At 42.1% G+C, this 72,089-nt stretch overlaps 1 protein-coding gene across 1 annotated transcript; it reads right to left on the reverse strand.

The window, feature by feature from the left end:
* Positions 1-26,734: 26,734 nt before the first annotated feature.
* ADPRHL1 (ADP-ribosylhydrolase like 1) lies at positions 26,735-60,189 on the reverse strand. The gene is made up of 7 exons (XM_083171197.1): positions 59,963-60,189; positions 50,160-50,324; positions 44,035-44,160; positions 37,593-37,733; positions 36,747-36,874; positions 28,409-28,541; positions 26,735-26,892 (listed from the first exon to the last, which is right to left on the reverse strand). Exons 1-7 carry the CDS (start codon positions 60,174-60,176, stop codon positions 26,735-26,737), a joined length of 1,065 nt encoding a protein of 354 aa, XP_083027323.1. The 5' UTR covers positions 60,177-60,189.
* Positions 60,190-72,089: the final 11,900 nt, after the last annotated feature.

Genomic DNA, 72,089 nt, shown 5'->3' on the forward strand with positions numbered 1-72,089 from the left:
CCACCCACATCCAAGGACACTCCCTCGATCTCGTCTTCTCTCGCTCTTGTTCCCTTACTGACTACACTATCTCGGCTTTTCCTCTTTCTGACCATCACCTCATCTCCTTCTCCCTCACTGCTTCCCCCTCTCCCACTCCCCCTCCCAAGCGCATTGTCTCACGGCATAACGTCAACACACTTGATCTTGCTGCCTTCTCTAACACGCTGTGTCCTCTTCTCGCCCCAATCACCACCATGTCCTGCCCGAACCTCGCCGCCTCCTTCTATAATGACACCCTATCTTCGACATTGGACTCTGCCTGCCCTCCATCCTCTATCCCCCTTCGATGCTCCAACCCCCAACCGTGGCACTCGCCTATCACCCGATTCCTTAAAAAGTGCTCTCGCACTGCTGAGCGCTTCTGGAAGAAATCACGCTCCCTCGCGGATTATCTCCATTTCAAATTCATTCTTTCCTCCTTCAGCTCTGCCCTTGCTCTGGCCAAGGAATCCTACTTTAAGTCCCTCATCCTTTCCCAATCATCCAATCCCCGCAGGCTCTTCGCCACCTTCAACTCCTTGCTCTCCCCCCCTCCTCCAGCTCTTCCGTCCTCCATCGTAGCCGCTGATTTTGCTACCTACTTTTCAACCAAAATCTCCTCTCTCAGGACTGCCATCACTACTGCCATGACCCCACCCTCTCCCTCCTCCCCTCCTACATCCCCACTCCCCTCCTTCCAACCCCTGTCCTCATTTTACCCCACCACTGCTGCTGAAGTCCACTCTATCCTTCAATCCGCTTCTCCCTCCACCTGCCCGCTTGATCCTATCCCCTCCAATATTATCCGTAGTCTCAGTCCGTCAGTCTGCTCTCACCTGGCTCACCTGTTTAATCTTTCCCTATCCTCTGGGATCTTCCCTTCCTCCTTCAAACACGCTCTTGTCTCCCCAATTCTCAAAAAAACAAATCTGGACCCCAACTCCCCATCCAACTACAGGCCCATCTCCCTCCTCCCTTTTGCCTCCAAACTCCTAGAACGTCTGACCTATAATCGTCTCCTAAACCACCTTACTGCTAACTCCATTCTCGACCCCCTCCAATCCGGGTTCCGCCCTTTACATTCCACTGAAACTGCCCTGACCAAAGTCACTAACGATCTAATATCGGCTAAATCCAAAGGCCTCTTCTCTATCCTCATCCAGCTTGATCTGTCAGCTGCCTTTGACACTGTTGACCACCCTCTCCTGCTCAACACACTCCGCTCCTTTGGCATCACTGGCACGGTATTCTCCTGGTTCACCTCATACCTCTCCGATCGCTCCTTCTCCGTCTCCACTCCGAGCTCCTCCTCTCCTACTACCCCGCAGCCAGTCGGTGTTCCCCAAGGGTCTGTCCTTGGCCCTCTCCTCTTCTCTCTCTACACCACCTCTCTGGGCACTCTCATCAGCTCCTATGGTTTTCATTACCACCTTTATGCTGATGATACCCTAATCTATCTCTCTTCCCCCGATCTATCCCCATCACTCCTGTCCAAGGTCTCTGAATGCCTCACAGCCATCTCAGCCTGGATGACCCAACGCTTCCTGAAGCTAAACATGGCTAAAACTGAACTTCTAATCTTCCATCCCCCGAACATCCCCTCTTCTCCCACTATCTCCATCAGTATTGGTGAAACCGAGATCACCTCCACCGACCAAACGCGCTGCCTTGGTGTCATCATTGACTCCTCCCTCTCTTTCACCCCCCACATTCGTGCTCTCTCACAGTCTTGCCGCTTTCACCTACGCAACATCTCACGCATCAGACCATTCCTCTCCACTGACGCGACCAAAATTCTCATTCACTCTCTTGTCATCTCCCGCCTTGACTACTGCAACATCCTTCTCTCCGGGCTACCTCTCACCCGCCTCGCACCTCTCCAATCCATTCTTAACGCTGCTGCTAGGCTCATCTTCCTCTCCCGCCGCTCTACCTCCGCCTCCCCCCTCTGTCTATCTCTTCACTGGCTCCCCATTCCTTTCCGAGTTCTCTTTAAACTCCTCACCACCACCTACAAAGCTCTCTCCTCCTCCACCGCTCCTTACCTCTCTTCACTGATCTCTATCCACACTCCCTCCCGTCCTCTTCGCTCCATCGCTGACCGCCGACTGACCTCTCACCTAATCACCTCCTCCCACTCCCGTGTCCAAGACTTCTCTCGCGCTGCCCCCCTGCACTGGAACAACCTCCCGCCACCCATCAGGCTTTCTGATTCCCTTACCTCCTTCAAGCGCTCCCTCAAAACCCACTTTTTTCGACTAGCCTATCCCTCCTCCTAACCTCTTTTGATCCTCTTATCCTGCCTCCGTTCCCCTCCGTTCCTACTTATCCTATTGTTTTTCGTTCGTCCACCCACCTATTTTTAGTATGTTAACTCTTATGAGTAGGGCCCTCCTTCCTCACGTACTCACCCTACCTCTTTACCTCACCTGTGCTCCTGTCCTGTTCTTCCCTTCCTCTACTTCATCTTTAGTCTCCTTGACAATTTTGACACCTACTTCTGAACTGATGCTGATTTTAGTTCTACCAGCTATACCCCCATTTATACTGTATTTTTCAACACACCCTGTACGTTACCTCGTCATTTTTTTTGTTTGCTATGTACGGCGCTGCGGACACTTTGCGGCGCCCTATAAATAAACGTACTACTACTACTACTACTACTACTTAAAACGTGCTGCAAAAGTGCAACCTATAAATATTACATATAGGTATTGTATGACCAAACAATTGTATCGGCAATACAAAAACAGTGTTTAAAAAATGTATCAAAACCACATGAAAGACATGTACAAGACATATAAAAAAATATATAAAAAATATATATATAAAAATAATACACAACCATCACATATTAAAGCCCCCTAATGCAAAAATAGCTAATGCTAAAATGGCAGGTATGGTGGCATATGCGATGTATGCATATATGGGTAGTATAAGCAGTGATTGTGCGCTATTGAGTGGTCCAATAAATCACCTAATTGTGGCTTGCTCGATCATATCATGACCCAGTCATAAGTCACAATGTGTAAAGTGCATGTGAACTATCTATACACATCATAATGCAGAATGGGAACCCTCCCTCGGAGCCCCATGGGCAGAGATACCAGCGGTTCAGCAGAGGTGTGCCATGATTTTAAACTAGAACATTAATACCAGAATGTTCATTGAGGCCACGGGGTGCTATAGTGTCTAATTTTGCTATCCAACGAGCCTCACATTTCAGTAATTGTAGATTTCTATTCCCCCCTCGGATCGAGGCCGGAATGTGATCTATCATGCGATATTTCAATGTGGACAGGCTATGTGGAGTTTGGGCAAAATGACGCGACACAGGTTGGTCGCTGGTCCCCTTCAAAAGGGCTTTACGGATGGATGACCTGTGTGCTGTCATCCTTTCCTTGAAGGGTCGTTCAGTTTTCCCGATATACGACAGCCCACAAGGGCAAATTATCTGATATATCGTATATGGGGTGTTACAGGTCAATAAGAACCTAATCGGAATCGATCTCCCCGTATGTGGGTGGTTGAACGAAGCTCCAGGGATTAGAAAGCTGCATGTGGTACACACACATCTTATGCAACCAACTCTATTGGATGGTCTGCTCACACTGAGTGGTGATGCATCAGATTTTACAAGCATGTCCCTAATGCTCTTAGATCGCTTGTAACTAGGTAGAAGGGTAGTATGGGCCAATCCCAGATGAGGGTCTGATTGTATCAGGGGCCAATGTTGCCGTATTACATTGGTGGTGACTGGACTCTGATGGTTATATGTCGACACCCAAGGCAGTCGATCTCCGAGTTCACTCCTGTCTGTTTGAGTGTTAAGCAGTTGTTGGCGATCTATTGCCAATACTTTTTGTTTAGTGGCTTCCAGTAATTCTTCTGGATAACCCCGTTGGAGAAATTTAAGAATCATTTCTTCCATTTGGGATGCCGCTATCGCTGGGTCGGATACTATTCTCCGCACCCTCAACAGCTGTGAGTATGGGAGGCTCCTGACCATTGGTCTAGGGTGACAACTGTGATATTCCAGGAGATTATTTTTATCAGATGGTTTGGAATATAAACAAGTCGATAATTGACCATCTTTTAATTTTATAAGTACATCTAGGTAATGTATTTCCTGAGTACTGTGGCTGTAGGTGTATTTTATGGGATGGTCGCTCTGGTTTTGTTGCTCAATAAGAGCTATAAGGTCCTCTGGGGGTCCCTGCCACAGTATCAACAAATCGTCGATGTAACGATTGTAGTGGATAATTCTATCTGCAATTAATGGTGTGGAAAAAAATGTCGTTTGTTCGATTTCGAACATAAAAATGTTAGCATATGAGGGGGCTACCGCCGCCCCCATAGCCACGCCCATCAATTGCAGATAGAACTGATTACCATATACAAAAAAGTTTCTGGTCAAAATTATTTGCATCAATTCCAATATAAAGCCAACACTGGGTCCCTGATAATCAGGGTGATGATTCAGAAATCTATGCATGGCCTCCATTCCCATAGAATGCGGGATGGAGGTATACAATGCGCTAACATCGATGGTAAAGAGATGTATCTCTGCATTGGGTAATACCAAGTTCTGAAGTTGTCTTAATAAATCGGTGGTATCAGATAAATATCTGGGATGGGATTTTATACAAGGTTGCAACATGCTGTCTACATAAATCGATAGTGGTTGCATCAATGATCCCCTAGCCGCCACAATGGGGCGACCTGGGGGGTCCACCATCGACTTATGTATCTTGGGGACACAGTAAAATTGCGGGACAAGGGGGAATTGGGGAAGCAAGGCATTTTTTAATTTATCGGAAATAATACCCATGTCGACAGCTTTTGATAAAATCTCACTGAGCTCCCTGGTAAAGGTTACCGTAGGGTCAGTGTTCAGTGTCCTGTAAACTTTAACATCATCGAGATGTGCCATAATTTGTTTGTGATAATGGCTGAGATCCATGATCACTAGTGCCCCGCCTTTGTCAGCCGGACGGAACACTAGTGATCTGTCTGCCGACAGTGATTTCAAAGCCTGGCGTTCATTTTTACTGATGTTACTTCGTGCAGGTAATACAGATTTAACGGCCATATTAGCCTCAAAGTCCGTGACTCTAGCAAAAGTCTTAATGGAGTCATTATATGACACTGGGTCAAAACAGATTTTGGCATTACTTTACGTAAAGGCTGGGGGATCCCCGCAAGGGTCAAACCCGGGGTACTCACAGTCTCTGTCGGCGATTGTGCGGATTTGTTGTAAAATTCTTTTAATCTCAGTGTTCTCATTAGACGATGATGTTCAATCTTCCACTGCAATTCATTGTGCCGGGAAGATGGAATAAAGGTAAGTCCTTTGGACAAGATGGATTCTTCGGTGTCAGTTAGGGTGTGTGAAGACAAATTTAGGACGATGTTTTCTTGGACTTTGCTGCCCGCTTTCCACCTCTCCCGATACCTCTGGCCACCCCGCCGGGTGACTCTGCGGGACCTTCTGCGTGCTGTCTCGTGGTCACCCCTAAAGGGATGGGGGCTTTACGTTGTCTTATAGGTCTGCTGCTGTTATCGCTGCTGCTTGAATTAAATTCAGTCGAGCTGTACTGTTGGTCAGGTTTTTTGCGGCCTCTGCGAAAGAACGGCTTGGTACCCTCTCTGTCACGATAAGGATTTGTCCACTGGTAGACTGTTTGTAATTCATAGTCTTTGTCTACCTTAATTTTTTTCTCATTTTTGAACTTTATTAATTCACGTTTATATACTTGAATTTGTGAATTAAGCTTGTCATACCACTGTGTGGAGGTATCCGCGATTAAATTAGCTTTATGAATAGTTTCAAATGCTGCGGCCTTTTCTTTGCATATATTGACCTCTTTAGAGGAATGTTCGATTATTAGGATCATCCAATCCAGGGAGCATTTGTTTGCAATCGCCACCCATTTCCTACAGAACTCTGCGTCGTATTTTCCTATAGTGGGGGCATTTCTTATGCGTAGGCCACGGGGAATTTTTCTAGCACGATAATACTCGCTCAGTGATAGTGCATGGTAGTGGTAGTCCACCTCCCGTTTATGCAGTTTCAATAGATCACGGAATACTTCCTCTAGAGGGGTAGTTTCTATTGAAACTGCATAAACGGGAGGTGGACTACCACTACCATGCACTATCACTGAGCGAGTATTATCGTGCTAGAAAAATTCCCCGTGGCCTACGCATAAGAAATGCCCCCACTATAGGAAAATACGACGCAGAGTTCTGTAGGAAATGGGTGGCGATTGCCAACAAATGCTCCCTGGATTGGATGATCCTAATAATCGAACATTCCTCTAAAGAGGTCAATATATGCAAAGAAAAGGCCGCAGCATTTGAAACTATTCATAAAGCTAATTTAATCGCGGATACCTCCACACAGTGGTATGACAAGCTTAATTCACAAATTCAAGTATATAAACGTGAATTAATAAAGTTCAAAAATGAGAAAAAAATTAAGGTAGACAAAGACTATGAATTACAAACAGTCTACCAGTGGACAAATCCTTATCGTGACAGAGAGGGTACCAAGCCGTTCTTTCGCAGAGGCCGCAAAAAACCTGACCAACAGTACAGCTCGACTGAATTTAATTCAAGCAGCAGCGATAACAGCAGCAGACCTATAAGACAACGTAAAGCCCCCATCCCTTTAGGGGTGACCACGAGACAGCACGCAGAAGGTCCCGCAGAGTCACCCGGCGGGGTGGCCAGAGGTATCGGGAGAGGTGGAAAGCGGGCAGCAAAGTCCAAGAAAACATCGTCCTAAATTTGTCTTCACACACCCTAACTGACACCGAAGAATCCATCTTGTCCAAAGGACTTACCTTTATTCCATCTTCCCGGCACAATGAATTGCAGTGGAAGATTGAACATCATCGTCTAATGAGAACACTGAGATTAAAAGAATTTTACAACAAATCCGCACAATCGCCGACAGAGACTGTGAGTACCCCGGGTTTGACCCTTGCGGGGATCCCCCAGCCTTTACGTAAAGTAATGCCAAAATCTGTTTTGACCCAGTGTCATATAATGACTCCATTAAGACTTTTGCTAGAGTCACGGACTTTGAGGCTAATATGGCCGTTAAATCTGTATTACCTGCACGAAGTAACATCAGTAAAAATGAACGCCAGGCTTTGAAATCACTGTCGGCAGACAGATCACTAGTGTTCCGTCCGGCTGACAAAGGCGGGGCACTAGTGATCATGGATCTCAGCCATTATCACAAACAAATTATGGCACATCTCGATGATGTTAAAGTTTACAGGACACTGAACACTGACCCTACGGTAACCTTTACCAGGGAGCTCAGTGAGATTTTATCAAAAGCTGTCGACATGGGTATTATTTCCGATAAATTAAAAAATGCCTTGCTTCCCCAATTCCCCCTTGTCCCGCAATTTTACTGTGTCCCCAAGATACATAAGTCGATGGTGGACCCCCCAGGTCGCCCCATTGTGGCGGCTAGGGGATCATTGATGCAACCACTATCGATTTATGTAGACAGCATGTTGCAACCTTGTATAAAATCCCATCCCAGATATTTATCTGATACCACCGATTTATTAAGACAACTTCAGAACTTGGTATTACCCAATGCAGAGATACATCTCTTTACCATCGATGTTAGCGCATTGTATACCTCCATCCCGCATTCTATGGGAATGGAGGCCATGCATAGATTTCTGAATCATCACCCTGATTATCAGGGACCCAGTGTTGGCTTTATATTGGAATTGATGCAAATAATTTTGACCAGAAACTTTTTTGTATATGGTAATCAGTTCTATCTGCAATTGATGGGCGTGGCTATGGGGGCGGCGGTAGCCCCCTCATATGCTAACATTTTTATGTTCGAAATCGAACAAACGACATTTTTTTCCACACCATCAATTGCAGATAGAATTATCCACTACAATCGTTACATCGACGATTTGTTGATACTGTGGCAGGGACCCCCAGAGGACCTTATAGCTCTTATTGAGCAACAAAACCAGAGCGACCATCCCATAAAATACACCTACAGCCACAGTACTCAGGAAATACATTACCTAGATGTACTTATAACATTAAAAGATGGTCAATTATCGACTTGTTTATATTCCAAACCATCTGATAAAAATAATCTCCTGGAATATCACAGTTGTCACCCTAGACCAATGGTCAGGAGCCTCCCATACTCACAGCTGTTGAGGGTGCGGAGAATAGTATCCGACCCAGCGATAGCGGCATCCCAAATGGAAGAAATGATTCTTAAATTTCTCCAACGGGGTTATCCAGAAGAATTACTGGAAGCCACTAAACAAAAAGTATTGGCAATAGATCGCCAACAACTGCTTAACACTCAAACAGACAGGAGTGAACTCGGAGATCGACTGCCTTGGGTGTCGACATATAACCATCAGAGTCCAGTCACCACCAATGTAATACGGCAACATTGGCCCCTGATACAATCAGACCCTCATCTGGGATTGGCCCATACTACCCTTCTACCTAGTTACAAGCGATCTAAGAGCATTAGGGACATGCTTGTAAAATCTGATGCATCACCACTCAGTGTGAGCAGACCATCCAATAGAGTTGGTTGCATAAGATGTGTGTGTACCACATGCAGCTTTCTAATCCCTGGAGCTTCGTTCAACCACCCACATACGGGGAGATCGATTCCGATTAGGTTCTTATTGACCTGTAACACCCCATATACGATATATCAGATAATTTGCCCTTGTGGGCTGTCGTATATCGGGAAAACTGAACGACCCTTCAAGGAAAGGATGACAGCACACAGGTCATCCATCCGTAAAGCCCTTTTGAAGGGGACCAGCGACCAACCTGTGTCGCGTCATTTTGCCCAAACTCCACATAGCCTGTCCACATTGAAATATCGCATGATAGATCACATTCCGGCCTCGATCCGAGGGGGGAATAGAAATCTACAATTACTGAAATGTGAGGCTCGTTGGATAGCAAAATTAGACACTATAGCACCCCGTGGCCTCAATGAACATTCTGGTATTAATGTTCTAGTTTAAAATCATGGCACACCTCTGCTGAACCGCTGGTATCTCTGCCCATGGGGCTCCGAGGGAGGGTTCCCATTCTGCATTATGATGTGTATAGATAGTTCACATGCACTTTACACATTGTGACTTATGACTGGGTCATGATATGATCGAGCAAGCCACAATTAGGTGATTTATTGGACCACTCAATAGCGCACAATCACTGCTTATACTACCCATATATGCATACATCGCATATGCCACCATACCTGCCATTTTAGCATTAGCTATTTTTGCATTAGGGGGCTTTAATATGTGATGGTTGTGTATTATTTTTATATATATATTTTTTATATATTTTTTTATATGTCTTGTACATGTCTTTCATGTGGTTTTGATACATTTTTGATACACTGTTTTTGTATTGCCGATACAATTGTTTGGTCATACAATACCTATATGTAATATTTATAGGTTGCACTTTTGCAGCACGTTTTAAGGGTTAAAACATGCTCACTTGAGGTTGCTATGGTAACACAGACCAACACAAGAGTGGGCGTGTGTTAACACGCTGTTACGTGGGGGGTGGTCTGATTGAGTATTCCTCCAGCGTAACACACACCTGGGGGTATTTAAATGATTAGATGTGTAGTGTGCTTTGAGTCTGATGATAATGCTGTTGCATTGAAACGTTACCTGTTCACTCAAATAAAGAATTTTGCTGTTCACGAAAGCCTGGAGTGCCGCGTCCATCCCTACAAAAGTCTGTATCCACCTTGACGAGGGCACCCGACTGAGTAACTATATTCGGAGGTTGTGCCCGGCCCTGCCATACGTAAATATATATATATATATATATATATATATATATATATATATATTATTGCATCAGCTTTCTCAAAACATACAGTATAACCCATATAAACAGCAATAATACATCACCCACAGAAGGAAGAACAGTCTTTTATTGAACAAGGGTTGGACATACACAGGATAAAATATTGTTTTGATTTGTATAAAGAGAATTCTCTGTTAAAAATATCAGTTTGATCCTGACTGTGGGGCACTATACCATTACATTTGTATCTTACAGCTAATGTTGGGACAGTATGGGGTAAAAATACTAAGGGATGCTGCACATTGCAACCAAACACATATGTGAGAGGTCCTTGGTTCAGTTTACTATTCTGGTTCAATCTCGGTTCGTAAATTCCGGTATTCTCTGTATCACTATTCTGTTGAATCCTAGTTCCTGAATTCAGATTCCTCTATTTTAGTTCAATCGCTGTGTCAAGCTTCCAGCCTACTTGCTGTTCTGGCTCAATCCCCATTCTGCATTTCCTGTTCAAGTCTTTAACTGCAATGCAAGATTAAGGGCCAGATTCTCTAAGCTTCAAAAGTGATAAAATGGAGATTGATAAACAGCCAGCCAATCAGCTCCTGTCTGACATTTTCAAACACAGTCTGTGACATGGCAGGTAGGAGCTGATTGGCTGGCTGTTTATCACTCTCCATTTTATCACTTTTAAAGCTTAGGGAATCTGGCCCAATGTCTCCAATTGCAACGTAGATTCGAGTGTCTTAAGCTGGCCATACATCTACAGATTTATTGTCCTCTCTGGCTGGTTGGAACAAAAACCTATTCATTAATGAGAGCAAATGACAATTGACCATTTGCTTTCAAATGCTGAAAAACTTTAGGTATTACCAGGTTTTTGTTCCAACCAACCAGATCAAACAATAAATCTGTAGATGTACAGTATGGCCAGCTAATTCTATTCTGGATCCAACTCCATTCCGGTTCCAGATAACCTTTTCTGCACTGCAGTTCAACACTAAGGCCAGTTTACTGCATCCATTCTGGTTCCAGAATACCCAAGTTCTGGGATTTATCTCTCGGATTTATCTCTTGGATGACAAGTTACAGACTAACGTATTCAAGTTCTGTGAAATATTACTCAGCTTCCCTGGTCCCCTCTTATGACTTAATTACCGGTGTTTGAGGCACTCAGGACTGTCCCATCTGTGTACACCATTCAGAGTTCCAATTTCTCCTTGTTCCTCTGATCTCCATATTTATCTGTCCTACAAGAAAGTCTGTGATCTCATAAAATAACATTTTATTTGTCTCTGGGCCTGATTTAGCATCGATCGCAAAAGCAAAATCTTTCTCAAATAGACAAAACCATATGAATTGCAGAAGGGGCAAATCTAACCAGGGCTGACACTAGAAATAATGGGTCAGGGACTGATTTCTAGTCTGCCGCCATATATACTGTATATAGTAATGTAAGTCATGCTATACGTGTTGATGTCAGATTATGTGGTGGTGTACTTATCCTTATCTTTAAGCATTAAGAAAAATATTTTTAAATAAACCTTTAATATTCCCTTATTACTTAATTATATATCTTTTGCAGTATATTTGAATGTATTTTTTTAAATGATGGCCATGGAAAATATCTGATGGTGCAAAAAGCAACCTTTAAGAATCTCCACATAAAAAATATGACTCTTATCTAAATAAACTTGAAATCCTATCATTTCTTGAAACAAAGGAATTAAACACTTAATGGAGCAGAAGAAAAAGCTATTGATGCCATAAATTTAAATTCAACAAATTTGGTATTGACCTTAGTCATTTGTTAGCAACTTTCATGACGGTAGAAATAATTCAAATAAGATACACAAGTGAGAGTTCAACTTCAGCTGGGTACACATTAGACAATACTGCAAACTAAAAGATGTTGCTCATGATTTCCTTTGCACTCCCTGGAACAACTGGACAAACCATATAGTGCATACACATCCAGGAGTGTAGCTATTGTTCATGATATCTTCAGATTGAGCTTCATGTACAGACGACAGAGGACCTGCGGGAATGTGGGATATAGTGCGTAGACAATAGACATATAGACATGAAACATACCTCCCAACATGACCCTCTCCAGCAGGGACAGAAAGCTCTTCTCCTGGACTTTCTTCTTAATGTATGATTACCATCACATGTTTTGAACAGCTTAATTAATAAGAAAGGTGTTTCAACACCTTTCTTATTATTTTTTTTTACTAGAATCCATTCTAGTAGTTGTAAACATCTTATCCTAAAGCATTGACTCCAAAAGAAATCCCCCACTGTGGCCATGTTGGGTTGAAACTATTGAATTAATATAATTTGATAAAATAAATGTCTAATTACATCAAGAGAAGAGAGTATATGTAGATCCAATTCAGGTTTTATATTGCACTGTATGGGTCCCAGCTAGTCACTTACAGAGGCAGGGGTGGAAATTTACTGTAAAAAGAATCTGGTACTTTTGTATTATCACTGCGCCCACGAAATCGGCCGCAAATCGCATGCAAAAATCGGATGCGATTTTGCGGCCGATTTTCGACCGATTTTCAACCGATTTTTCACTTTTTCCGGCCGATTTGCATGCTGTTCCATCATTGCACACCTTGCACACCCCCGATTTCCATCTTAGTGCATCGCATGCAATATAGTGGCATGTGATGCATGCCATGTGATGCATGTAAAGAGATCCGATTTGTAATTGTACAATCACCCTGATGGGTGCTTACAATGTTAAATGCACCCCCATTGTCAACACTATCCCCACTATCAACGCCAACCCGAAGTGCGGCGAGCGCAGCGAGCCCGTGAGGGGCGGCGGTACGCGTCCTTTCGACCTTTTCATACCCCCACTATCCACATCGGCGTGGAGTTGATTTTAGATAGTGTGGCGAGAGCAGCGAGCCACCGAGCCCGAAGCGTGGCGAGCGGACGCGGAATACATGTAAAGTAATCCGCGTCCGCTCGACACACTTCGGGCTCGGTGGCTCACTGCGCTCGCCACACTATATAAAGTCAACTCCACGCCGACGTGGATAGTGGGGGTATGAAAAAGTTGGAGGACGCGTACCGCAGCCCCTCACGGGCTCGCTACGCTCGCCACGCTTCAGATTGGCGTTGATAGTGGGGGTGGCATTGACAATGGGGGTGCATTTAACATGGTAATCACCCATCAGGGTGCCTGTACAATTAAAAATCGGGTCTGATCGCATCGCATTGCATGCCATTGTAATGGCAAGCGATGAGACGTGATATTAAAATTGTACAGTGCGAGTCTTAGGACCCAAAACTCGGGTCCCATCGCATACCTTAATTTGTGGTATGCGATGTCATACGATGGGTGCCGTGCTAGGAAACAATTACCTAAACTTGTATATGATGAGATTATGCAACAATTCATTAAGAATAGTGAATATATTTGTTTGCTGTATTTGTGATAATTTGTTTGCATACCACAATTAAAAATTCTGTAGACAATACAGTGCCCCTGGGAGCTGCTGCGGAGGCGGGTGTCCGACAACGGGGTCCGGGCAGCGGCGGCTGGAAGCTTGTAGCGCTGTGCTGTTTGCCGGACAGCAAGCTGAATTTTAAAAGACTGGCCAGATGCTGATTGGTTGAATTCTCTCATCCAATCAGTGTCCGGCCAGTCTTTTCAAAATCAGCATCGCTTCCCGCCGCCCGACAAATAGTGCTACAAGCTCCCAGCCAGCGCTGTCTGGACCCCGCTGTGGGATCCGGCAGCGGCAGCTGGAAGCTCGTAGCGCTAATTGACGGGCCTCGGGAAGCTGCCCATATGCCGCTGCCTGGACCCCACTGCACATAGCTATGTGTGTGTGTGTGTGTGTGTGTGTGTGTGTGGGGGGAGGGGGGCGGTGCGCTAATGTTTTGCCCAGGGGCCCACCAATGTTAAGATGGCCCTGACACAGTAGTATTATTATGTAGAGTAAAGAATAGACAGGCTATTCTCCCATACAATTCTGTACATAAACTCTGTGACAAGGGCATTTCCAACAACACTTTATTAGATTTGTTTGTTCATTATACAAGAAGATAGCTGTGAACACAAAAGGTCCAAGATACAATATACACACACTTACATTTTATTTAGCATGTAATCAACAGTAACAGTTGTTTCTTCCCTATATGGCTGTAGTTTGCTTCTAATAAGAATCCAATTTGATTTTCTGCAAATAGTATAATACAAATGGAACATTTAGGGGCATCTAATAGGGCGTACACACATCTCGATTCTGTCTATTTTGTCTATTTGATTTTGCTTATATAAGCTAAATCGAACGGAAATAGAACACATTTAATTTTGATTCAATCCTGATGCACAGCCCCACGGTATCAAAATCAAATAGAAAAATAGACTGTGCAGGCAAGACTATATAGTACAGATATGTACTATATAGTCTAAATCGAATGTGTACTATGCAGTGCGATTTCTAATCGGGATTGAATAGGAAGTACGTTGCACCGTGTGTACACCTCTTAAGACTTTTCCAAATAGCAACATTATTGAATGAATTATATGATACCTGGGCTTTGGTAACTACCATAAAGTGGCAATAGGGCTCACAGGCAGGCAAATAAGATGAAACAATAAATAAAATGTAACTAACAAAGCTGCAAACTGAGAGCCTGCAACACAAATGCTATTTGCTTATGTCATTTAGCTATTTCTGTGTAAAATGATCCCATGTTTGTTGATTAGCAAAATAAGATGGAGTTGTCTACAAGGGTTAAAAAGCTTAATACACCCACATGTGGAAATAAGATTTGTTTTTCTTGGACAAGTGTCCTGACCACTTTAGTACCCTGATTGGGTTCTAAATCCTGATAGTTTGGATCTTAACCGACAGTGGGATCCCGATGGTCAGAATTCCTTAGATATGCTGGAAAGTATTTTTCTTCCACCCCTAATCACCACCCATAATCCCCACCCTTACCCACCACACAACTCCTGCAGCCTTATCCTACACTACTGCGACCTTTAAAACAAAAAACACTGCTGTGATATGTGCCTTACATACAGTATGTAGAGAGATAGCAACTGTGAATCATGATGGGGAGTGCTATGAGCACATGTCCTCAGTGACCCACTTTAATCTGGTTGTGGTGTGGACCTGCATGCATTCACATGGGCCCTGGCATGGTATACCTACTGTGCTGCCAGTAATTCAGCCACTGTAAAGGGCAGGTAAAAATCCCTTGAAGCAATCCTACATGTGAATAAGGTGTGTACTTTTAAAATTAGTTACAGTGGCAAGTTATACGAAGCAGCTATTTTTACCGTACCTTTTTTTACTTTTTTAGACTACTTATAATTCTGCATATTTTTCACAGTGCTCTATGACTTCCATGACAACCACAGTCCTATAGTACATGACATAGTAAGCAAGAAAGTCTTGAAACATCCCTCTTGGAACTGTTTTTCCTATAACATCCTCTCCCTCCACCTATGCCATGATGTGACATGATGAGAGTTTGAGAGCCTGTGTCTGGCAGCACCAATTGTTTAGTTTCCTTTAAGATTTAGTAAAGGAGTAAATGGCTTATAAGGTGATAACTACAAAAATGCGATGCTTATTTAATGCATATAACTTGCTATTTAAAGAACCAAAAACCTGTTTTGAATTTACAGGTACTTTGGGATGTACAGTACATACAATTATTGCTGCTGTCAATATACCCATTTAAGTGCCATGTCTTAGTACGGCTACAATAAGGTATATAGTATAAATAACATTTCAGAAGTTTCATTTAGTGTACAAAATGGGATTTCTATATACGGTACCTAAGTTACCTTCAACAAAATAAAGTTCCTAGTTTGCTGCTTGTATAAAAGTTGAAAGTCTATCCAACATTCAAAAACACATTTCTGCAGCTAAAATCTATTCTGGTTTAATTGCTTAACATTTTTAGATTAAAATATCTTTGGAAGAAAATGTATTAAATATTAAAGAAAAGCTTACCATTTGTAAATGCAAAAGTAATTGTACAATATTAATAATAGACAGCATATCATAGAATCCAGTTAATCTTAAATATTATCGACTCAGATAATTATTACGTTAGAGATGATGATAATGATGACAACAATGATAATGATGCAATGATGCATTTGGAAATGAGAGCAGCTTAGCATGAGAATGTGATAAATAAGTTAATTTATGGGTAAAATGCTAAACTCATTAAGCATACTGTACCTCATCAAGGCCATGAACTGGTTAATTAATAGCTATATGATTCACAAACATTCTTACATAATAGAAATTATCCACCACTTTAAACATCTGTTTTGGGGAATATTAGGACAGATGTACTGAGCCTTGGAGAGTGATAAAGTGGAGAGAGAAAAAACTTTCAAACAATAAGCACTTAACTGCCATTTTTCAAACAATACCTGTGATATAGGATTTAGGAACTGATTCTATGGTACTTTTTCTCTCTCTATCACTCTCCAAGGCTTAGTAAATTATAAAATAATATGGACAAAAAGCAGGAATCAATTGTAATGTCTAAAGGTATCACAAGCAGTAACAACTAGTGGTTTGAATGATTGTTTTGTTGACATTTCCGTGTCCTTGTAACTCTGCACTTTATATTTGGACAGTTCGTTGGTGGTGATATTATTTATGCTATTAGTACTACATTTTATGGATTGCTGTTCATTTGTAATATCCCTGGGAGAAGGTATTTGATATTTGGAAACTACTCTTTTATGCAGTGTATTATTGCTTTCTTTCAAATGTTCAGCTGATTCAACATTAGTCATTATTTGTTGTTGACCTTTGTCTCCATGAACCAATGTCTTTCTTTTCAAGGACTGTTGTTTTTCTTCTGTGTTTTCTATAGGAAATTCATCATTAGGCACAAGAGCAGTTTCAGAATTCTTGTCTTTATGTTTTTGGTCATGTTCCATCTCGGACAGAAGTTTTTGCTCCAAACAGTCATCGTTCCTGACCGTGTTTACCATTTTCAAGATCTTATTGTCTGTGTTTTGTGTAGCACATAATACTGAGTCCTGCTCACTGTGGAGATTGACAGGTGATTGTATTTGATACTTGGAGTTCCCTCTTCTGTCCTCTGTATGGTACTTTTCATTTATATGATCAACTGACTCCATGTTGGTCATTGTTTCCGTTAATCCGATTTGATGCAATCTTTCTGACTTTAAAGACTGTTGATTTGCTTTTGAGGTCTTTAAGGGATATGTCAGATGAGATAGGTCACAATTTTTCACTGTGTGTTTTTGTTCCATCATTGGTAAATACCTGTTCTGCACATTGTTAGCTTGTTTAACAGAATTTAGATTTAAGATTTTATCATGAGTTTCTGTGATTTTGCACAATGCCATGCCAAAGTGAACACACGGTTCTGTGCTACAGGATGCTTGCTCTGTAAGACTATGAGTTGAAGGAATATTTTCTATCAATAGCTCCGGTAAATAATATTCACAGCACATCCCATACTTAGGTTCATAGTGGATAGTTGAAGTAGATTCGCCTCCAGTTTCATCAGAAATGGATGTTACATGTTCTTTCTTCAATGCACAACGAGGAATGCCATAACTAGGATTTAAAGCCTTTGTTTCTTTAACAGTACCTGGAAGCTGCTGATTATTTTTCTTTTCATTTTTAAAATCATTATTGGAACTACAATTATTGCCAGTGTCCTTAATTCCATTTTCTGCTTCATCTTCAATATCTCTACTGTAGCTATTCTCACAATTGTTGTCTTCTGCAATGCTGCAGTTATTTGTCAGTTTGTGGTTGATGTTATATTTGCAGGTGTCCCTACTGTCATTTATTTCATGCTGCTCTGCTTTTCTGTTGATTTTTTGAACATCATTGGTGTTGCTGTTGGTAATATCATTGATGCAATTGGTGACCAGCTCTTTGTTATCCACGTTATTTGCGCAGTGTTTAGTTATTCCAGTGTCACTGCAACACTCTTCCTTTGTATTTGGGGTTTGTACAGAAGATACTTCTTCAATTCTGACACAACCAATCACAGTCAGTCTATCCGTAGACATTTTCTTTGTTGTTTCTGTGTCAGACAAATTTCCCACTTCCAGTCGTATTACTGGGATTCCCTTCTTATTGTTCTCCACTAGACTTTGTATAGTATCTTTTCTAACCATGGAACTTTCTTTGTCAGAGCAGCTTTGTTCACTGAGCTGGTTATTTCCCATTTTTTCTATTATTCCTGTAAACACTTTCCCCCAATCTATCCTTGTATCAGTCTTGCTCTCTCCTGCCACACCCCACTCATCACTGGTGGTAGGGGAATGACTTGCATGGGTAAGAATGTCAAGTTCATTTTGACCATTACTGAGTGTTTGTTCCTCTGAATCTATTACTGTGGGAGATAATCTTAAAGCCTCTTTAGTATAAACGTCCATAATTATAGTGTTAGCCAGGAAGTTGGGAATGGTATGTTCTGTTAGATTTGCACATTGAGGCTGTGGCAGCGCGATACTTGTAGCACTAAATGTTGGCGTATGTAGCAGATGAACCTCTGCTTTATTAATATGTTTTGTATTATTATCTGTAGAGATTTCTCTTTTTACTATATGTTCTTTTGGAACCAATAACGGTTTAATCACTAGACATATTTTAGAGTTGTGTTCAAACTTTTCCTTCAAAGCACAAATAACGGTACTTTTGGTGTGTATTTTGGGTTTATTCATTTTGGTATTTGCTGGTTTTAGGCAAGAAGAGTTGTTTTTGTTCTCTTTTTCTTCCACAGCAGCAAATTTATTGAGGATGGACTTCACTCTGCTTTTCCCATTGCCTTTATTGCACTGATTCTTATTCATCTGAATGCGTAGTTCATTTCCTGCTTTTTCATCTTTGTTAAATTTAAATTTTGAGGAATCTAATTTTTTGACAATGCTGCCAGAGGAAATTCTACTGAAGCTTTGGTTTTCTCTAAAGGTTAATTTTCCTACTTCCCTTGGTTTCTTCATAGGAGGTCCATGGTTTGGGTTCATAAACTTGGACTGCAACAGCTGAAATCTGGTTGGGCGTATAGCATTCCTGCTGTTTGCCTGCTCTTGCTTATTGTGCTGTGTTTTGCTTTTCTGAACTATGGCTGTCTGCTTCTGTATGGTTGATGTTATTTCATTGGAACCATTCAAATTGTTCAGATAGTACAGTAAACTACTGAGAACAGCTAGCTTGCCTTGGTGTCCAATTTTATTCATCTTCTTTTTCAAAAGCAGTGGGTCTACTGAGCATTTAACTTCATGATTCATTGACTTTATGGCGCTGTATAAAAGAAAATGAAGGATCCTTGGAATCATTAAAACAAAGACTACTGAACTTAAACTCATACCACTTGTCTTCTTATTTTCTGTACTAGTATGTTCCTGGAGATAACATTCTCATGCTACAAATCCCATGCTAAATTAATGGATAGTCAGCTCTTCTTGTAAGCATTAGTCAAAATGTAGCAAGCTGGGAGATGAGGGATTATTTTTCATTTTGGACAATGCAGTAAACCACAGATAGAACCACACAAGCTGCTGCTAAGAACGATACATATTATTATTATTTTTATTATTATTATAATCACTAATGATGACTAAATAATACATCGAGTACCGCACTTATGTGCAGGCAGCACATGATAGGAAAAAAATTCAGAAAGAATAATCAGGCGCTTGAGTAGGGGCTGGGTTTCTAGGTAAGCAGCTGCTCAAGGGGGGGGGGGGGGGGGTAGTCAGTCCCCACCAAGAAGAACAATGCACACAATCACGCCAAAAGCATGAGAGCAGCGCTTTAGAAAATTAATGTAATAACAAGTGTTTGATAAAAAAAAAAAACTTTTTACTGATAATCACATGTAATAAACAATTGATATAAACACAATATCACATAAGGAAATAAAATATAATATAATCTATAAAAGCACTTTCACATCTCAGGAATTTAGTTGTGAGTAATGGTGTTAGCCCAAGTGGAAAAGAGTCACAAGGTGAGTGCACTTTACCAGTTCTGGTATATAAATGCCAATACAATAGGCTTCAGTCCCCATGCAATGATAATCCTCACTAATTATACAGAGCTTGTCGGCAACCGCTGGAGGTGGAAAGGCAGAGTGTCCGCAAACAAGGACCTGCGTCCTCTCACACATGTGGCCGGAGGAGTCCAAGGAACGGGGTCCGCCAATTGAAGAAACAGAGGAGGATGTAATAGGAGCTCATGGCCAGAGTATCCACAAAGGGCTGGAAATCCACAGAGTTGCCGACAAGCTCTGTATAATTAGTGAGGATTATCATCGCATGGGAACTGGAGCCTATTGTATTGGCATTTATATACAAGAACTGGTAAAGTGCACTTACCGTATGACTCTTTTCCACTTGAACTAACACCATTACTCCCAACTAAATTCCTGAGACGTGAAAGTGCTTTTATATATTATATTTTATTTCCTTATGTGATATTGTGTTTATATCAATTGCTTATAACATGTGATTATCAGTAAAAAGTTTTTTATCAAACACTTATTATTACATTAATTTTCTATAGCGCTGCTCTCATGCTTTTGGCGTGATTGTGAGCACATGATAGGATATTGTGTGTGGTACCTTGTTAAATAACCATGTTGCAATCATTTTAAACTTTCTGTAATATAATATATATATATATATATATATATATATATATATATTAATTTGGCTAAACATTTGTGAATAAGGAAATCCCCTGCAAATTTCAAGTTTTACAGTGCAGTGAAACTTATTTTGGCCCCATGAAGCTAAGAAGCAATTAATTTAATCTCCATAGCTATAAATTTAGCTGTAAGAGAATAGCTATATTACTGAGTCTTTCATAGCTGTCTAATAGTACAGCACACTGTAAGATATCAGAAAACAAGTTCAATTTCAGAAAAAGTATACACAAAATAAGACTAAAGTGTAATGTCAAGTTTATGTGTCATTTGCACCCTGTCTATAAATAGGTATGTTTAAAATAAAACCAGTAACAAATTTAATTTACTAAATGGCTGGCTAAAAAAAGCATTTTCTATATATCAGTTTTTATTTATTAATTTTAAAGCCAATTTCAATACCAGATTTTAAAATATCAATAAATAGGGAATTCCCCTTATTTGCCTATAATCAGCATCGGGTGGAACCAACCAGGGGGCTGATGCTACTGCTGGGGACACACAGCAAGAACTCACCCTGCCATAATACCAACCAGACCCAAGCTGGTCAGTCCAAGCTTCAAATCCCTAGGGATGCAGGCTCCCCCAAATAAATTAGGCCCCCCTCCTGAAAGGAAACCAGCCCTAGGCTTTGTTGCAGAGGTAGTACTCATTACATAGTTAAATAATATTAATTGTTCATTTTAATTTGCATAGCTCTCCAGTCCGATCATTACTGCACACTGTATTGTGATGCACATTACTTATGAATAATGTGGCGCATCTCCAACAATTTCAATATACAAATTACTAAACAGAAATTTATCAGCTTATTATTTTGAAGAAGCAATGAAGACCGCAGATGAACAGTAATAAACACACACACAAAATAGTTTGCTAAAGAACATAGGGCCTTATTTTTGTTCATTCTTTCTGACAAAATCCTTCTTAGATGGACAAAACCATGTGCACTGCAGGTGGGGCAGGTGTTACTTGTGCAGAGAGAGTTAGATTTGGGTGGGGTTTTACTTCAAAGTGAGATCTATATTGCAGTGTAAAAATAAAGCAGCCAGTATATACCCTGCACAGAAACAAAATAACTCACCCAAATCTAATTCTCTCTGCACATGTTACATCTGCCCCCCTGCAGTGCACATGGTTTTGTCCTGCTAAGAAGGAATTTGTCAGAAAGAATGAACCAAAATAAGGCCCTTAGAAACATACATGCATATAACATGGTTTCATGCAGAGTTCTAATTTAATGAAATATTATGATTCTATATCTATAGTCTATGGATTCCAAATACATGTCAACCATTAGAACATTGCTAATTATATGGAGCCACTTAATAGAAGTATGATAACGTTAAAAACAAATCATATTGGCATTTGACATAACCACAAATGAAAGCTAGTATTTTATTGTGCAACTTTTTATTTGGCATTAACTTTGTATGTTATACCACTCAGCCATTCTAAAACTGAAGTTATTTTCTGTCCCCCACCAAGGCCTCCTCCTACTCCCAATCTCACTCTGATAACAATACCTTATTTCCCCTGATCCTCAAATCCGAAGTGTAGGTGACACCCTCCCATCTCTACCACATACTGTAGTGTCCGTTTCTAAAACATGTGATTTCCATCTTCACAATATTCCCAAGATCAGGCCATTACACTTGAAGTCACTAAAATACTAAACGATACCGTTATTATTTCTCATATTGGGGTAGATGTATGAAGCAGTAATAACGAAGGAGAAGTGAGCCAGAGGAGAAGTGGCCCACGGCAACCAATCACCTGCTCTGGGTAATTTTATACTATGCAAATTATAGATGTTACTCCAGTGCTGATTGGGTGCCATGGGGCATTTTTCCTCTGGCTCACTTCTCCTCCCTTATCACTGCTTCATACATCTACCCCATTGAGTACTGTACTCTCCTTGCCAGGCTACTGATCTTCCCTTCAGTTTATCTTTAGCTCACACCAATCGCTAACATAGGATTTGCTGTTGGGCAGCTCACATGTACTGTGTGTATAAACACATATATATTCACAGGTATGCTGTGCTGTATGCACATCTGTGATCTTATCCTTGGTTTCCAGCAATCATCATGATCAGTGCACACTTACACTTGTACTAGCCCTGAATCCTGGGGAAAAGACCCATCAGAAGACAGATGTAATTATTTGTTGACACAACTTGAACCGCAACTCTGGCAACAGCCTGCTCTGGACCTATGTATGAACAACCAATTACCATCCAGGTCCACCCTTTCCGTCTTCAAGTCTATCCAACTTCCCAGCTCTCTACTTTCTACTACAACATATTATTTTTACAGGTTTTACCTGTTTATATTGTTTTCCAACTATACACAAATATAGCAAAGCTTTGTCATAGAAATGTCTTTGCCCCACATGTACTGCACACAGCACTGAATGACCCAGCTTGAAATCTTTATGGCAGTGCTCCTAGTAAAAGCTGATATTGCAAAATTTGATGTACTTAACAGTAAGTAGGGTTTCTATTTGACCCAATTTTCTGAGGCCCTGGGCAGACGAGACAGCCACGAGGCATGAATACTTACGGGACGTAGCTAAGTCCTGGAGATGTGGCCATGGCCCTCAGAATGTAAAACCCTATGCATGCATTGGTTAGTAGCTGGCTCGGTTCCTCCAATAGGAGTGAACTCGGATAATTTTATTGTTCTTTAAACTCAACTTCAGCTTCATTGAAGTTTAAATACATGGGGTGAAATGTAATAGGGTGAGAGAATCAGAAAGTGAGAGATTTGGTAAGAAATCTCTAGTTTTTTTAAAGCGGCAATCATTTACATGGCAAAACCAGTTTGATTTTGCAGTGTAAATGACTGCCGCTTAAAAAACAAAACCTGGAGATTTCTTACAAAATCTCTCACTTTCTGATTCTCTCACCCTACTACATTTCACCCTAGGACTGGAAAGTGGTAACATAGCAAGTCAATCAATGTTGTTGATTGGTGGGACATGGCTTATTACTTTCTACATAAATACCATTTCATACACTACCTGTACTATAAAGTCAGTGGTGTTTAATAAAATGCAATAAAAAAAAGAAATTAAGAAATGTGTAATTAAAAAGCAAAATAATAAAAACTCTGCAAAAAAAGTTAATTGTAAGTGTAGAACAGAATTAGAATTGCTAGAAAAACTATAGGCTGTTTTAATCCCTTATTATTTGTATTCTAAGAAACTTGTCAATTAGTAATGTCTGCCATAAAATGGAGTACTAAAGGACTATGCAGAAAATTTAGTTTCACTCCCCCCACACAATCAAAACCCATAACAAATAGAGCTGAAGTTAAAGCATGGTTTATTCACAAGCATATAAAGCAATAATGAGTATACCACTTCCCAGGCACAATGCTTCCTTCATTCACCTACTACATAGTAATGCTTCTGAATGCAGACCCGTGCTCAAACCCCAGAACTGCACATGCATCATTCCTAATATAAGGGGGTGATGAATAGCATCATATTTATACTGTATCCATATGTGATTTAGTGATAAGGATTTATACATCTCCCAGATCAGGGGAGCAGAAAATACTTGGTTTTTGAATCACTCAGCACCTTATTGATATATGGCACAAATTTTGCGCCTTTATCTTGAACTCTATTGTACAAGCTTTTTTCACGGGAACACTTTGCCCAAAATAAAAGAGGTGTAGAACAAAGAAAACTGAAAGTGAAGTCTCTAACTTATCTGAGAAGACACTGACATTTTTATGTGATTTTATTCCTTTTGCAAATACACCTATTCTGATATATCCACCTCACGGTTCGTGGTTTGTGGATGCGTCTCCCAAGAGCAAAGGCAGCATATGATTCATGAATGGCAATACCTTCTGATCTACAGTAATTGTGCTGCCCATCTAGTGTGCTTGGTAACATAGATGCAGTGTCCAATACAGAAATCCTAATAGCTTATTAAAAACTATTGTCTGACAAGACCTATTTAAGCATACCCATCTTGTATTATAATAATAATTGTCAGTGATTTAAAATCTATTTGGAAGTTTCAGAAAGAGAACTACTCACTGACATAAATTCCATTATGTCTGTGGTCTTATATTGTTATATTGGGCATTAACGTGGCAAGGTGTTTTAGCCTGCCATGTAACCATAGCACACGAGGTGTGCACCTTATCCAGCATCTTCTAAATATTAAATATAATATATGGAAAATCCCTACAGCTCTCTGTCCCTTGAGACTATACACAAAAGTAGATTTATAATACACACATCGGGGCAGATGTATTAAGTCTTAAAAAGAGATAAACGCAAGGATGGTAAAGAGTGATAAATGTCCAGTCAATCAGCCCCTAACTGGCATTTCTCAAACACCGCCTATAACATGACAGGAGCTGATTGGCTGGGCATTTATTACTCTTTATTACCCTTTTGTTTATCCCTTTTTAAGGCTTAATACACCTGCCCCACAATTTTGAATGGTTGGTCATGTCCTGATTGATAATTCCATTTGTTATGTTCTGTATAGTAACAAAGAGTTATTTAATGTGACAGTCTGGCATATGGGAAGATGTATTAAGCCTTAAAAAGAGATAAACACATACAGAGATCCTTCTTGCAGATGATTAGGATGATGGTTAGCAGTAATACATAACCATTTGTGATTGGTTGTTTGTGAACAGCCAATAGGTGATTTCTTCATCTGTCAGTAATATATTACGGGTTTGTGAACAAAATTGTTTTACAGTGGTTTTTGCAGGTTAGCTGATGCCTAATAGCAAATATATTTGAAATTAAATGGTTTACGATATAGGTGTAAGTGGGACATAAAAGTCTGTGGTGAGGATGTGGCGCAAACCAGATGCAGATGCTACTATTACCAGTCATAGCGCATCATCAGCTCTACAAATAGTTGGAAAGGAAATATGCTATACGCTGTGCTTTATATCAAGGAGTATTTTACACCCATTGAGCCGGATCGACTGAAGTGCAAATCTATGCGGCCATGCAGGACCCCAGCTGAACCCAAACTTTTTTTTTAAAAGGACAGCCATTTACAAGGCAAAAACCATGCCTTGTAAATGACTGCGGATTAATAAAAACCTACTGAGTTATACTGGCATCTCAAACAGCCGAGGATCCGGCCCATTGCGTGAGCCCCTTAAAGTCCGGCCCATTGCATCAGCCCCTTTAAGTCATGTACAGATCTATGTAATAACATAAATGGCACTTTTTACACAGATTCCTTTGGCCACTTAAGATTAAATTTTGTGCAAATCTACTGAAAAGTGTTATGCAACTTGATCATTTCAAAACATAGAAATTGAATGTTAGTAGCCTTTATGGGGGTGATTTGTTTGTTTTACATTGCGCCTGCCACTAGATGGCGATGGATGAAGCAATTCAATTGTTGCTCTGTTAAGACTTCCATATCAGCTTGTCTCCTCTTGAGATGCCCACACATGATGTTTTGTGTTTTGGAAGTATGCTAGTATGTATGTTAGGTACATTTATGCACATCAGAATTAATGGGTGCTTGATCAGAGCAACTATTGAATTGCTCAGGTGGGTACCCATTATTTTGGGTAACCCAAAAGGTAACTGAATCGCACCTATGACAGCACATCCAGGAAGTGAAATCTTTTAGACATAAGGCAGAAATAAATAAATTATTAAATTATTATCAATTCACTTGTGAATTCCTCTGGGGGGTGGTCAGTGATCCCAGATGACTATTTAAGCTCCTCCCCTCGGTCATTAAAGATAAGCACATCAGATGGGCTATAGATTCTGCCACAAAACTAATATGTAATATTGTGTGTGTTTGTGTGTGCGCAAAAATGTCTGTATCAAGTCATCAAACCCTTATGTCTCCTTTCATAGTCATTCTCATTTTGTCATCAAGTAACCAAACCTAGTAACATATTTATATCCCACCAGCAACAAGTGGGCTGTGTCCTTATACTCCTTCTGTATGTGGTATGTACTTGAGGTAGGACAGCTGAACTAATTCATAATAAACAATATTAACTTTAAAAATTAAGAACTAAAAAATCAACCGTGAAAACATTTACACCCGTCACGGATCACCGCAAAACTGCACTACATCAGGGTTTGTTTATATTTTCTATTATATAGTGCTACAGAAATGAAACTAGTTGCATTACTTTTCCTTTGTGGAGACTTGATAGAGTTTTTCACCCAACTGCTCAAGTCTTTCTTTTAGTTCCAATTCCTGGTACAGACTCTTTGGCACATTGCTTGCACCGTACAGCAATCCAAACAGACAACCAGCAATAGATCCTGTTGCACCACTTTCTCCTGCAACCAAACAAGATGTGTTATATATAACATCTAGAATCATATGAGTTTTAAAGCTATATGGCTATATGGCTACCAGAAAACTCGGCAGCCAAATATGAATCACTTCATCATCGGAAAATATGAATCCGAAGAATGTGGCAGCTTTGTAAATAACCTATGTTCTCTGTTCATATCATTGGCCTTCTTAGTAAATTTCCCCTACATGTTATTGAAAAAAATAACACACTTTTTTTAATTCTATTTATTTATTTTGTTTAGATATATTTTACTTTTACAGGATCTAATTTTGTCTCTATCACACCTCTTGAAATACAGAGAAGTGCTGCATGCAGAATGAAGCATCTCAGGGTTCGAGCAACTGAGTAAACATACTTGAGGATCTGATAATAGTAAAATATAGATATTTACTAAAATATAGTGTATATTTTATTATTAGATTGGCCCATTGCCGGCAATTGGGACCCTGTGCTGCCTGCCACACTTAAGCGACGCCTTCCAGGCATTGCTGGTTCTTTGCGGCATAGCAGATCCTGCTGAATAGGATGCGCTGAGCTGCTATGTGTGGCCCCAGTCTTAGGAGACTCCAATAAAACACCTTGGGCAGGATGAAACAAGCCCTGCGGGATGCCAAACGAAATCAGGGGGTATACAATCCAGGATCCCTCCCGACAGCCGTGATCCTGGCCCATTTGCGGTTTGGCCGACAGCAGATCGGCAGGTGGGATTCAATGTCCCACCTACCGAACAGCGAAAATGGGGCGTGGACGCAAAAACACCCATGGATTGTTGATCTGCGCCCAGGATCGCGACAATCCACGGCCGTTATCGGCAGAATGGGCCTGACAGCTTATAAAGTTGGGCTCATTCTGCCATGATCCCTCTTCAATGCTGTCGCTAAAGACAACATTGAATAGGTCCCCGCTGCTATTTCCCCCTTCGGAAATAGCGGTGGGAGATTGCATACCCCACTCAGACTTTTTTCAAAGGGGCAATCTCTTACAAGGAAAAATCATGCCTTATGAGTGATTGACCCTTTAAAAATAAAGTCAGTTTGCCCGCCATTCAGCACAGCCACCGCACTCTGCCCTCATTACATCCTGCCCCTTCAATATATATTTTTGTCACAAAGGCTTCCCAATGATTCACATGATAAAATAAGGAAACTATCCCTGTCTTGTTACACATTAGTCTGACTCAACAGTCATTTCAAATTCAGTTAGAGGCTGCAACTAGTACAATTGTCACCTGGGCCAGCTGCAAACACTGGACGATAAGTGACACTAAGAATCTACAGTACATACTTTCCTTCTCCCTACTATCCTGTTCTATTCCAGATGTAATTGAGCTGCACAACATGAACGAGTGAGTTGCAACATCTGCCAGTGTATAAAATGAGCAATGGATGCATGTTTATTGTATTCAGCAATGTAAATCTGGGTTTATTAACATTATTATTTACCATTGGTAGTATTTACTTGTGTTATATTTTTTTTGTATTGTTTAAGTGAGTTACCTCCATGGAACATTGCGCGGCTGCACAGCTCCTTCCAATCCCCATTGGCTCCCAACAAAGCATCATATGCAATCATGGGTGCATCATGTCCTCTTCTTCCACCACGTCCCTCTGAGCTCCATTTCTTATATGTCTATATATTAAATGGTAACACATATTAGCTCGCTGACAATGGTGACATTTCAGAGACATTTTGTGGAAATCAAGTATCCTAGCAGAAAAGGCCATAGGGCCAGGCTTTCCTCACTGTTGTGGGGCTGATGCAGAGTTGGCATACAGTATGTCTGTGTTGGGCATCAACTGTAAATCCATAGGTGCATATACACATTTAGCCACATTTTCTTATGCTAGGTTTGGAGGGGAGTGCCAGGGGAGAGCACTGCTAGGCAAACATATGCTGAGTACAGTAAGATCATGGTCTTGCAACTGCGACTAAGGCAGACTTGGACAGAGACACATGTATGCCTGTCAGGAGGCGGAGCTCTTGCGTAAGCTGGAGAGGGCAGGTGCAGATACATGCACTATTAATGAGGCCGATAATAATAAGGATAGCACCGCACCGCACTGCAGCTAGCCACTTCTGATCGGATACTTGTGGAGTGACCTCTCCAGCTGATAGTCCTCATTTCATTTGTGTAATATTATGTGAAGTTGCACCTGCCTATCCAGATTACGTGATTGATATTTTATTTGAACTGTGGCAGGAAACGATTTTCAAAGGAAAAATAACAGATGCCTGTAATTTATTTATGATCACTTAATTTTTTTTTTTTTTTAAAACAGTTTTATTAATTGCAATGCACATCCAGAAACAAACATCGAAAGATTTACATTTATGTAAGTACAAATAGTAATAAAGACAAAATCTTACACATTTATAACACAATCAAGTAGCATCCAAGCATTATTATTATTGTCCGTCAGTACATATGTATTATTAGGTCTATTATTAGGCATTGACAGAATCCTGCACGAGTGTGCGTATTTTCAAAAAGGTGGTACTCCATTTGTTATGATTTCTAGCTCATACCAGGTTGTCGATTGGAAGCTATTCCTTAATGCGTCTCTGGTGGATTGAGGAAGGGTTTTTATATAAGGCAGCCATGTGTCTACAAGTTTGCCAACCAATATTTCTTTATTCGTTACAGCTTCCGTCCAGTCCATTTGAAATAGATACTGAAGTCTAGGGAATAACAGTGTGAGAGGAATCAGAGTTTTGTCGATCCATTGGGAAAGGATGGTTTTCTTCCCCGCCGCTGCGAATTTATTAATCAAAAATCGTGCGTGTTTGGACAGGACTAGTTTGTCCTTTTTATGATAACTGTTCCAGAACACCCAGTCCTTAGACACCTGGAACTGTAGCCCGAGTTGGTTATTAATAAAATTTTGTAGGTCTCCCCAAAATTTCCGGACTATAGGGCATTCCCATAGGCAATGTGTCATACCCGCATCTGGAGCCTCACACTTAAAGCAATTTGATGTTGGAGAGTTACCATTCATAAACCTTAATCTAGGTGTGTAGTATGCCCTGTGGAGAATTTTTTGGTGCATCTCCGTGTAGGTAATGGCCACCAATTGTTTATTCATATTTACATATGAGGATAGCATCGTCTCCACAGTCAGGTGGGGGAATTCACTCAACCACCTAACTAGACCCGTTGAGGATGTTTCTGTATTAAGTGTCTTGCGTAAATGAGAATAAATATAAGATGTGGTGAAGGATCCGGTGTTGTTTTTAACTGCATAGTCTAGTTTGTTATTTTTATCAGTGTCAGTCAAACCTTGAAGTATTTTACTAATGTAACTAGAGAGCTGCAGAAACTGAAATAGTGGAAAGGGAATGTCTGGGTGTTTTTCCTGCATTTGAGATCTGGAGAGGGGTTGTAATGTGACAGGGTGCATGAATTGATATAAGCAGCGGAGACCCTTTTGGTACCACGTGCGAAAGCATGGATTCGTTGTTTGTGGGGGAAAATTTGGGTTGCCCCATATAGGTAAGAATATTGAGGAATATTTCCTCATTTTTTGGCTAGACCGAAACAGTCGCCAGGCCTCGCATGTGGTGCTCAGAAGTATATTGTCTCTTAAGTCTGCTTCTATTGCCTTCGGATGTGTATGTAGTAATGTTATTAGATCTCTGTGTGGGCTGAATGCCTGTTCTCGCGATCGTCTAGTGTATATGTCATGGCCTTTTATCCAATCTAGAGCTATTTTATAATTTGCCGCTATTGCATACTCTCTGAGGTTTGGTAGATTTATTCCACCCCGTTCTTTCTGTTGTTGCAGTTTAAACAGCGATAATCTGGGTTTTTTCCCTCCCCAAATGAATTTGCTTAATGCTGTATTGAAAAGTTTTAGGTCCTGTTTGGTGGGTAGCAAAGGTAGCATTTGGATTAGTTATAGGAGTCTAGGGAATGTTATCATTTTAAAAAGATGACAGCGTCCTATATATGATAAGGGAAGGCTCTTCCATTTCTGGAAGTCACTGTATGTTTTGGTGAACATGGGAGTGAAGTTTATGCCATACAAACATCTGATATCAGAAGAAATATGTATTCCTAAATATTTGAAGGAATTTTGTGCCCACATGAACGGGAATGTGTTGCCCCACCCCTGCTTGGCACTAGGATCTAAAGGTAATGCTATAGTTTTTGAGTAATTTAATTTTAGGCCTGTTATATTTTCTAGTCTGTCTAGTGCTGTTAGGAGGGAGGGGATAGCCTGTTTAGGGTTTGACATATATAGTAGTAGATCATCTGCAAATGCGGAGAATTTAATTTCCTCCGTCCCCAAGTGTATTCCAGACCATTCTTTCATTGTGTCAAAGTGTCGTAGTATAGGGTCTAGTGCTATGTCAAACAGGAGTGGGGAGAGCGGGCATCCTTGTCTCGTTCCTCTGTGCAATGTGAATTGTGGGGAGTTAAGTGAGTTTATTGTGAGAAATGCTTTGGGTTCTTTATATAGTGTGTTAAATATATGTGTAAATTCAGGGCCAAATTCTTGATGATTAAAAATTCGGTTTAGATGGGGCCAGGAAACCCTATCGAACGCTTTGTCTGCGTCACAACTTATTATCAAGGCATTTTTATTCTTAGTAATTTGTGTTTGTGTAATAGCTGCAATCAACGTTCGTATATTATGCACTGAATGTCTGTTTTTAATAAAGCCCGTTTGGGCTCTGTGTAGTAAATTAGGTAAGATCATTTGTAATCGTTGGGCCATGATTTTTGAAAATATCTTAAAATCCTGATTTAGTAAAGATATTGGTCGGTAGGAAGACACTAGTTTTGGATCTTTATCTGGCTTTGGGATCAATATAATACGGGCTTCATTGAAGTGTTCAGGAGCTGCGTTACCACTTATTATGGAATTATATAGGGTGTGTAAGTGGGGGGATAGCAAAGGGGACAACATTTTGTAGTATGTTGCCGAATAACCATCAGGGCCTGGCGACTTCCCTGATTTCAAAGAGGAAATTGTATCTGTGATTTCAAGTTCTGATATGGGGGCTAATAATTGTTCTCTGTCTGTGGGTGTCATTTTGTGGAGATTCGACTGTTGTAAAAAGAGTTCTCCATCCTGGGTGTCATCAGGTGTTGCTAGATATAAGGACTTAAAATACGTAAGGAATGCTTGTTCAATTTCATTTGGAGATGTGGATAGTTTTCCTGATTGTAATTTAACTGAGGTAATATGCTTAATATCTTTTGCCGCTTTAGTCATGGTTGCTAATAATTTACCGGATTTGTTACCCCATCTAAAGTATCTGTTTTTCTGAAAATTTATGTCTATCTGCGCCTTTTCTGTGCTTAGGATATCATATAAGGATTTAGCCTCTTTATATAGGGTTTTGTTGTTTTCAGAAGGATTAGACAGCAGTGCAACATATGCATCTGCTACTTTTTGACTGGCCTTCTCATATTGATCTCGCAGTTTTTTCCTTTGATGGCTAACATAGGAGATTATGTGTCCTCTCAGGACCGGTTTTGATGCCTGCCAGAGTAGGTTTATGTCTTGACTATGGATGTTATTGTCATTTATGTAGTTGCGAAAGGATTGTGTCAGGTACTTTTTAAAATCATCAGAATTGATCAAGTGGTCAGGAAATCTCCAATTATATGAGGACATTTTCGGGTCATTTAATTTAAGTGTAAACCATATTGGAGCATGATCTGAGATCAGGATGTCTTCGATAACAGCAGAAGAAACTCTATATAGTAACGGTTTGGGGATCAACCAGTAGTCTAATCTGGAGGAGGTGTTGTGTGGATGTGAGTAAAAGGTAAATTCTCTAGATGTCGGGTGTAAATGTCTCCAGGGGTCCGCTAGTTGGAATGTGTCTGTAATTAAAGATAGAGTTGAAGGGGCTCCTTTACGAGTGTTGTTTCTATTACTAGTCCCTGAAGTATCCATTTTTGGGTCAATTGTTACATTTAGGTCACCTCCAACAATAATCGGCCCATCTGCCCAGTCCTGTAGGTAAGTGAATATATCTGAAAAAAAGGAAGCATTTGGACTTTGGGGGGCATATAAGCAAGCTAAGGTGTATCTTTCTCCCTCTAATATGACCTTCAAAAATAGGAACCTACCCTCCGGATCTGCCCATTCTTGTAATATTTCATAAGAAATATTCTTACCAAAAAGTCAAAACTCCTCTCTTCTTAGAAGTGTAAGAAGCTTGTCTAAATTCCTTTAGCCATTTCGCTCTCAGTATATTGGGGTCTCCATTTTTCCAATGTGTTTCCTGGAGGAATACTATATCGGGTCTAAGAAGATTGAGGTGTTTGAGTATCTTTTTCCGTTTTATAGGTGTGTTAAGTCCCTCTACGTTCCAAGACAACATTTTAACTGCAGTCTTAGACTTGACTGTGTCAGTCATTTCAGCAATAGGAGTCATTTTTAACCGATTCCTGTTCTGCTGATGTTACCATAAGCTAAAGTTTTAGTATGTGTCCCCCTCCCATCCCAGCCATCGGGAGGTGAAACAGGATGAGTGGGTTTTTGTGCGACAGACTGTACCAATGTGTAAGGAACTTTCTACTGTAGTACATTGAACATGTGTACTTATTATACTTATCAATATAACATGCATCACAATAATTTTAATTTTTATAGGAACCCAGACTGAGGGTCTAGAACTGCCCTCCATTATCATATAAGTAAACATTAGATAAGATAGTAAGAAAATATTCAAATAACAAATATGCTTCAAATATTCTAGTGTAAATAGGGGTATTTGACTATGTGACAAAACAGAAACATGTCTAGCATTTATAATCATGAGTTTACTCCCTAGTATCAAAAATATCAAAAATATCAAAAGTACCTCCATGACTCATTGTATGGGGGGGATGTATATAGTCGCGTCCGCGACTATTAGACCTTGTTAAAGAAACGTCTCTATTCATTGTCCTCAGCTCCAGCCTCTGAGGGATGTAAGTCCAGCGAACGTAGGAAGTTTTTCGCAGGCTGAACTTCATCGAAGTAGATAGGCTTATCATTGTGGATGACTCTTAATTTCGCTGGATATAGCAAGGCGAACTTTATATCTTTCTCAAATAATGCTTTACAAATCGGGGAAAATTCTCTGCGGCGAGTAGAGACCTGGAAGGAAAAATCCTGGAAGATTAGAAGTTTGGAGCCTTCATATGAGAGATCTTTTGTCTTCCGGTAAGCTTCAAGGATTTTTTGTTTGTCCAAGTAATTCAGCAGCTTGAAAATAACCGGACGTGGGCGTTGTCTTTGCGGGGCATTCCTGTCCGGGCCTATTCTATGGGCTCGTTCAACTATGATAGGTTTAGCTTGAATATTTATGTTCAGAGCCTCAGGTAGCCAGGTGTCTACTAGGTGTAGGAGATCTTTAGGTCTGACCGACTCTGGAACGCCAATTAAACGCAAGTTATTCCGTCTGTTCCGGTTTTCTATATCTTCCAACTTGTCCTGCATCGTGAGTAAAGCAGTGTCTTGTGTTGCTAGTAAGGCTTTAGCTTCTTGGAGTTCATCCTCCAGGGTTGAAATTCTTTCTTCCGCCTCCGTGATTCTAGTGGTATGTTGTTTCAGTTGGTTTACCGCAGAATTAATAGCCTCCGTGAGTGGTGCTAATTTGGCATCAAGTAAAGGAGATATAATTTCCGAGATTTCTTTAGCCTTCTGAATACAAGAAGAACTAAATGACTGCGAAGCCATTGTGTTTTCTAGCGGATCCTCTGGGCTAGAGGAAGGTGATCTCGTTGGGGAGTTGGCATTGGCAGATTTATCTTTGGCTTTGTTTTGTTGTGATCCTTTTTGGGACCTTTGCGGTCTTGCGACATATTTTTCCATGGCGGTGGGGTTTGCTCCCGCCACTAGTAACTTCTCCAGCACCAAATCTCAAAATGGTCCAAGCCCCGTGGGTCTTTGTTGGTGAGGTGTTTGCGGGCCAATTTATGTTGTATTAAGACTGACGAACGGTAAGCTCTGTATTGGAGAGTGAAAGTTAGAGTCGAGAATAAGTTGTGTATTATTAGCTGGGAGTCTCTCTAGGAATCGCCAAACTGACAGGACTCTCTTCGTCGAGGCGGTATCTTGGTGTCTAGGGTCAGAGGCAACAGGTGGTGTTCCAAGTTTAGAGGTTGATTGTGATAGCCCGCAGGGTCGGTTAGCCTGAATATTCTAGTAAATAAAGTTTAAAATTTTCTAGGTCAATACCGATGTGGTTGTTCCCTTGGGTCTCCTAACTGCCAGGCCAAGTACTGGTTGTTACAGTTCGGTTGGGATATTTTTATAGTATTTATTTGCAGAGATGAAGGTACTGTAAGTGAGTATATAGGTATAGGGAGATAGGTTGTCCAGTTTTTATAGAATTAAAATATTGCAGTCGTTCTTCCCCTTGTAGTTACTGTAGGGCAGTGAAAAAGATGGCGCCCGCAGGTACCAGGGAGCTTTGTCTGCAGCTTATTTGCTGGAGGATATCTGCCAGGAGAGATAATTTCCTGCTTTAAAGAATTGCAGAGTGAAGGGTGAAGGGTTAAATACTGTCCCTTTATGTATATAATATGTGTCAGGGGGTGTCCGGCTTCCCACCCTGTACCAGCAGTCAGATCAGTGGGGGAGATGCTGTGAGTCAGGACAAGTCCTTTATTTTAATCTCCCTTGCAGAGCCCAGTAGCACGGGTGACAAATGATGCCTGTCTCTGTAATCACCTAAATGCAAGGAGGGAGGAGGGGTGATATCGGATCTGGGGGAGCAGGTCAGTGTATTACTGGGATCAACAGCCTCCTCTTTCAGCACCTTTTTTAATGTCCCTCGGCGCCGGAGCTCCCAGCACGGGAGCACCGGTGATCTGTTTTCGAGCAGCCTCCCCCTCTCCCCTCAAGGCTGGGCCACGTCACGGCAGCGGGTGACTCACCACCTCAGGATCACCGCCGGGGATCTGCGTCGTCGATGTCCGCGGCTCTGTGTCTCCGGGACTTGTGATCCAGCCGCCGCCGTCCCCAGGGACGAGTCCCCCGTCAGGAGCTAGGCCGCAGGTAAGATGGCGGCTGCCTCGTTGCGCACCTCCTCAGGTGCCAGATTCCGGGGGTTTGCGATGCGGTGGAGAGCCGGGGATCTCTCCCTCTTGTCCACCTCCTATCTCCGGGTCAGTTGTTGATGCTAAGGAGGGTTCAGCTTCCCATTTAAACCCTCCAAATCAGGCTCAAATGGGGTTCCCTCTTTGAGAGCTGTTAAAAGCTGACCTACGCTCAGGTCCGCCCACCGGAAGTCATGATCACTTAATTTAATTGAATTTAAGTCAATTGAAATTTGTATTTAAGTATATGGCACATTGGAATTGGACATACACTCTGCTGTGTATATGACACTTTTATATACTGTAGTACTGTGTGGAAATCTTAGTATTTGGCAAGTCCTCTTACTCTAGCACCGTGAAGCCACATATCTATGCTTTCCTTTTGCTCAAGGCAAAAACATGGTATCCATGCTGGTGCTATGGTATAGAAAGGGTAGGTGGCTGGCCTGAGCCCCATGTAGGTAACTCTATGCCATGCCATGTAGCTGTGCCATGTGTAATAAGTGAGTTCTCTGTGTGGAATAGAAAGCATAGGGCAAGCCAAATAATGCCGGGGTAGCATGCAAAGGCAACTACTAGGTGGAACCATTTGAAAATATAGTTAATCTCTTATTAAAACATTTATAGGTATGGTAACATTAAAAAAATAAACATTTTAAGCATTTCAGAATTGTGGAGAACAACATAAATCAACAACATAGGTGTTGGATTAAGTGACCCTGAAATGCCTTCAGATCACACCACCTTATTTCTCAGTGCAGTCACCAAGCAATGTGAAAAAGGCTTACCTTATCTCTTTCATCAGCATCATACTTATCAGGAAAGGTGGGCTTGGTCACATTGTCTTCCTCCATTTCCCTTTCTTCCAGGTAAAACTGCCATTTAGCTTCAAAGTAGAACCAGTGCTCTTGGTACTCTAGATATAAGCAACATCCAGAAAAATAAGGTTTAATGAAACTATGAACTGGTGCAGTGAACGAAGTCACGTGTGTTAACAATGCACCTAAAGCATCTTCTACCTAACTCAGCATTCATATTTCTTTTGTGCACATCCTTGATCTGCTGAGACAACTCCTATTTACTTTGAAACCATTTACGAGAACACGAGGGCACACACTTAGACTGGAGGAGAGAAGGTTTAGAACATCTAGAAGGAAGTTTTTTTTACATGCCTATATGCATGCTTAACATGTACAAATACTGTATATTAAGGGCAATTACAACGATCTGTCAGGCAGCCTATTTGCTTTGAAATCAGTTACTATGACACAATGGCACGCACTTAGAGTGGAGGATAAAAGGGTTAGAACACTTAAAAGGAAGGGCTTTTTTACAGTCAGGGCAGCAAAATTAAGGAACTCTCTTCCATGTGAGGTGGTGTCGGCAGATGCAATAACGCCTATTAAATTAAGGCTAGACAATCATTTGTTAGATAAAATCCTCCAGGGATATAACCGGTAATCAAAGGGTGAACGTGATGGACGTAAGTCTTTTTTCCACCTAAACTACTATGCATCTATAGGAGTCATTCTGGTTCTTGCTCTCTGGGACTCGGTAAACTGTGAGATTTGCAGCTTACCAAGTCAACCAGAATCAGGGCCTATGTACCTATGACACAGTTATTATTATCTTACCTGCCATGTGACGAATAGTTTTCTTACAGTACTCTTCAGCCATTGGTATCACCTTCAGCAGGTCTCTGCCCCACTGTACTAGCGGCTTTCCTTGTATGGCGTAAGAGGCAAACAACGCAGAGCACAGTGACCCCAGAAACCCTGAATATGCAAATACACAGACATAGCCTGAGACAGATTATATTTAAATGAACAAGTAAATATATCATGTGATCTAAATCCCTAAACACAGCATTACTAAATAAAGAAAATGTTATGAAAAGGGTTATCAATGTTTCCCAATATTTCATTGGTTCACCTCTAAAACATACTTGCCTACTTTTTAGTGCTCCTTTCTGAGAGAAGCCCAGAGAGGAGACACTGATGTGTAGTTCAGGATGTGGGATGGAATCCAGTGGCAAACGCAGGATTTTCAGAAGGGGGTTTCCAGAGGGGTGGAGCAAAGCACAGAGATGGACACTTAGGTGACCCAGTATATGCCGGGTCAGTTAAAGTATTATAGATAGACCAAATGTATATAAATAATAATAATAATAATAATAATAAAAAAAAAAAAAAAAAAAATAAATATATATATATATATATATACATACATATACTGTACATACATACAAACAGGGGAGTCAACAGTAGTGTATGACCCCCTTGGCATAGCAATGTATTGGGGCCCCTACCGATCCTCCAGCGGTAGGGGTGGGGGAAGCTTTGATGTCCTGCGGGTGGTAGGGGGAATTATATCAACCGCTCAGCATGTAGGGCCTGGATCAGTAATTTCCACGAATTACCCCTTTACTGCACAGATGGTGGGAGATGGAGTGGGAGAAGGGGGCATTGGGCTGAATGGAGGGGCCCTGATACATAACTTCCAGGGTGGTAGAGGATGTTTAATATGCAGAGGAGGGGTGTATAGTGGAGTGAGCTTATTATTCATAAGTTTCTGGTGGGAGGACAGCTTGCTTGCCTGCAGATATCTCCAGTTCCCAGAAATCGATTTCTTAGATTTTAATGGAACTAAAAACTAGAGAATCCCACCTACCAAATGGTATTGGGGACTAGGGGATCAGAGTTCAGGAGGCAGAGCAATCTGCCTACGAGAATATAATACTACATACCAGGTGCGTGGAGCTGGAGCAGTAACCAGCTGCTGGAAGGCTGATATGTCTGGTTCTGGGAACAGTAGAGACAGGCTCCTAGTGTCCCTCAAAGGGGGAGAATCCCAGCTTTTGGAATATACCATCAGAAAAGTCAGACAGAACCTGAAATATCTGACTGGGAATAACAATTAACAGGCTTGGATGGGGACCACTGCTTTGAAGTCAGATATCTCCGGTTCCCAAGGGCCGATTTTTACAATTCTTATACCCATGGAAAGAGGGGACCCTCAGCTTTCAGGTGAGGACCCTTAGACTCCTGGGGGGGTTCTGGGTACTCAGAAACCCCCCTACGTGCGCTACTGGAATCTGATGTCACTAAGCCCTACCCCCTCAAATGTCGCAATTTGCAGGTCTATAGAAAGGGGGCAGGGCTGACATGACAAGAAATTACATGATTTACATAATTTTAGACATTCCCTCTTCCAGAAGCACTGTCATCTCTGCGCTAATTATGCAGACATCTCTGTAGACAAGCATTCCCTAAAACAGAGATGGGAAAACTGTCCTCGAAATCTACCAAGAGTTCATTTTTTTCAAGCAACCTGAGGATCTATAGTAGGAATGAATGCAGCATGTTTGATAATGTGACAGTTAGTAATGACTACAGCTGTGCACCAGCAAGGAGATTTGGAAAACGTGGACTGTTGGTAGAACCCTAGGACCGGTTTAACCACCCCTGCTTTAAAAGAATCTAAAATGTCCAGAATCTTATATACATCTCGGTTGTTGATCTATTAATTTGTTTAAGTCTTATACTCATCATAACCAAGATCTCTTTTCTCTTCCGACATTGGGGCAGATGCATTAAGCAGGGAGCAGAGATAAAGTGGAGATAAAGTAAAATGTGATAACGCACCAGCCAATCCACTCATAACTGTAATTTTTCAAATATAGCTGATTGGCTGGTGCGTTATCACATTTAACTTTATTTCCATTTTATCTCTTTACCAGGCTTGATATATTTGCCCCATTAGTTGTTAGTCAGGATTACTAACCATACATGTTACACTGTGATCATTATAAATTAGAACCAGGCATACCTAGCTTACAATTACAGTGGTGTTGCTGCTGCTATTATTAGTACTACTACTCATTGTTGCATTTCAAATGATCCTGTAGGCTAGAAATGTCACATTGTTAGTTTCCCTTATTACATCTTGGACTGTAGAGGGAAAATATATGTACATGAATAATTTAACATAACACATTTCGGGAACTTACTTAGGAGCCGCAAAGATAATTGTATTGTATACATTGAAATTGGTTAGGGGTTTCCGGATAGGTACAGGAATCGGGGACAGAGGCTGATGAATCACAAATCTTGTCTGATTTAATGAGTACGTCAGGGTTGCTTTAAAGTCCAGCTCAAATCATGGCAATTGTCATAATAAATGTACCCAGTGTGTATTGTAATGTACATTAGAATACAATGTATAAGAAACACCCTTTCTTATTACAACAATTCCATCTTATTTTTATTACCTCTGCATTAATATTACCACTAGTCAGAGTTATTTGTTTGTTGCCTATTTCAGCCGTGTGATAATCTGTCTGCATTTAGTGGATGATTTAAGAGGCCAGGAGTGTTGCTTGGAAGGAGATATCCTGATACTAGCACTGTACTTTTGTGTCTTGGAATTTGAGACTCATGAGAGATGCTGGACAAGCAGATCCAAAGAGTTTGTTTTTTTAACCTACTTTTCTTAATTATAGACTAGATAGAATAAATTTGACAGTGGAACAGGCCATTTAAAGTGTTGTCATCTTTGGGTTCCGCTGTTGCATAATCATTCAGCATGTGAGGTGCAACAAGCGAATAATTACAAATGGCAGCACGTTCTCTGAAACTGTCAGTCTAGGGATATGACAGGCATGGGGTGTCCTAACAGTTACACATTTTTCATATAAATAAAATCTTATATAATGTTATTGTAATTTGTACTTTTTAATGTGGCTTCAGTAGTGCTAAATAATGTGCGTCTTATTTGCATAAAGTATTTTGAACAGCAGAACTGCATTGCTAGCATACACTAACTACTGGGTTCTGTGGAAATGGTACATATGTGTGTGACTGAGTCTGATTCGGCCAGTAATTCAGCCAAAAATTTGACTTGAAAATACTTCTCAATTCCCATGTGTATTTGGCTAAAGCCTGCACAGATCAGACAGATCTGGGCGGTGCTTCTCTGTGTAAAAGAAAAAAAAAAAAAAGAAAGAAAATTAAAGAAATAATAAAAAAAAACAGAGTGGGGTCCCCCCCCCACGAGCATAACCAGCCCCCGGCTCATTGAGCCAGTCCCGGTTGCTGAAATACAGGGGGGAAACTCAAATGAGGTCACCCTGTATTTCTATGACCAACACCAGGCTCTTGGCCCAGTCCTGGTTCCCAGAATATGGGGGATAAAAAGGAGTAGGAGTCCCACATATTTCGGAAACCAGCACCAGGCTCCAACAGCCAGCGGTGCCATGCCACTGCCGGAGGAAACTATTTATATTAGTTTACTTGGCCAAAACTTGACATCCTGGCTTTACATGGAAAGAAGAGGATGTGATCTACACCGGTTGGATGGTTATGTGGAAGTCAAGTTGCACACACGCCATTTTAGGATAGTATGGCCGCCATTTTGGTTCGCAGAGTTGCGCTAATAAAGTTTCCATACCCGATTCTGTGTGACAAAGTGGACCAGAAGAGTAGCCATACTATCACACATAAATTCATAAATACATACTGACACTAAGTAAAATGTAGTTAAAGGTTTAGAACGCCACACATAGCTTAGTTAGCCCTGCATACATCTGTCTGTATCATGTTTAGTACCGTTCCGTTCCGTTTCTTATGCGTAGTATTCCGGTCATTGCGAATATTTCGCAATAGACACGGCCCGATAGTTATGGACATAATTCCATATTCCCAAGACAGTTTTGGTTGAAAGTATATAACAAAGGAATCTAGATGTAACCGGTTTCTACAGCTGTTTACAATCCCTGCCGACGATACTAACGAACAAAGGACTCCTAAAGTTCACTCCCCTGCACCTAGTCAAACCAGGTGTATCATCTTACCCCCCAATCACAGCGGACCTGACATACGATCTCTGACCAATAGGAATGGCCTTTGACCTCCCCTTTCTGACCCTATAAGATAGGAGACCCAGGGCTGCCTCGGTCACTTCGGCACATCTTTCTTTCCCTGACCTTCAACCGGGCTATAGTTCAACCCTGAACGATAGCGAGCTCTGACCGGACTGCGCTTCGCATATTTGATGAGACGGTAACGGTTGCATTCACGGTATTTATTCTTATTGTATTGTTGGCTGATTGTATCCTGTATCTGTTTTTCTTCCCTTAGTAGAGCCTGTTTAGTATATTTATTGTTAGACTATTGTATAACTTGTTATACCTGTATTTTCTATTTCTGTAACCCCCTTTTGTCCATTAGGGACTTAAATACATCTTTTTGTGGAGTTCCTATCTCCTTACTTCTATACCATGGTTGTGTCTGTTATTCGCATTTAGCGATAAAGGGTTATTACGGACTCTGTCCTATAAAGGTATATTCGCAGATTAGAGTCAAAGTACTGCGAAAGGATCTCATATTAAGGTATTGGTTCTTTGGTGTATAAGACACGATAAAGGTACGCTACGCTGCGCTACGTTTTGTTCGCACGTAGCAAGGCATAAAGGGTACGCTGGTTACGGACATAATACGTAACCTGCGCTTTTCACTTATTGTTTCTTTGGTTATAATTCATCGGCATTAACAGTTACTAGTATAATTTTTTGACAGGTACCCTTTTGGATTCTACATGGACAAGTGGACTGAACCTAAGTGATTAAAATAGGTAAGTATTTGTGTGAGTGTGTGTGTGTGTGTGTGTGTGTGAAGGGTGTAACAAATTTATACTTTATTTGTGTATTCTCGTTTATTTCGGTATTGGTTCTGTAGTGGGACTACAAGTCCCAGCGGGCCCATTAATAACCTAACATGGGAAATTGTGGTTCTCCAAGACCCAATATCTATTTTTGACACCATCAGCCCAGCTTCTCCTGGTGGGGGGACCCAACTCCGTTTTTTTAAATAATTTATTTAATTTTCTTATTTTTACACAGAGAAGCATCACATGGATTTGATGATTGTGCGATGCTTCAAGCCTCATCCATATTTGGCTGCCGGCAAACTCGGCAGAAAAATACGAATTACATCGACATCGGAAAATACAAATCCGGAGAATACGGCAGCTTAGTCAATTTGCCATATTCTCTGGTCGTATTTCCCATTCGTACATGGGAGCGGCCGTAATCTGCGTTCTTAGTAAATTTCCCCCTGATCATGTGTAAAACCAATTCCTGTGCAGTTAATGCTTTTTACTGCACTTGGAATGAAACAAAGATGCAAAAATAATACATGGTAGTCTACCACCGGCCTACTCATACCAGTTCTCAGTATATTACCGCCCTCCTGGCAGGAGGTACTAAAGGACAAATGTGTGCAAAAACCCAAAAACGGTAGTTTTCGTACTTTGGTCGCATTTTCCATATGTACCAAGCTCCAGAATGCTGTGGGTAAGATCTTTTCTGCTGGCATTACCCTGAAAAAGCCTGTAACCTTTTTTCTGCATTATTCCCTTAAGGGGATCCAATCTGATCCATTCCAGCACTCGCCGCGGCCACTGATTCACTCTGAACATGCGCAGAGGGAGTGCCGAATACGAAACCTTGAAGTCCTGACATCCTTTGCAATAATAATCATATACAGTATGTAAGTACATATACGATTAGTATCTATGTGGCAAGTAGAAAGATGGACTGCACCACAGATGCTTAGTACATCTCGTCATAGATGACTTCTTGTGACTGCACCAGTCGGTTCTTGACAGATATTTTTGGGGTGGTCACATGTATACACAGTACACTTATAGGTTTGTACAGGCCATACACAAACCTGGGGTATTTTAACATATTTTTGGCAGTTTTCTCATTTTTTTCAGAACAATGGACTTGATCGTGGCCAATAACATCATTGCATGCCCTCCGTCACACTATTCTATTTGGATTAATAAGCTTTTTACTGTAACTTTACAGTGTAGAATCTATAGATAAATGTACTATCAGATGCTATCAGCTCATCTAATCAAAAATGTTCATTGCTCAATTTGGATGGATTCATATATTACCTTATCTCTCCCAGAGAGCAATGTCATTTAAAAATTATCCCCAAAAACTATTATTTCCAGTCATAGATGTCTTAGTAAGACACTAGGCATTGTATACACATACTGTAATATTACCTGTTGGATGATTATGGGTCATCCGCCCACATTCAATGCTAACTTCAATCAAGGTCTCCAGGCTCTCTGGCTTCCAGTATTTCATACCAATGCACATGGCCTTGGTCGCTGCTCCAAATCCAGAACCTAGTACATATGAATATGACACAAAATGATATTGTACACCAAGATAGCTATTAAAAAGTGCTTGAAACTATTGTCAAGAGAACCCTCAATAGTTCACCCACCAATGGTCGTCCCTGCTCTATTGCTCAGAGGTGGAGGCAGGGCTTTGTGGGTAGCATTCCAGGTTGGGATGAGGCTCTGTGTGGCCCAAAAACCATTAGATCTCAGCCATCAATGGCAAAACCATTTACCTTCAATAGTCATCCCTACAGCCTTAGAATTAGGCTCATTACCTGATATCCATGGACTTCCCTTCTAGAATTCCCACTGAACTTACCTGTGTTCTGATCTAGTCTGTCTACTGATTCTCTGTTCCTGCTCCCTTGGTACTGCTGCCAGTGACTTGCTGGTTTTCACTTTGGCTTTCTTCTGACCTGACTCTGCTTATCCACTTGGTTCTGACCTGTGTCTGACAACCACTCTTCAGTATGCCTCATGGTGACCAGTCTACAGTAAGTCACCTTTTACTTGTTTTCTTCATACTGTTTCTGTTTATATAGTATATAATGCACTACGGACAACTTGTGGCAGCACATAAACAAAGGATAATACTACTACTACTACTACTACTTTTCTGCCAGTTAAATGCAAAGCCCCATCTGGCAAAGCAGTGTTATGGGGAGACAACATTTTCTTCATGCAACAACATACAAGATCAGGATGCCTCTGATACCTTGGGAAAACAGTTCCAAGCCGAGCCGAGTTTACTCCTTTGCCAGCACTTTGATACCTTACCCCGGATATTATAGACAGTGTCTCATCTTGGACCAGTATTTCAAAAGCCTATTTTACCCTATACAAAGAAAATTCGGTACTTATGTAGTATCTGGGCTGCCGATTTTTTGATTGTATGCCTTAAGTTAAGGCATACAATCAGATGCGATGCGATGCGATATCGCATCGCATCGCATACGATGCGATGCGATGCGATGCGATGCGATGCGATGACCCGATTTTTCCATAGGATTCAATGTTAAAATGGACTGAGTCCATTTTAACATGGAATTCAATGGGAAAAAGGGGTCCTTTTCATACCCCTACTATCCAAGTGGGCATGGAGTTGGATATAAACCTGTGGCGAGCGTAGCGAGCCACCGAGCCCGAAGCGTGGCGAGCGAAGCGAGCCCCGCGAGGGGACGGTATTCTGTGTCCCCTCGCGGGGCTCGCTACGCTCGCCACGCTTCGGGCTCGGTGGCTCGCTACGCTCGCCACAGGTTTATATCCAACTCCATGCCCACTTGGATAGTAGGGGTATGAAAAGGACCCCTTTTTCCCATTGAATTCCATGTTAAAATGGACTCAGTCCATTTTAACATTGAATCCTATGGAAAAATCGGGTCCATCGCATCGCATCGCATCGCATCGCATCGCATGCGATTTGGTCGGGTGCGATGCGATGCGATGGACCCGATTTCAAAATCGGCAGCCCAGTTACTACATAAGTACCGAAAATTCTATCTACTCTAAAGTCAGCTTGGCAACAGGAGACCCATATTTCAGTGTTAAATTAAACATACGTCTCATTCATTCACCCCCGAGGAAGCAGCCAGGTGCTAGGAAACGCGTTGCAGTTTTAAGTATGATTTTTTTTATGCTGCATTTTTTTGCCTGATTTCGAACTGTTTTTAAATTATTTTAAATTTTTTTGTATTCTTTCATTTTTCTTCTAATCACTGTTACCACTAATCTAGTTAATAAAATCGAATGATTGATTATGCGTTTTTGTTGGGTCATCGCTTTATTTGGCAATTGCAACCCAGATATTATGTTTGGGTAAGAGGCTGTTGACCACTTACTTACTTAAGTGCTGATATTAGTGATAACTAATAAAGAAAAAATAAAATGCCTGTTTGGGTAAGAGGGTGTTTGACATCTTCCTGACAATGACAGAAATGCAGTAAAAACCCTGTTATCTGTGTTTTTACCGCATTTCTGTATGCTCTAACCCCCCTCCGCAGCAGCAGCGCTGCGAAAGGAATTGCCAGCAAAAGCTGGCGATTCCCTGCAGAAGCCTATGGGCTTCTTACCACAGCGCTGTTTGAGGAATCCGTCACGGATCCCTCCCAGCATGCCCTGCGGCCGTCGCGTCACTCTGCGCATGCGCAGATGGACTTCCGGGTCGTAGACCCGGAGGTCCAGCGCTGCATCGCAAGGGGCAGCTCTTATCGCAAGAGCTGTCCCTTGCGTTAATGACCGCATATGTTAGAGAATATGCAGTCATTAAGAATGCGAAGTCCGGCGATACAGGGCTGCGGATGTTAGAACATCCCGCCCAATAACTTTAGCAGCCCTGTGTTGCTTGGCTCCCATTTATGGGGAGTAAGCCACTAGTGGTACATGTGAGCTATAAAGTACCCTTCTTAGTGCTGGAGATACCCTCTTGCTTTCAGATATGTCTAGATATGCCATAGAATATCACAATGTGATTGTCCTAAATGTCACCATCACAATGCCACAACGTAGCAGACATTTTGGTATGGTTTTTGCTGACTTCTCCTTAAAGTAAAGGACTGTATCATTAGGCCAATTGATACCATTATTAGCTGTTATGGCTACAATGACTAAGCAGCTTACCATAAAACACATGCAATGCCGCTCAAATTCCGGGCCTATGCGGGATGCTGGCCGAACTCTGACTTTTTTTTAAAGGGGCAATCACTTACAAGGCAAGACCATGCCCTGTAAGTGATTGCAACATTAAAAAAACTTTCTGAGTAGAGCCGGCATACCACATGGCTGCCGAACTCGGCCAAGGATTCAGATGGGGAAATTTACTAAGGATAAATGGCTATAAATACGCCTATTTGTAGCCATTTCTGGCCATAAACAGCCATTCGTATTCATTTGACAGGTGTATTCATATTCCTATTCAGGAATACGAATAGAACCGGGATCGCCTTTGAGCCTGGGGCTGGTTATAGTCGTGGGGGGACCCCACAATGGTTTTTTTAAATTATTTATTTATTATATTTTTACACATTGCAACCTGTACAGATCTGACAGATCCGTGTAGGCTGTTGATTCGTATTTGTATTTGGCGGCAGCCAAATATGAATGCGAATGGAAAACATACAGCCGCCTACACCATCAGGGGAAATAGGAATCCATAAATATGACAAATTAGTAAATCTGCCCTATTTACAAATTGTATCTGTCCCGAGAATACAACCTTGTTGTCATACCCGGCATTGGACGTATTGGTAAATCTTAGTAAATTTCTCCCAGAGTGGTATTTACTGTAAATGCTGCAACTTTCCTGATGAGAGGCGTACTTTTTCCCAGATGCTTCTCTCTCTTCTAAACCCTCCTCGTACTCCCACTCTCTCCCAAGCACATTTTGGTGATATCGCCAACCTCCTGAGTAGGCTACGATTAATGTTTTATGTTTTTTCTAAACAAGCTGCAGTACCAACTCCTCTCGGGTGAATTCTGATAACGGATGGTTTTTAGATTTTGGTAAAACAGATGTGTCCTGATATGTTTTTTCTGAGTACAGCAGCGTACAGTATTGGTACCGTGATGCATTTGCATCGTTGTATACCACAATCCTGCAGCAGCCAGCGGCACTCCCATAGAAGACAATGGCTAGTGGGAGTGTGCTCATTATATCGCCCAGTGTGTACAAGGCCTAAGAAGTGATGTTCTCCTTCTGTATAACAATTGGGGCAGTGGTATCCACTGGTACTTCTATTAGAAATACTTCAAATAAAAATTATATAGTTACATGAAACAGGATTACGTTCCTCGGAATAGAAAGTAGTAAAACAGCTACTACTGTCACTCCTTCTTTAATAGAAAATAGCTATAGGATTAAACACTCTCTTCTCCTGAATATCCAAGATGTTTATCATGCATCCAAAGGTTATAAAGTAAGCATGTAGCTCATAGACAATTTGAGAGAAGTAAACATAGTGCAATATTCATTTTAACAAAAAAACTAACTCCAGACAGAGAATCCCTTAGCTCACAAATTCTAAACAGCATAGCCCAGGATTGTCCCCGAATCAGCAATACACTCCATAGCCAAAAGTCCAAGTCACAATTGTCTTTGAGCTACATGCTCAACATATGACCTTTGGGTACATAATAAACCTCTTGGACATTCAGGAGAAGAGAGTGTTTAATCCCAAAGCTCCGTACACAGCTGAAAGCATCTCAGCAGTTGGTGTTTAAGGAAAGAGTGACAGGAGAAGCTGCCTTACTACTTACATTCTATTCTGAGGAATCATGTCTCATGGGACTAAGGGAGGTATCCAATTAGCAGCTCGATCATTTTGCCCCCCCCCCAAAAAAAAAAAAAATTGGCAGTAATTAATTGGTCATTATGTGGTATCCAATTAAAAACTTTGAGAAAAATGGCCAGTTTTTGTGAGAAAACACATGTGTTTCCAGACTCATGTGTTATGGCTGCTGTGAGGGATGTTTATCAGAGATTATGCTTCAGGTGCCTGATTCACCTAAAGCATAATCACCGATAAGTGTGAGGGACCACTGCTAGAGTCACCGCAGTCTGCTGCCACGTTGTCACAAGAACAGTGGGTCTGCACTGAAGTGGTGGGGTAAGATGTGTAGCGGCGCCAGTACGGCAACTCAGCAAGAGCAATATGGAGGGAGCAAGTGGGCAGCTGCACAGAAAAATGAAGGGGTGGGGCTTAATGGGGAAATAAGAGCATCGGGACTAATAGAATAGCTTCTGGCAAATCCATTAGCATCTGTAAATGAACACAGCTAATTGGATATCCACCTACAGTATATCGTTTTTCATTTGTGTTTCTTATAAAAGCTCCAGAGAACACCGTTTCCCCAATTGCTGTTATGTTGTTTACTGTATGTCTAGGGTATGGGAACAACGGCAACCACAGGGGTTAGTGATCCGCTGGCTACTTTTAACGCACTATAGGATATTGTTTAACTTGATTTTACATAGATGTTCTCTCTCTGTACTATCCTCATTTCCTCTCCTAGTTTGTGCTCTTCTGGGACAGCAGGACAGTCCCAGAGAAATGGGACTAGTTGTGGGTATTTGGTTAAGCATGGCAGAAATGTATAAGGTAGTGACACACTGTCTGGTCCTTCATTTCCTTATTGAAGAGGCTCCCTCTTCAATAAGGAAATGAAGGACCAGACAGTGTGTCACTGGTGTCTGGTATTTTTTTCACAATGTATTCCCTTTTGGTAATACAGGCCAAGCGACAACAAAACTGCCTCCTCATATCCCCATAATAATGGAGGTGCTCTACTGAGCATGTGCGATCTCCACCCCAAAGTGCCTACTGTACATGTGCACCATTACCATGTGGCTTCGTCTACTGTCCTCTGGATAGTTCAGATTTTCCCTTGAGTGTCCCCCAAAGGGAGATAGTGCCACAGACAGTTATTTAATATATTCCACTGCCTCCTATGTATGTATCACCAGGTGCATGCTCCATTGTACTGCACACCACTTGCATATACCCACTTCTGGCTGGATCTGTCTTCTTATATTGCATGCTCTTGCATTATTCTCAGGCCTCAAAGCATGCTGTTCTACCTGGTTAGTAAACTAGTAGTGAGTTGGTAAACCAGTACCTAGTTAAGCTTTTCAACATGTGGACTGATCTCCACAACCCAATGCTGACTCCCATAAACATACTGTAGGTTCTTGCCTTTAGGTAAATCCCACAATACAGCAGGGAAATGGGGGATCACAGCAGATACCTCCCTAGGATCATTCAGGGAATGTATGACATTTGTTAATGTTTTTGGATGATATTCCTTAAATTCCTTCTGCTAAATAAGCCCCTGGAAGAGATGGAAAGAATATAACAGATGTGTCTCAGATTAAGGTGTTCTAGCTATAAGGTGGACTGTAGGATCATTGCTCTGTCTTTTATTTCCTGAAGTCTCTGTTAGGCAAGTGCTTACAGTATACACATATAACTACTGTATAAATCTATTCATAAGGACAGTGAATATGTCACCTTTTTCATTGAATGGGGTATGCCATGCTAGTAAGTAGTTATCCGGCTTTAGATGTGAGCATCCTTCAATAGTTGCTGGGTCTGGTTGACGTCCTTCCAGCTTATCCACAACATCAACATAGTGCTTCACCATATCCCTGTACAAATCTTCCAAGCACCAGTAATCTGTCATTAAATGAGAAAATGTTAAGGTTTTGATGCAAAACACTAGAGAGAAAAAAATATGTAAATGGGGGGGTTGGTCCTATCATTTTATAGGATGTAATTGAGGCATAATGATAGGCTATGAGCAACATCCCCTTTTTCATTTTTAGAAGCTTTAGTAAATCTTGGGTTGGAGTACTCAGCAGCTTTACTTTATTTATAGCTGTTCCTGAGGTTGATAATTCCATGTAAAAGTCTACTGTGTGCAATGTCCAAAAACTTAAAAGAATTGTTTACCCATGGATGAAGCCCACACCAGAGTGAAACCCATTGGAATGAAGGAGATTGACAGCGCAATGATACCACTGAGCACCACAGTGGTACAGGTGTAAAGGTGCATACACACTGTACAATTTTTTTTTTACCAATTTTGGCCATTCAGAACGAAATTGGTCAAAATATCTTTCAGTGTAAATGCGATGAATGACGAATGATGATGCGCATACCCGCCAGTTGTTCATCAAGATTGTCCGTAAACTGTGCATGCAGCTCAATTTGGATATCTTTCAAAAGGAGCCTATAAACTGTAGCTAGATCTTTTGTCTTTCGTCAATATCTTTCATCACCATCTTTCATCCAGGACACTGGGTTCATGGGAAATGTCTTTCAACGAAATTGGTCAAAAAATTTGTACAGTGTATATGCACCTTAAAACAAGCAGTTGGCCAGCAAATAACCTTGTGGAGCATTTGCACACTACTTTACATACATCGACTTTTGAGAAGGAATTATCTCCTTATGGAACAGCCGCAATATCTGCCATCCCAATCTCCACAGAATGAGTAACCTGCACAATAAGATACAGACATTCCACTTACCTGGGAAAAGTCCACACTGTTACAAGGGTTACTAGAGGCTTCACCAAACAGATTTTTATTGAAGTGGACACCAAAAGTTTGAAAGTCAATAGGTGGACATTGGGAAAATTTCAACATTTACACTACACTAATTGGGGGTCCACATGTTCAGATGTCGACATTGGCACTAAAAAGACCCCCCCCCCCCCCCAAAAAAAAACACCCAAAAAATCATGTTGACCTTTTTATGTGGTGACCTTTTCTATGTCGACATTTTGCTCCTGTCCATCTTTTGTTACTGTTGACCAAGTGCTTATTGACATTTTGTCAAAATCAAACTATTGACTGTGTAACTAGACATTGTCTGTGAGCTATACATCACCCCATTACTCTGATAGATACTGGAAACCGGACAATATAATTATTACTTAAGATCCATTTTTAAAAAATATTCTTTTTTGTACAACTTTGCCTTAATTAATTAATTATATACATTATTGTTGCATTTTTGTGTAGTTGACTAACTATATATATATTTAATTCATTCAATGTATATAAAGTAATAGAAGGACAGAGTCCTTTTTACTAACTTCTATATATGTTCTCTTTAGAAGCTTTAATATCCATCTAGATGTTGGTCACATCACAGCCTGGGTCTCTCTCTCTCTCTCTCTCATCTAAAATTTAACTGCTACTGTACTTCTTATTAGTGTGATGCCTTGGGGCTGTTGGTCTGGCCATGGGGGTCCTGTGGTCTGGATTGAACTTTAGGAACGTTAGGGATTCACCTGATGAGGTCACCTGGCTGTGGTAGGTTGATCAAACATTTAGAATAAAAAAAATATATATTCTAAGTACCTCAGTTTTTTTTAATTGTTCATAGTGTTTGTAGGGTGCAGTTGCATTTTCTCTTTTTTTTCTGTGTGGCACTACAGTTCTCAGCATGGTAGCACCTCTTATTACAGTTGGTGTGGAATCAGGGTGTGCAGTCCTGTCTGCCTATATTTTTCATAATATAATGGTAAATAAACTTGAAAATGCTATATTTCTGGCCTGCAAACATCAAAAAGTTATCATGGACTGATTTGGAAATAACAGACTTGGACCTGTCCTAACCATGGGAAGACAAGTCTGGCCCGGTCGGTGATTATAAATGACACGATCATCCAGACAAGCAAAATTTACAGAAATGGCTCAAGGTCAGGGGTCATAAGCTAAGATACAAAATCAACAAACAAGTCACAATAGAACTACAAACAATACATGGACAGAAAAACAATCTCCTACAAAACCAGGACCATACATGTCTACATACAGAATTTAGAGGAATTTCAACATACTGTGTATATTTCACCTTATTCATCTCAGGGCTGTCTTAACAGCAGTGTGGGCCCCTGGGCAAAGCAATGCACTGGGGCCCTTACCCATTCTCCCCTCCTAGGGGTGGGGGGTGCTATCAGCAGCAGCTTTGATGTCCCATGGGTGGCAGGGGGTGCTCTATCTTCTATTCCATCTTAACTGCTGCTAATTACTCCTTTACTGCACAGGTGGTGGGAGGGAGAACACTAACGTGTGAAAGGGGGCACTGAGCTGAATTAAGGGTCCCTTGTAAATGACTTCCAGGGAGGTAGGGGGTGTTTTATACGCAGGGGAGGGTTGGATAATGGAGTGGGCTTAATATTCGTCATTTTCCGGTGGAAGGGCAGCTTGTTTGACTGCAGATATCGCCATTATCTGGAAATAGATTTCTTAGCCTTCAATAGTATAAAAACCTAGAGTCCCACCTTTCAGGAGGTGCTGGGAACTTGGGGATCAGAGATCAGGAGCCAGAGCAATCCATCCAATCCAAAAATATAAAACTGTACACCAGACGTTTGGAGCTGGAGCAAAGATCGGTTGCTGGAAGGCTGATATCTCTGGTTCTGGGCATGACAGAGACAAGCCGCTAGTGTCGACAGAAAGGGGAGAGGCCCAACTTTTGGAATATTCTCTCAGAAAAACTCTAAGTCAGAGAGAACCTGAGAAATATCACTGGGAAGTGCAATTAACAGGTCGGATGTGGACTGCTGAAGTTGGATATCTCCAGTTCCCCAGGGCCGATTTTCAAAATTCTGGTATCCCTGGAAAAAGGGGATCCTCAGCTATCAGAATAAGATCCTTATACACCTGGGGCCCCTGGGCAAGTGCCCATTAAGCCTATACAAAAAGACGGCCCTGATTCACCTTATTATTTATCTATCAACTTAAGTATTTACCATCCAAATAACAGGAGATCTGGAAGAGACGTATGGCAGAACCACCATCTTTGCTGCTAATGCCTCCAATTATGCAATAGATTAAAAAAATTGCAATTCAGTCACACAAAGAATTTTTCCTCAGGAATAGTTTATTGCAAACAGCCAAAGGGTACAATATTCCTGAACTCTCTCCCTTATCAGATAAGCAATGACTTCCTCAGGTAATCATTTCTCCGACAAAGCAGTTCAGTTTGATCATATAACATGAAAGCTACTCGAACAGGAAATCTTATTTGTCAGCTTTTTAGTTGTATGAATGTTACTTGACATCTCCAAATATTTTAGCAATATGTGATGAGCAACCTGACACATAAGTTATTTCCATATTAAGTACAGTATAGGTCTTTTCTTACACTATTTATGTGTACATTAGGATGTGAATGGGGACAGTGATATACATGGCATCACACATGCTATAACTGGGGCAATAACTTCACCTTTGTCATTTCTCCTTGCCTGGTTAGAAGCTTCTATGTAGTTTACACTCACTATTTGATGCAGTTAATAGTTTGTTATAGGATTAGATGGCACCACCTTGGCTTATGGGGCGATATCGTCACTGTTACCCAGCGATTAAGATCCAGCATGCTGGATACATTTAGTTAGATCACTGGGCAGGGCCAGTGTTCTCACCGAACACTGGCCCTGACAGATCCCTCAGCACACAGCGCTGGCACATCGATGTGCAGCGCTGTGTGCTGAGCGATCTTTCTGAGCAATCTAGCATCGCACAGAGCGATTAGCAATATCTCCCCATATGTAGGCACCATTAGTGAGAGATGTATCAAATCTTGGAGAGAAAAAGAGATTAAATTATCAGCTATTAACTGCCATGTTGCAGTTTGTTTTTGAAAAATGGCAATTAAAAAGCTGATTGGTTGGTACTGTTTCACTCTCCACTTTATCTCTCTCCAAGGTGGATGGTCTGCCAGATAATTGTATGTTCAGCTCTATAGAGGCAATTATTTATTTATTTAACAGTTTATTATATAGTGCACACATATTCTGCAGCGCTTTACAGAGAATATTTGACCATTCGCATCAGTCCCTGCCCCAGTGGAGCTTACAATCTATATTCCCTACCACATGTACACGCACACACAGACATTCTAGGGTTAATTTTCCTAGGAGCCAATTAGCCTACTGGTATATTTTTTACCGGTATATTTTTGGACTGTGGGAGGAAACCGGAGTACCCGGAGGAAACCCACACAAATACGGGGAGAATATAAAAACTCTGTACAGTCAGGGCCATGGTGGGAATAGATCCCATGACCTCAGTGCTGTGAGGCAGTAATGCTAACCATTACACCATTCGTACTGCCCCAATTACAAAAAATGACAAAATTACAAAAGCCTATGCTAATTCTCCATCTCACATGCACAAAAAACATGTCATAATCACACTTTAGGTGTGTCCACATGCTTCGATGTGGTGGCAGTGGATACTGATTCGATATGGACAGTCGCTGGGATTCAGCATCGAATAAGAGGGAGGAAGTATACGGCGGTCGGGATCCCGGCGTTCAGAATCCCGACAGCCGAAATGCCGACAAGGGGGGGACGTGGATCGCCCCCCCTTGCGGGCTCGCTGCGCTCGCCACGCAGCGGGCCCGGTGCCTCGCTACGCTTGGCACACTAATTTATTCTCCCTCCAGGGGTGTCGTGGACACCCCTGGAGGGAGAATGTGTCGGTATTTCGGCGGTCGGGATTCCGGCGTCGGGATTCTGAACGCCGGGATCCCGACCGCCGGGATATTAACTGCATCCCGTCGGGAGGACAGCGCAAGGACGCCGTGTGGCAGGAGGAGGAGGGATGCTGCATAGAGCAGCATGTAACTGCCTTCGACTTGCTGGGCAAGTCTATTTTTGCTTTCCATTACGGTGCCACGGGGCCGCATATCAGTATCAAATCTGCATTGAAGGCAGTTAAAACATTAAGATTCATTTCCATTTAGATTTTGATTCAATTATGCTTTTAGAAGCAAAACCGAATTGAAAATGACCCTGAATCGAAGCCTGTGTATGAGGCATCACAAGAACATAATCTATGCTGGAGAAATAACGCAATTGCCAATCATTGTGCTTTCTCTGGTGTTTTTTTGGACAGTCTCTTGAAAATCGGGGCAGTTGGGATGTACAGTATGTTCCCTGGTCATACATATATTGAAGTGTAGAAAATTGTAGATGCATACAAGGCTGCAAGCATAACACTGTATAAAGATTAACACATCATACTGCATACTTTGCTTTAGCCCTATTAATTTAAAACAACGTTATAATCCACCTACATTTTACAAGTCGGAATAATAATAAATAAATTATAGCCTATATAATATATAGTTGGGCTAAATACATTGTAACAGACTGCTGATGTTGTGAGAGTAGATTTGTTATCACCTTACAATATACTAGGGAGGTTCTTCTGGTCTGATCGGTCTCCCGCGCGTTCACACGGGTGACCGATGTTTTTCTTTTGCGCATGTGCTGTGCGCAAGCGGCCATGGCAAATAGATTGTTCGCCGGGTGCTCGCACACAAGTACGGGCGAGGGGCATGAGGCGGTGGGCCAGGGGGTGCGCCCATGGAAAACACTGGGCGTTCTCATGGTAATGCCCCAATGATGCGAGGCGGGCAGCTGACATCATAGGATGCAGGGGGCACCTGAGAGTGACTTTATTTTGCGTATACACTCCAAATCATTCGATGGTTGGCTACCACCAAATGATTTGGTCCCCGCACGCAAGGCTGCAAATGGATGTTTTTTGTGAAACATCCATTCGCAGCCGTGCGGGGAACATAGTGAGCGTGCAGGGGAAGGGGGGTGGGCGTCAATGTGAACGGCGGGCGGGCTTTAAATCACACACATCGCTGCGAACTTTGCAGCACTGCGTATGAACCAGATTAAGGTCCTAGATGTACAGTATAAAGGAGTCATTAACTGGTGTAGGCAGCAGTATGTGTATCTGTGGAAGGCTACAGAGAGCTTACAGTAGTTACAATGATGCTGACATTTGTAGTAGTAAAGCTGTGTCTTCACTGATTCCAGGTCTTCATATTGTATGTGAACCTGACAACTCTTATCTTCCGAGCCCTGGCTACGTTTATTTTCAGATAGCTAGCATTCCTACTTAGTGAATTCTGAATCTAAATTTAGGCCACTCTTGGCTGAAGATTAGAAAGTGGCATTAAAACAAGTGGCCAACTTATCAAACAAAAGACAGGGAACATTCCGATTTATATATTTATATATATATATATATATATATATATATATATATATATATATATAAATATATATATATATATATATATATATATAAAATAGATATATATTTAGGTTTGGAAGAGACGGTAATATGTAGCTGCTTACAACACATGTATTTTCTGCTAGATGCCTCATGCTGCATACAGTTTTTTCATTATGATTCACAGCAGCAATGAATACTAGCATTGCCAGACACACAGCTGTCTCCCAAGCTTAAAAACATGTCTTCACATTTTTTAAATACATTTTTGTACCAATTTACAAATTACTTTCTCATATTTATTATGTTATGTTCCCCAGCAAAGCTTTAGGGAGTAAGTTCCAATCACCTGCCTTAAAAAGATAATCAAGAATCATACTGAATGCTTTCTTGATAATATTAAAAAGACACACACACACACACACACACACACACACACACACACACACAAATGCATACACCCTCCTCCCAAGTGCCATGTTCCTATTGATGCTCAGGGCCAGATGTATCAAGCTTCAAAAAGTGATAAATGAAGAGTGATAAACAACCAGCCAATCAGCTCCTGTCTGACATTTTTCAAACCCAGGATGTAACATGTCAGGTAGCAGCTCCTGTGGAGGAGGTCAAGGCCATCCAAAGTGCTTACAGTATCTAGAGAAGAGGTGTGTGTTACGGGGCGAAGGGGGTAATCTCCCCTCCCAGTATACGCCCTACCCAATATTTGCCACTGCCTAAGGTGTGGGACCCTTTTCTAAACATTTCAATGGCAACAGCACAGTTACAGCCTCTACTATAAAATAACTATTTTTTCATCTATTTTTGTGTATATTTATGAAAAGACAGAAAGCAGTATTACTGAAAAAATATATTAATAATTGCTTTTGTTTGCCTTCTGTCCTTCTCTCACTCCCATTGAATTGCTTGCGTTGTTTGAAGAAGTATTTAACAAAAACCTGATACTTACTTACTAATAATGGCAGCATGTGTAAAGTGTAAGATACAGGCAATGGCTGGAGCCTTAAAAGTGATTTTTACCATCTGAGAGGTAAATCAGTGGAGCAATCTTTGAAAAACGTCACTTTTTGGACCTGTAGTTTCTGCATAATTGTAAGAAAACTGCTTTATTTCAATAAAATCTCTGGTATTAGATTTATAGCACTTAGCGCTGATACATAGAATCCTGCAGAAACTGTAGCACCTTAGCTCCAATCCAGCTCACACCTGCGCACACCATGATCCTTTGGGGAGCAGAGAACAGCTCAGCTGTCACATGGTTCTCATAAATCACAGTGATCATTTATTGCTGTCATACAGTATATTTATTCAGTGGCACCAAGGGTGGGAGGGGGTAACGGGTACTCTTTACCTGGTTCCGGGTCAGACGGAGGGGCCAGGATGCCGCTCCCCCCTCCCCCACTGCAGGGAGCCGGGCAGTGGGGAGAGAGATGACAGGCCATTACAGCACAGCCTCTCGCCAAGCACATGCCACTCAGTGCTGAGCTACGGAGAGAGGCAGCGGCAGCCTGTCCTCTCTCTCCATGTGCAGCTGTGCAGGTGTGTGATCACACCCGCATGCCCATTGCCGCTCGCCCGCACAAGTTACATATTTTTTTTCTCACTGTACATAACCACGCCCCCTTCTGGTAGCCACACCCCTACATTATACCGGGGCCTGGCCAACCTGTCCATGCCCCTATATTTATCGGTATCTGGATGGCTGACAAACAATGTATAGGTTGACAGTCAAAGGTCAACACCAATTGACTGCCAACGAGGAAAAGTCAACACAAGACAAAGTTGGCATGAGTTTTTAAGGATTTTTTTCCCCTTATATTTTCTTTTTCATACTTTACCATCCATGTGGGCTCTGATTGGGAACGGTAAAGTGGGACAAGCTCATGTGTCAACATTGAAGGGAAAAAAAATGTGAAAACACAAGTTGACCTTTTGTCAATGACATTGTCTGTGAGCTATACTACTTCATTAGGATCATGGTTATTTTAAGAATTGTATTAACTTCAATAAATATCTTCTAACTATACAATCAAGTACAGTTCCATTATTATGCTGATTTAAAATATTTGCTTATTTTAATAGAAAAGAAAATATATACATAGGACATAATATCTAGAAAAAAAGTCCCCTCTTTAAAGGCATAGTTGCACATTTTTGTGTACTCCTGTAATACATTACTAACGCGGTAGAGTATATTGTTGGTTAGATTTTTCAGAGAGGAGTGCCCATTGAATCTATAGGTGCCCATACACTAGTAAGATTTATCTTCAGATCTGGCTGGTTGGAACAAGAACATGGTTATGGATGAGTGACTGTTTGTCAGTTTTCCAGCATTTCCAAGCAAATGGTCAACTGTCATTTGCCCTCATCCATAACCATGTTTTTGTTCCAACCAGCCAGATCTGAAGATAAATCTGCGTGTGTATGGCCACCTTTACAGAAATACTCTGTAATACTCCTTACTACAGATGAAAGGCTATTACAATTTATCTTAATAAGGGTCTGGAGACTTCACACTGATGTGCTTAATTGGCTTTACCACCGTAAGAAAACGTTAATGGTATGTATATACGGCGCTGCGAAACACTTGTGGCGCCTTATAAATAAAATTATAATAATAATAATAATAATAATAATAATATGTACATGCCCTATGGAAATATATTGCTATTTCACTCTGGTTTCATTTTCTCTTTGTTTCCATAAGTCTTGTATATAACACAAATCTGGTCATGCGCCTAACTTGTACATGATTGTATATTCTGGTGACATAGCCAATTCTACATACTGTGTTCCGGTGAGTCTTTTGTGGCGGAGTTTAACCCTGTGAGTACCAACATTGCTGTGCGATATGTGCAACATATCCGCTAATGATGCCAGGGTCGTAGTCGAGGAATATGAATTACCGGCACATGATCAGAAGTCAGTGCATACAGTAAACATTTATAAAAATGTAATCTCTTCATAATTACAATGGCTGTTGTTTAATGTAATAAGAAACACCCTCTAACGTTTCATATTTTTTCTGGATGTTTACTAGGAATTTCTGGAGAATAAACTAATTAATCTGATAAAGATAACATATATTTAAAAGATAATATTGGTTTTCCATAAAAGAGGAAGCATTCTCTGGTATGAAAATACAGTACAGTACAGATTCTAAGTTCTGTTCAGGTAAGAAACCCTTGGCTTACTGTACATTGAGGATACCTGTGTCACCTGATGGTGTAAATACCTCCTTACCTGTTACAAGAGCCTCTGCAGTAGCCATGTGCATCAGTGTGTTGTGACTGACTGGCCATTTCTTTACAGACATGATCAACTTCTCTAAACCTCCAAGTTCTTTCAGCTCCTCGTGAATCTTTACTCCTGAAGCACTGATTTCCCAGTTAAAGTTTCTATAGCCTAAAGAATCCCCAAAAGCAGCCAGAAGCATAGCAGCTGTAAATTTCTCCATGGCGAGATGTCCTTGCTGCTTGTTCTCCTTTGTCTGGCAAACACAGGTTCTAACTTTAGTGTAACTCTATGGCTGGCAGATGTCCTGTCATTGGCTATAAAAGGAAATGCTGCCCTTATCAGAAGCTGTCAAATCCTCCCCTTTATTGACATATCTGGGCATTGTCTGTGCACACTGCTCATTAGAAAACTCAATGACTGTCACTGACTTGTCTTTATGATCATTCATATAAGGGGGTTGGATAAAATGCCACTTTAACCAGGTCTAACTTAATAAAAAATAATGATACACCTATTTCTAACCAACCAACAACGATCAGGCAGAAAGCACAGAAAAGTGTTAACCACCCACTGTACTAATTAAGTGGTCGTCGGGATCCAAGTTTACCTATTTCATACCACTTTGGCCAGTATTCAATGTTGTTATTCACTATGTGCAGCGAATCCTGTTTAGGATTTGCTGCACATTCTCGGGTTCCGGAGGGCTGGAGGATTCGCAGCCAGCCCTCCCTCTGCCCTATTCAACGCGTCAGGGGCTCGCTGTCTCTGATGGCATATTTTAACCCCCCCGGCGAATGCCGCAGGGAGATGGAAGCCTCCCTGCCCGCACCGGACGCTGTGGGGGAGAAGGAGGGCTGGTGGGGGACACAGGCAGCAGAAGCTGCGGCCCCTGGAGACAGGGTAAGCGGGGAGGTGGAGGGAGCACTGCGCTGGTCCCACATGTGCATATGTAATGAGCGGGACCCAGTTCAGTGAATATCTAATGAGCAGCTCTTTGCCCCCCTGCTGACGTCATGTGAATTTTTTTTTTTATTAAATATATATTCATGTGCTGCAAGCACATGAATCCAAATAGCATGCCCCCCGTCACAGAATAAAATTACAAATTTTTTCACACACACACAAAAAAAGAAAACCTTTATTTTAAAAGAACACATTCCAGTTCACCTTAAAAAGATGTTGAATGCAAAACAGTGAATCACGGCAAAAATCATGGTGAAAGCAGTTCTCCATCCTGGCATTGAATACACTTGAATAAGTGAAAACTCCATTGAAATACACCAGGGAATTGCAGCGAGCATGAATGGAAAACTGACTGGTATTCACTGTTGGCTTTCGGCGAACAGTGATCATTGAATAGGGTGAATCAGATCTTCAGTGAAAAGATTCACCGAAGAGAATGAAAACAGCCCAATTTGCCGAAAAACCCCCTGGAGAATCCAGAGCATTGAATACTGGCCTTTATCTCATCCTTTCTATGAAGTTGACATTGATTATGGCATTATTTTACTGCAGGCACACAGTAAGCAACCTATTGCAAATAGAAGTTTAGAGGATGCGGTCAACCTGGGGCTGCACCATATTCTACAACACCTCGACCTCCTCGGCACCTATGTGAGAGTTCTATTCGTGGACTTCAGCCCGGCCTTCAACACCATCACCCCCCACATCCTGCAACCAAAACTCCATTCCCTGGGAGTACCAGAATCAACATGCTCCTGGATTGCGGTCTTCCTAACGGAATAGACACAGGTGGTGAAAGCCGGTGTCCACAAATCCAGTGCACGCACAATCAGCACTGGTGCCCCTCAAGGATGCGTCCTCTCCCCACTGCTCTTCTCCATCGTCACTAAGGACTGCACCTCAATGGCGAAATCAGTGAAAATCATAAAATTTGCGGATGACACCACTGTCATCGGCCTAATCAAAGTGGGTGACAAATCCACATAGAGAATAGAAGTGGACAAACTGACACAGTGGTGCTGCGACAACAACCTTGTCCTAAACCCTTCCAAACCAGTTGAGATGGTGATTGACTTCAGAAAGAAACTAAACGCCCTGGCCCAGCTAGAGATATCCAACGCAGAGGTGACGAGGGTTGAAACCTTCAAATTCCTGGGGACAACCATTACCAGTGAAATGGGGACCAAACATAACCACTAATGTCAAAAAAGCCCAACAGCGACTGTTCTTCTTGAGGCAACTCAAGAAATTCAACATTCCGCAGGATTGTGTGTTTTCTACACTGCAATCGTGGAGTCCGTCCTATGCTCCTCCATCACAATTTGGTATGGGGGGGGGGGGGGGCGGCAATGAAAATGACAGAGACTACAGAGCGTGGTGAGGACAGCAGAGAAGATCATTGGAACTGGCCTCCCCCTGTCAAAGATATATACTCAGCCAGGGCTAGGAAGCATGCAGGAAGGATTGTGTCAGACAAGCTGCACCCAGGTTACAACCTGTTTGAGATTCTACCATCGGGAAGACGTTTCAGGTCTGTCTCTGTGAGGACTACCAGATCTGCAAGAAGCTTCTTCCCATTAGCCATCCACCAACTGAACAACTGTGTCCAAGCAAGCAAAATCCTGAACTCTGCCCGTTAAAATCAAAATAAACTCTTAGCTACTGTACCTGTCCACTAAAAACGTTCCTTAAGGATTAAAATGCCTATAATGTATGTAGCTCCCCCCCCTCCCTTCTTCTTGTTCTCATGCTGGTGCTGCTATGTTGTCCACAAAAAATTCCTAGTGTACACATGTATACATGGGCAATAAAGTTGAGTCTGATTGCACTTTAAACATTTCTACCTTTCATGCTTCATATCTAATATTTATGTGTGCGTATATGTAAAACCTTAAAATGGCATGTGGACACTACCATTTGGAAAGATGACTACTAAATCACTATAATGACTGACAATCATTGTGACAAACATCTTCCAATTGTAGGAGGCATATCTTAAAATTTAGCTGGGGAAGTAATACATAGAAAACACATTAATCATAAATGTAATAAAGCTTCCTTGCTAATGGCCAGTAATTTAGGTAATTAATTCAAATAAACATACTGAAATGAGGCAAATCATGACATTATCTAATAGGTTGACAATGAGTTGGCTGCATGCGTATGGTTGGAGTTGCGAATGAATTCACCCACAGAGGATGTTCGTATGCACACACAGCGGCTGAGCTTGCGTATGCACACCCAAGTGTGCGGGTAGTTTGAGACCACTCCCATTTGGGTACTGTTTGCGAATGCTCATGTTCGCATGTGGTATGGGCATAGCTGCACATAACGATTGCATGCATTTGCCATTTGCACGGGTGTGTGCGAATGTGCATGACAATGAATCAACCTGAATATGGTCCTTTGTGTGTTCCCCCAGTGCTTGCGTGGGTTTCCTTGAGGGGCTCCGGTTTCCTCCCACAATCCAAAAATATACTGGTAGATCAATTGGCTCTCAACAAAATGAACCCTAGAATGTCTGTGTGTGCTTGTATATGTGTTAGGTAATTATAGACTGTAGGCACCACTGGGGCAGGGACTGATTGTTCAAAATATTATCTGTAAATCACTATGGAATATTATGTACGCTATATAAATAACTGGTAATAAATAAATAAATATAAAGATTTATTAGAAATGTTGCTGTTTCTTATGCAACTGTAATCAATCTCTAGTCTTATTCATTCTGCTGTGGTCAGGCATTCAGTGAGTCATCTCTATTCACCACAAAAGGTCAAATCAATTGACTTATTCAGCCCTCTCCTTAGGACTATGTGTCAACATGTGTAGTTCAGTCATGCTGTCCTTCATCGGTCTGGTTTAAAGAACCAGACTACAGGCCCCAAATATATTGTAAGGCTGTACAGACTCTATTATCAGACTGCTGTTTTTTTTTCAAAATATGTTTAATGGATTTTCAAGTATTACAATTGTAATCACATAAAGATAAAATCACTTTGAAATGAAACAACAACTAGCAGGATTCAATTTTGTCTCAATGTTTCTGGCCCCTTTTGGTGGAGCGGCAATAACAGTAAATTATCAGGCATGGAGGAACAATGTGATTGTCTATTGACATTGAACATAGTGATATTTACAATTGCAACAGTGATAAAGGGGAGAGTGGGAGAGGAGGGGAAGGATTGTCAGAGGGGTGAAAGTGAGTATAAGTGTGTGTGTGTGTGTGTGTGTGTGTGTGTCCATACATCTTCTACTCAGTTCTTATAACTGTTGCAAATAATCTACCCTGACGCTAGTCTGTCATTCGTGTCTTCAAGTCACAATGAAACATCCTGCATTTCTGCTATGGGATTCCAACATTTCCAGAAGCTTGGGTTGGCTGTATGCAGTTGAATATCATATTTATTGTAGGTTATAATGCGGGTAAGGAATTGTATAAGTGAAGTCAGTGATGGGGGGTTATGTAGTAACCAATTTTTTAGAATCAGCTTTTTAGACACAGTAACTACTATAGTTAGGAAAGGAATGGCACCCAAGTAAGGCCCATCTAATTCCCACGCATCAAAATGAGCAATCAGGAGAGGGAATGGGTGTAATACTACCTTGGTGCCTAATGTGGAATTTATATAGCTTATAACCTTGTGCCAAAACTTTTTTATTCGTCCACAGGTCCAAATATTGTGGAACAGAGTCGCTGAGCACACTTTAAGCATTTCCCCGTCTCCTCTAACACAAAGTGCCGCCGCTGAGCAGGTGATATATATGCACGGTAGATTATTTTTAGATGTATTTCCTGCAGCACTGAGGGTCTTAAGGTTCTGAGCGTTGCATCAAAGTATTTAAACAATATATCACTGGATGCTAATAAAGAAATGTGTCCAAGCCATTGTTTCCTTGTCTGTTCCTGTATCACCTCCGCTTTGTGTGCTATGTACAATCCATATGTGGATTTTGTCTTAAAATTGGGTATAGCAAATTTTTCTATAAGGGAGTGCAATTTATTTTGTGTTGCTGGTTCTACTGAGGGCAGGGGGGGGGGACGTCACAAAGTGTAACAGCTGCATCATAGGGAATACACTCCGAGTATCTAGGTCAGGCATTCCCAACCACGGTCCTCAAGGCACACTAACTGGTTTTAGTGATATCCAGGCTTCAGCACAGATGGTTTAATCAGAATCCCTCAGATACTAATTAAGTCACCTGTGCTCAAGCCTGGATATCTACAAAACCTGCACTGTTGGGTGTGCCTTGAGGACCGTGGTTGGGAATGCCTGATCTAGGTCATAATGTAGATTTAGCTGTGCATACCTCATAACCTGTCCTCCCTGGTCAAAGACTTGTGAGGTCAGATTTAGGCCTTTATTGAAAAGTTGTTTAAATGCCAAACTGTTTATCCCTGGGGAAAAGGCTGGGTTACCCCATATTGGTAGCCATATAGTATGTAGGGTGGAGCTTCCCAGAGATTTACAAGTGTGCCACCATGCATCATAAGTGTCCCGAAAGAGGAGGTGGTGTAGTAAATGCTAGGGGAGTTGTGCTCTAGATGTGTGCAGAAGTGCACCGGGGGATAGGGGGTAAAATAAAGCACAATCCAATTAGTATACGGTGAATTTATTTGACTCTAAGAGCCAATCCATTGCATATCTGGCCAATAGAGCCCTGGAATATAGTATCAAATTGGGGAATCCCAAACCTCCCTCCACCTTCGGCAGCTGTAGCTTAGACATGGAGATTCTTGGTTTGCCTGACCTCCAAAGAAATTTGGTGCACAGACTCATCAGCGTCCTGACGTCAGAACAAGCTTTTTTACATGGGAGCAATTGTAATATGTAAGTTTTAATAGTTTTTATCATTTCAATTCTGCCAAGAAGGGATATTGGGAGATCTTGCCAGACTTCCATTTGTTGCTTTGCCTTTGCAATGGCCGGAGCAATATTGGTTTTATATAAATATTCTGGTTTGTTGGTGATATGAATCCCTAAATATTTAATATTGGATGATTGGAGCTTAATAGCTTAATAGTTCTCAATTCTTTAGAGGACATAAAGTCTGGTGAGGGACCCGCAACATTAACAGCTCCGATTTGCTCACATTTACCTTGTACCCAGAAAAGATACCAAAATGCTGTATTATAGCCACAGCCGTCGGGATGGAATGTTCTGGATGTGAGAGGAATAGCAGCATATCATCAGCAAAAAGGGCTACCCTCATGCCCACGCCCCCCACACTTATTCCCTGGTATAGTGAGGACTCTCTCAGAGCCACTGCCAAAGGCTCCAAGGCCAAGGCAAAAAGGAGCGGGGACATGGGACATCCCTGCCGCGTGCCACGCAATATTGTAAAGGGTTCTGAAATGCCTCCATTACACAGGATCCTAGAGGCTGAACCAGAGTAGAGAGTTTTAAGCCAATTCACAAATATAGCTGGAAAGCCAAATCTCCTCAGGGTATAGAATAGGTGGTCCCAGTGTACCATGTCGAAGGCCTTTTCCGCATGTAAAGATAAGATTGCCCTAGGCATATTCGACACAGCACACTGGGAATCACACACCATTGAAATAACTCGTCTGATGTTCGTGACCGGTTGCCTATCACAAACCGGTCTGATCGGTATGAACCAAATTGTTAGGAGCTGCACGGGCAGCGCCTCCGCTCGCCCGGCAGTCTCCTCTGTTCTTCCGGCGGTTGCCGGGTTACCGCGACGCCGTCGCGTCATCAGCCGGGAGCTTCCGGCAGGCAGTCAGGCTGCCAGCGTACAACCCCTTCCTCCCCTGCCGCAGCGGTTGCCAAGGCGACGGAGGACGCCTGGCGGCCGCAGGGAGGAAGGGGTGTGCATGACGCCGCACGCAGCGTCAGGGTAGCGCTTGGCGCGCTATTTAAACTTGGACACTGGGACACTCAGACGCCGGCTATAGCTCCTGATTTGGTGTCCTGAGTGTTTCCGGTTCCAGGCTCCTGCTCACCCGTGGTTCCTGGTTTCCAGTCCCTGTTCCTGGCTGTCTCCAGAAACCTTGCTTGCGTCTGCCTGCTGATATCCTGGTGTTCAGATAAGTTGGGAGACTCTCACTCCTTGCCTCCCTTACTGTCATTTATATTGTGTCAGCATATTGTGTATTGTTACACCCGTCAGCAGTTCTTATTGTGTCAGCATATTGTGTATTGTTACACCCGTCAGCAGTTCTTATTGTGTCAGCATATTGTGTATTGTTACACCCGTCAGCAGTTCTTATTGTGTCAACATATTGTGTATTGTTACACCCGTCAGCAGTTCTTATTGTGTCAACATATTGTGTATTGTTACACCCGTCAGCAGTTCTTATTGTGTCAGCATATTGTGTATTGTTACACCCGTCAACATCTTGGATTGTGTCAGCATACCGTGTACTCAGCACCTGGGTACACCTTGTGTATTGTGATACCAGTCAGTTTGGCCACAGTACTTTGTCTGGCCTGCTGCCCACAGCATTAGCACCGCGGGTCCCAGCCCAGTCCGCTATCCACTGACACCCCCCTCTGTGGGGCAGGGTGGTTCTCGCCTCCTTGGTTTCTTAGGTAGATTTCCCCTTGTTTACCTCCGGCCTTGGCGGCTGCGTTGTCACTAGTAAGACCAGGTGGCATCGGGGTGGGAGCCTGACTAACGGGCTCCCACGAACGCGGCTATTATTGGTGAAGGTTAGCTTAGCACGCATCCGCCAATTCCAAGGGGTGACAACGGAGTTAGGGTAGGCGAGATCTCCCTGTTCCTAACATTATAGCCGGCCCGTACTTCACCCGAACTTCCAGTCAGCCAGTATGGATCCGGCCCAGCAGGCTGCTAATCACGCTCTGGCGGGGCAGATGCATACTCTTACTCAAGAGCTTCAGAAATTGACCCTCCGGGTAAACTCACAAGAGGAACGGGTACAAGGGGTCTTATCCTCATCTAGAAACCCCGAACCCAAGTTGAGTCTCCCGGACCGGTTTTCCGGGGAACGTTCCCAGTTTTTTAACTTTAGAGAGTCGTGTAAACTTTATTTCAAACTCCGCCCGGCCTCCTCCGGCGTGGAATCCCAGCGTGTGGGAATGGTCATCTCCCTGCTACAAGGAGACCCCCAGACCTGGGCGTTTGGCCTTCCCGCAGGGTCCGAGGCCCTTACCTCTGTGAATGCTTTTTTTTCGGCCATGGGGTTGCTTTACGACGACCCAGACCGTGCTGCTTCAGCCGAAGCCAACCTGAGGGCACTACGGCAGGGTCAGAGTAACGCAGAGGCTTATTGTACCCAATTCAGGAGGTGGGCCATTGACTCTGGTTGGAATGACCCAGCACTCCGTAGCCAATTTCGCATTGGGTTATCTGAGACGTTAAAAGATGCATTGGTTCACTACCCTACTCCGACCTCCCTGGATGAAATTATGGAGTTAGCCATAAAGGTAGATCGGAGGTTCCGGGAACGCCAGAGGGAGAGGGTTTCCGGGGTATATCCCTCCACATCACTGGGGGAGACCTCGGAGGTTGTCTGTGACGAACCCATGCAAATTGGGGCTACACGTTTATCTGCCGCAGAAAAGAATCGTAGGAGGCTGAAGGGTCTCTGTCTGTATTGTGGTGGTCAGGGTCACCGTGCAGTGGTCTGTCCGTTGAAGGCGGGAAAAGACAGGGCCTAGGTGGGTTTGGGGAAACTCACTTGGGCCTATCTTGTTTTTCTCCCCTAGACTCGATCATTATTCAGGTTTCTGTCACTTATAATAACTGCACTGTCGCTACCACTGCCTTTGTTGATTGCGGTGCAGCCGGCAATTTTATTGACAGGGGGTTGGTTTGTTCATTGGGGCTCAAACCCATTTCCCTGGTCAATTCGTTGTCGGTTTGTGGTCTGGATGGTCAGCCACTCGCCAACGGCAGTGTTACCGCGTGCACCCCTTCTCTCCAGCTTTCGGTGGGGGCTCTTCATTCAGAAGAGATTTCTTTTTTGTTGTTTCACTGTCCGCTCACGCCACTCGTCCTAGGGTTACCATGGCTTAGGAAGCACAATCCCAGTATCGACTGGACCACAGGAGAAATTGTACGTTGGGGCTCTTCCTGTTCTGATCACTGTCTCTCTCTTCCTCTTCGTCTTGTCCTTCCCGTTTTTTCTTCTTTACCCATACCCTACAGAGACTTTACCGATGTGTTTTCCAAGAAGGAAGCTGATACGTTGCCCCCTCACCGTCCCTTTGATTGTACTATAGACTTAGTTCCCAATGCCAGATTGCCCAAGGGACGTCTATATGCCCTCTCAGAACCTGAATCCCAGGCCATGGATTCATACATAAAAGAGAGTCTCGAAAAGGGATTCATCCGTCCTTCTAAATCTCCTGTAGGTGCAGGGTTTTTTTTTGTTGAAAAGAAAGATGGATCTTTGCGTCCCTGCATAGACTATAGGGCCTTGAACAAAATTACTGTAAAAAATTCCTATCCGTTACCACTCATCTCTGTTTTGTTTGATCAAATCCGGGAAGCGGTGGTGTTTTCCAAGATTGATCTTAGAGGAGCATATAACCTCATCAGGATTAGAAAGGGAGATGAGTGGAAGACAGCCTTTAACACACATTCAGGTCACTACGAATATCTTGTGATGCCGTTCGGCTTGGCCAACGCTCCTGCAGTTTTTCAGGATTTCATCAATGAAGTACTCCGGCCGTTCCTGGGAGTATTTGCTGTGGTTTACTTAGACGACATTTTGATTTTTTCCAAGTCACTTTCTGAACATCGGCAACACGTCCGCCTGATCCTTCAAAAGTTGCGTGAAAATCAATTATATGCCAAACTCGAAAAGTGTGAATTCGAAATTGCTCAAGTCTCTTTTCTGGGTTATGTCATCTCTCCTAAGGGTTTTTCCATGGACCCCAGCAAGGTTCAAGCCATCATGTCCTGGGCTCTTCCTAACAATCTCAAGGCCATCCAAAGATTCTTAGGATTCTCCAATTATTATCGGAGATTCATCCGGTCCTTTTCTGACATTGTTGCCCCCATTGTGGAACTGACTCGCAAGGGAGCCAATCCTGAAATTTGGTCCCCACAGGCCGTTGAGTCCTTTCATCAATTAAAGAAGGCCTTCTGCTCAGCTCCTGTCTTACATCACCCTGATCCCAGAATTCCTTTTATTGTGGAGGTTGACGCCTCGGATGTAGGGGCTGGAGCTGTCCTTTCTCAGAAGGACATTCGTGATCAGAAGATTCATCCTTGCGCCTTCTTCTCCCGTAAGTTCTCCTCAGCTGAAAGGAACTATGATGTCGGGAATCGTGAATTGTTGGCCATTAAGTGGGCCTTTGAGGAGTGGCGTCATTGGTTAGAAGGGGCCAAACACATCATCACTGTGATTACCGACCATAAAAACTTAGCCTACATCGAATCTGCTAAACGATTAAACCCACGACAAGCCCGGTGGGCGTTGTTCTTTACCAGGTTTCAATTCATCATTACGTTCAGACCCGGCCCCAAAAATGTCAAAGCTGATGCTTTATCTCGTAGTTTCCAGACTTGTCAGAGCACTGGACTCAAAGATACACCCATTGTCCCGTCTTCTGTCATTTTTGCGGGTCTGACTCAGGACTTGGCCTCCCGTGTCCTGGCTTCTCAGCCTTCTGCTCCTCAGGGGACTCCACATAATAGACTGTTTATTCCCAAACACCTCAGAAATTTGGTCCTCAAAGATTTTCATTCCAGTAGGGTCACTGGACACCCTGGCGTTACCAAGACCCTTGAGCACTTGTCTAGGGCGGTTTGGTGGCCCACCATAAAACAGGATGTTGCTCTGTTTATCTCTTCTTGTCCGGTATGTGCTCGACATAAATCTCCCAGGTCATCACCAGTGGGTACTCTTCTGCCATTGTTCATTCCCGAAAGGCCATGGTCCCATATTTCTATGGACTTCATTGTCGACCTTCCTTCTTCTTCTCGTTTTACCACCATTTGGGTCACGGTCGACCGCTTTAGCAAGATGGCACATTTTATTCCCTTGCGTAAACTTCCCACTGCTAAAGAGTTGGCACAACTCTTTATCTCGCATATTTTCAGACTCCATGGCCTTCCCTTGGATATTGTTTCTGACAGGGGATCTCAGTTTGTGGCCAGGTTCTGGAGAAGTTTTTGTTCCGGTTTAGGAATACAGGTCAGTCTTTCCTCCGGGCATCACCCACAGTCCAACGGGCAGACCGAAAGGGTCAATCAAGCATTGGAGCAATATTTACGCTGCTTCGTCTCCAAATGTCAGAGCAATTGGGCCGAACTGGTACCTTTAGCAGAATTTGCTTATAACAACTCGTATCATACGGCCTCCAAAAGCTCGCCTTTTTTGTGTAATTTCGGGTTCCATCCCAAGTGCAACTCCTTCTTTGTTCCGAGGGGTTCCTCTCGGCCGCCCTTCTCCACAGTGTCCTTCCTTAGGAAGTCGTGGCAAAAGGTTCATTTGGCTCTGAGGCAATCTTCAGCACGTTCAAAAATTTTTTTTGACAAACATAGGAGACCATGTTTTTTCCAAGTGGGGCAAAAGGTGTGGTTGTCTACTCGCCACATTAAGCTTCGCCAGAGATGTCCCAAATTAGGGCCCAGATTCATCGGTCCATTTTTGATCACTGCTCAAGTCAATCCGGTGGCATTTAGGTTGCAGCTCCCCAGAGCACTGCGGATCAATAATGTCTTTCATTGCTCTCTTCTTAAACCAGCCTCGATGGCTTCCCAATCAGGGCCTGCTTCCAACCGCGAACCAGTCCTCATTCAAGGGCACAAAGAATTCATAGTAGAACAGATATTGGATTCCAAGGTTGTTCGGGGTCAACTGAAATTTTTGGTCCATTGGAAGGGGTTCGGAGAAGAGGAGAGGTCTTGGGTGCCTGAGCGATTGTTACATGCGCCCAGGCTCAAAGCAGAGTTCTTTAAGACCTTCCCATTCAAACCTGGTTGTAAGGGTTCGGTGACCCCTCCTCAAGGGGGGGGTACTGTTAGGAGCTGCACGGGCAGCGCCTCCGCTCGCCCGGCAGTCTCCTCTGTTCTTCCGGCGGTTGCCGGGTTACCGCGACACCGTCGCGTCATCAGCCGGGAGCTTCCGGCAGGCAGTCAGGCTGCCGGCGTACAACCCCTTCCCCCCCTGCCGCAGCGGTTGCCAAGGCGACGGAGGACGCCTGGCGGCCGCAGGGAGGAAGAGGTGTGC

The sequence above is a fragment of the Crinia signifera genome, chromosome 2 (assembly GCF_055691185.1).
Source record: "Crinia signifera chromosome 2, ASM5569118v1, whole genome shotgun sequence".
Classification (NCBI taxonomy): domain Eukaryota; kingdom Metazoa; phylum Chordata; class Amphibia; order Anura; family Myobatrachidae; genus Crinia; species Crinia signifera.

Excerpts from the sequence above, each read along its gene's own strand:
- ADPRHL1 (XM_083171197.1), bottom strand. The coding sequence starts at position 60,176 with ATGGAGAAATTTACAGCTGCTATGCTTCTGGCTGCTTTTGGGGATTCT. Across the intron at positions 36,875-37,592 it reads AACTATTCGTCACATGGCAG|AGTACCAAGAGCACTGGTTC; the intron begins GTAAGATAATAA and ends GCTTATATCTAG. Across the intron at positions 26,893-28,408 it reads CCGCGCAATGTTCCATGGAG|GAGAAAGTGGTGCAACAGGA; the intron begins GTAACTCACTTA and ends GTTTGGTTGCAG.